Source organism: Heloderma suspectum, chromosome 6 (assembly GCF_057233095.1).
Source record: "Heloderma suspectum isolate Gila_16-S chromosome 6, 16-S_ref, whole genome shotgun sequence".
NCBI lineage: Eukaryota > Metazoa > Chordata > Lepidosauria > Squamata > Helodermatidae > Heloderma > Heloderma suspectum.
Window position 1 is genome coordinate 86,781,237 of NC_139463.1, and position 71,798 is coordinate 86,853,034.

A 71,798-nucleotide genomic window follows, 5' to 3' on the forward strand; every position below is an offset into this window, starting at 1 on the left:
CCCTCAGAAGGAAAGAAGTTGGATTGTTTTTTTTTTTTTTTTGAGGAAACAGAGCCTTTTTGCAATGTCCCGGAGATTATCGAATGATCTTCCTGAGAAGGTTCCTCAATATGCCTTCCTTTGGTTTTCTAGATGCAGTGTAAAGCCTATATATTTTTAAAAAGCATGTTGTCTGAGCTGAGGCTTTTAGGCCTGGCTTTCATTGGCACTGTGGATCACTGTGGAGGCCTGTCCTAGGAGTTGTTCTTTCAATACTCATGAAACCCAGAAAGGGACGTTTCCAGCAAATAAATCAGCCCTAGCTATTCAGACTATTTTGCTCAGTGGCTTATCCTGCTCACTCACTACAGGGCACCTGTGGGGATCTGGATCTATCTGGAGATAGGTCAGGCTCCCTCTCTGAATTTCCTTTTTTTTTTTTTTGACTAAGTCTCTAAACCCTTTCCTCATGGCAATATATGAGAAAATATGCAAGTAGGATTTTACCCATATGACCCTCAAGGGATGGGGGAGGAGAAACCACAACTTAATCCAGACAAGATGGAGGTACTGTGGGTTGGGAAACCAACTGCTTTGGATGGAGGTTTACAACTGGTCTTAGAGTTGCACTCCCCCTAAAAGACCAAGTGTGCATGCTGGGAGTTCTCTTGGACTCTGAGCTAACTAGGGAAGCCCAGGTGGCTTTGGTGTCCAAGAGTCCTTTTTACCATCTTAGGCTGGTATGCCAGCTGTGGCCCTATCTGGAGAGGATGGACCTTGCCTCAGTTAACCATGCACTAGTAGGGATATACGAAAGTCACTTACTGCTTCGCGGATCTGCTTCGCGGTGGGCGGGGAGGCGCTCCGTCCCTCCTGCCAGAATCCTCGACGGGGGGGGGGGGGCGCTCCGTCTCTCCCCTCGGAATCCTGCCCGGCCGGCTCCACTCCACGGGGATTCAGCGGAGCCGCCAGCCGGCTCTGCTGGCAGCCGGACATCTGGCCGCTGGGCAGCAGGGACGCAAATGGCGGCGGCCATAGCCGCCGTCATTTGCGTCCCTGTACTTAACCGTGATAGGCTACATAAATATTTACGTAGCCTATCACGGCAAAGTAAAAAAAACGTGTACGCAAATGGCAGTGGCTACAGTGGCCGCCATTTGCGTTCACTATTTTTCGCCGTTCTAGTCTACATAAATATTTACGTAGCAAACGCTAAAAATAGCGAACGCAAATGGCGGCCGCTGTAGCCGCTGCCATTTGCATATGCTGCGCCCAGCCGCGGCCGGCCAGGAGACCAGCCACCCCCGCCCACGCCGCCCCCACCCCTGCCGCAGCTGCCGCCGCCGCCGCACCTTCCGCATCCGCCCCAGGTAAGTGCCGTTCCGGGGGGGTTCCGCGGGGCGGGTGGGGGCGCAGGAGGCTGTTCCACCACGGATTCTGGGGGGCTGAATGCCAGTGCATTTGGCCTCACTGGAATCCGTGGCGGAATTCTCCGCCATCCCTATGCACTAGTCATGTCCAGGCTGGACTACTGTAATGCACTATACATGGGGCTGCCTTTGAAGACAGTTCAGAAACTCCAGCTCATGCAGAATATGTCTGCCCAAGCATTGGTGGGGGCGAGGCAATTTGATCACATAATGCCTATACTGTGCCAGCTGTACTGTTTTCCAGTGTGTTTCCGAGCCCAGTTCAAAGTGATGGTTTTGACCTTTAAAGCATTAAATGGTTTGGGACCAAGTTACTTGAAGGACCACCTTCACCCATATCAGCCTGCCCACACTTTAAGATCAGAATGAAAGGCCCTAACTGCCATGAGAGCAGTCAGGTGGACGATCACACGTGAGAGGGCCTTTTCTGCAGTGGGCCCACATCTTTCGAACAAGTTGCCATTGGAGGTCCACCATGCTCCGTCATTGCGGGCTTTTAAGAAGGCCTTGAAAACATATTACTTTACTGTGGCCTTCTCTTGATATGATGCTATTGCTGCTGTTACTACCGTTATCATTGTTGCTGGTTTTATTGTTGGCTTTTATTGTTGTTTTTATTGTTTTTATGTTTTTATAGCTTTTAACATTTTAACTGTTTTAATGTATTATATTGCTGTAAGCTGCCTTGGGAGGGCTTCTGTCCTGAAAGATGGCTAAGAAATGTTATAACTAAAAAAATAAGTAAATAAATAAATAAGTATTAAAAAAAAATACTGGCCTGCATTTACTGTCTGAGGTATCTAGATCCATTTCAATCGGGCTTCAGGCCTGGGCATGGCACAGAAATGGCCTTGGTCGCCTTGGTGGATGATATGAGTAGGGCTTTGGATAGGGGCGAATGCTCCTTCCTTGTTCTCCTTGACCTCTCAGTGGCTTTTGATACCATTGACCATGGTATCCTCCTGGACCGCCTGGAGGGGTTGGGCATTGGAGACACCATATTATGGTGATTCCAGTCCTTCCTCTCCAAATTCAAGGTGTTGGTTTTGACCTTTAAAACCCTATATGGTTCTGGCCCAGCCTATCTCAAGGAGTGGTTCCAGCACAATGCAGTCTGCTGAGTTCTAATTAAGCTGGATTCTGGCCCAGGTAAACTTTTGATAGGTGCATCCCTGCTTTAGGGACTTGCTTATGGTCATCTAGAAAGTCCATGGCTGAGTGAGCTTTGAACGGGGGACATTTACATTTCACACTGTATCAGCTCTTCTCAAGTGGAAGCTGAGGGCCTTTTTGCAGATGAAGTTTAAGGTCTGTGGTGCTGTCAGAGCAGGTCTTTGGAGCAGATGTCCGGGCAGTGGTGTAGCTAGGGATGGGCCTAAGGGCCAAAGTCCAGGGCCTGTCACAGACCAGGACCCTAAACCCTCATCCTCAGAGGATCCTGACCCCTTCTCCTCAGAGAAGGCTCCAGAGTTAACAGTTCAGGAAGAAGATTCAGTCACTGAAAAGCATCATGAGACTTCCACCTCCCCAAGAACTAGTTTCCCAGAAAGATCCTGGGGGTAGCTCCCCTGCATTCCGAGGAGGTTGCCTTGTCATCTTTTGATTCTGAGGACTCTGGCCATGAGGGCACTGGCATGCCACAGGCACTCCTACATCATCACAGCTTCAGACTGCTAAAACAGGCCAAGCAGCTTTAAGAAACAAAGCCTCAGTCAGTGTAGAGGTGGTGCCAAACAGCCTAAAGTCAACCAAACTCTTATTTAATGCTCAGCCTTGATTTGCTCCTTGTTGGAGCAACATACAGACAACCCTGTCTGGCCTTCAGCCCCACTTGATGCTTTCTACTAGGGATGTTGGAGAAATTCACTGCGGATTCAAATGAGGCTGGATTCTTTTGAATCTGGCCTCGGGAATCCGTGGAGAATCTGCACCACTTACCTCCGCTCCAGGAGGATTGGAGGCAGAATGGCACTCCGCTGCTTCTTGCTGGCCAGAGCCGTTCACCTCCTCCATGCTGATTGCCCTTGCTTGCTTGCTCTAAAAGGCAATCGGCAGAATGTGCCCATAGACTTATACCCAAAATAGAGCTGTGAATCTTGCGTATAAGCCTATGGACACATAGACTTATACGCAAGATTCATGGCTCTATTTGTATATACTATGGGCACATCCTGCTGATTGCCATTTTTTTTTAAAGAAATGGTGATTGGCAGGGAGGAGGTGAACAGCTTTGTCCAGCAGGCGGCAAGGTAAGTGGCCCCCAAGCTAGGCTCCCCTGTCGGAATCCTCACAGAGCAGAGCCGCTTCGGAGGATTCCGGCGGGGGGGGGGGGGGAATCCGTACATCCCTACTTTCTATACAGCTGATCTATTCTAGTATTGCTTTCCTGAGAAACCTGTCTTAACCTGGCCCCGTCTAAAGAACTGACCCGTAATAGAACCTTGCAAACCAGGCTACATTGCAGAGCGTTGACAGAACCCATGGCCTAAAATGGTATAGGGCTCCACAGCCCAGCCCCCACCCCAAATGACCACCCAGAGTGTCACAGGTGATTGGGGCAGAGGTAGGGTTGTCTATTGTGGGGAACCTTGACCCTTTTTGGATTCAATGGATCCACGCATCACCCCTGTCTTGGCTTCCCATTATGAGTCAAGCCACAGGTAAGTTCCTGAGTTCTGGGAACTTTATTGGGTTTCCTTGGTTTTGTGCAAATCACAGATGTAAATAGCACAATTTGTGCAAAATTATAGGCATAAAATGGCCTGATTTGCATCTTTTAGACCAATTACAGCTGTAATTTTGCAGAAATTGTGCTATTTACGGCCACAATTTTGTGCAAATTGCAATTTGCACAAAATTGGGAAAACCGAACCCCACACCCCCAAAAGCCTGCCAGTTGGTAGGCAGAGGCAAACAGAACTAGTGTCAGCATGCGCATGCTGGGGTTCACCAGGGGCTATGCTGCCTGCTGCATCCATCCATCCATCCATCCATCCATCCATCCATCCATCTCATCATCATCTATCTATCATCTTCTAAAAAATAATTTTATAGTTGGGGGCGGGGGGCTGGCCGGGCATGTAAGTGGTTAGAGATGCTCATTTTATAATTTTTACTTTTAAAATAGACTGTCCTTTTCACAACACAATGGCGCTTCTTCCCAAGTAACCATGTTTAGCACTAGGGCAGCAAAAGCAAGCCCCATGTTATTCCTGTAATCACATTGGTGCTACAATTTAGGTGAGTTTAAAATGCAGAACTGCACAGGCTCAGAGTCTTTCTTTTCTTCTTTTTTTTCTAAAATCAGTATTGGCAAACTGTCTTTTATTTGTTTAATGTGGGGTGGCTTTTTCCTCACTAATGTAGAAGTGCTTGTAAAGCACGGAATGGGTGTGGGAAGCAGGGAAAAGATAAGTGTTGACTGTGTGTTTCACAACTCAAGTAATACACCTGGTCATCTAAACTTTGCCTCCCACCCTGCCCCCACCATTAAGGCCATTACGTCCAGGGCCTAAAATTGCTTAGCTGTACCACTGAGTCCAGGGCCCCACTCAGCAGAAATAGCAGGTTGGCTCCCAAATATAGTAGGGCTGGCTTACCAAATGTTGAAGGAAGTGAAATAATACAGCCCCTACCCCCAGTCCACAAAGTCCAATGTCTGAAATGACCTAACTGCACTACTTCCTAAAGCATTTCCTGCTTCAATTGATTTCTAATGCTAACTAGACTGGATGGTTCATTCACATTACAAAGACCTCCCTTCCACTTTCTTTTCCACATTCACAATGGTCACAATAGCACAAAAGAAGCTAATTTTGAAGACGCCCTGAGAGTTTTTGTCTGCAGCTCTGAGTAAAAACTGTAGCATAAGAAATCACCCAGAGCCAAGGGAAAGTTTGAAACTTTTCTTCTGTGTAGGCCAGCTCTGCCCTGGATGTTTCTGTGTCTCCCTTCTGACACCAGCTGTGACATTTCCTTGTTGATATTATTAAACAGAAGTATGTGAGACGCAGCAGCTGTGTCCAAGGGACTGAAGAGCTGGTCTCTCCGCTTATGGCACCTAGCAATCAACTACTTGACAAAGTTCATTCTGAACTTCGTTTGCGTGCTGGATATAACCTGTAATTGAGCTCCTCTCTGGACCTCTCTGTGACAATTAGACCTAATTGCAGGGCCTTGGATTGGTTTGCGCTTTCGGGAGATGCTCCTTTGGGAGTGAGCACTAAATGGCAAGAACAGCGTTCAGGTAAACACAGGTTACAGCCAATGACACTCACTAAGTTAGAACAGAGCTTTGGGCTGTTGTCTCAATACAAATCAGAAAGTTTTGTCAAGGCCTTCCAACTTGGGTCAGTCTCACTTTTGACCCTGCTAGGCTGCTCGTATGGTGAAGGCAGAGGGTACTTTGTGCTACATACATTCAAGCCATGTGCTAAAGCAAATTTAATTTTGTGAGCTGAATAAACAAGGCAAATTTATATGCAGCTGCCCCCACATCTATAATCTAGTGTTCCCCCCACCCTGCTAAACATTTTTTTGTCCCTTTTATCACCCGCCTATTGTGTGTGCATGTGTGTATGTATAATATAAGTGTTTTAAATCATGGCCAGTTTTATCACAGCCAGTTCATATGACTCAGCCATTTTTTAAGGATTTGCCCATGCCATCACACACCTCCCTTTTAAAGGGTTTTTACATTGTCAGAAGCGAGTGGTAGGTCGGTGGTAGAGTGGTCCCTTACGCATCACCAAAAGAGAGGGCACCAATTTGCATACCATTTGCATATATAATATTAGAAATAGCTATAATTTAAACAGAAATATAACACATCTCACCATAGTGGGGAACACTGACCATGTGCTGACTGCTGATGGGCAACTTCAAGGCCACTGACTGCTCTCCCTTCTGAGGCTTCTTTATATTTAAGCCAGACTTGGACTAGACAGCCCTTCAAGCAGAGGATACCTTCAAATAGAGGACTCACCTCTGTAAAGTAGGACACCTGGCCAACCTTATACATTAATGGCTTATCCACATGGAATCAACTACCTCAGGAGGCATTTAAATGGTTCTCTATGTAGTGTGTGGGTCATTAAATAATACTGCCTCTGATACTGGAGGCAGCATATAGCCTTCAGGACTAATAGCCATTGAAAACCTTCTCCTCCTCCCTCCTCAAAGTGGCTCTCAACGAGAAAGAGCGACTGTATTGTACACCAGATGACTGTATTTATCTATTTATTACATTTCTATACCACCCAATAGCCAAAGCTCTCTGGGTTTTGTACACATTCTGTTTCCATTGAGCAAACTTAGAGTTGCCAAATGTGACTAGAAAATCTGATGGTTTGCAATGGCCTCTCCTCTTAAACGCTTCAACAAGTGTCTTCATAAGCAGCATTCTGGACAGTGTGTGTCCAAGGCTGAATCTACACGTAGCAGTTATACCATTATCATACTGTTATCATAACTATTGGTGCCCACTGGTGTCATGTGTACCAATAGTTATGATAATGGTATGATAACGGTATCACTGCTATGTGTAGATTCAGCCCAATTCATTGACAACATTTTGTCCCTATTAAAAGAGTTCAGCTCTTCACACAACTTGATTGGTGCCTATGGGGGAATTTAATCCCAGCGCAACCACCACCTGTTGGAAAAATGATAGCACCTATGGGGTTTTTAATCTCAATAGCTCCCCTCACCCCGATCCAATTCTTCTAAACTCCATCCCAGCCAATTCCTCACAACCAGGAATGGATGCCATACAGCAGCGTTCTTCTGTCTTCAGACCCTCCTCTAGCCTCTGGCTTTTGGGATGATGATACTATATCAGGGATCAATTTCTGAACCTCCCTCTGGTCAGACCTGTGACTGAATCCCCTTTGCTGCTGGGATCTGCTGCCTACCTGAAGTATCTCCATCTCACAATCCCGGCCTCCTGCTCTCCATAGTCACCAGCTCTATGGAAGAGTTGATGGCTATGGAGTTATCTCAGAATGTCGTTCTCTTTTCCCAGTTCTCAATACTGCTTTTTCCCAGCTAAACACCAGTAACTCCTGCTCTCTGCCATCAGTTCTCTAACCCTCTCTTACAGACTTCTCCCTGACCTTTTAAAATCATCTGGCCAATTATGTTCCTCATGGAAGTTCTAACTGCTAAACATCTTTGTTGACCCACCCGACCAACCAAAACAAAAGTAACTTCTCCCCTAAATGTTCTCAACAGCCGAAAGCTTCCATTCATAAACCACTATGACCAAGGTAACCACCACTTTTAAAGGCTCCATACACAGTAACGAAGTTAGGCCTCTGGCCTACTCAGTTACATTCTAGTCTCCCAAAGGTCACACAAAGTTTTTAAACATAACAAAATATAAAAGTTAGATACACAGCATTTCTCCATAGTGCCTAAAAAGGAAAAACTGATGCACAGTCATGGGATCCACCCACTTAGACTCCAGTGCTGACTTCCTCTTTGTCCCTTCCCCATGCTTTAGGCAAGCTGTGCCCTTTTTTCTTTTTAAAAACATCTTACAAATGTATCTGATTAAAACACAAGAGAAGGGGGCTGGTTTTGTGGTGTCACAAGACTCAGCTGGTGGAAATAGTTTCTTCTTGGGGTGTTCTGAGAAATCAAATGCGGCAGCTACCAATGGTGTAGTGATAAATTATAAATTATTATAAATATAAATTATAAATTATTATAAATTATGAAGTGCAAATGCTCATTACCACAGTCAAGGAGAGTTCAAAAATGCAGTCACCAGTGTTGATCCATACCTGTATGTGTACACACATACATACACCTCCCCGCTCCATGAAAAAGAGCAGGAGTACATAGCACAACACCCAATTTATTAGGATCACCAAACAGTCATAGGAAAGGAGTTTGGCAATGGGCAGCATGTTGGATTTGGGCTGGAGAGACCTGAAATTGCATGAGAAAGGGAAACAGAGGGACACAGTATGTCCTCAAATAGTATAAGACAGGGGTAGACAACTTGGTGTCCTCTAGATGTTTTGGACTACACCTCCCATAAGCCCTCACCAACAGGGCCAATGGTCAGGGATGATAGGAGTTGTCATCCAAAACATCTGGGGGGGGGTAGAAGGTTGCGTACGTCTGTCACAAGACCCCTGGCTCAAGATTTCCTAGGAGTTTATTTTTGTAGCACCAGGGAGAAACATTTTATCTCAAAATCAGCACACCAGTTCTAGCAGGTTTTAGCTCCACCAGCAGCAGGTCTTTTGTACAGCAAATGGGTCTTAATTGCCCATTCAAAACCAGGCCCTCCCAAAATACTTTGCACTACAAAAGGGAGAGCTTGCAATAATATAGAATTGCTGGGAAATGCCATTTTCACTGTGAGGATTGCAGCATGTGTGTGGCAGATGATGTCATCATTCCTGCAATTCAAAAAGTCCTGGTGCTTTGATCCTGCAAACCCGGCTCCACTAGGGGTGCAATCCTATGGGTTGTGCCCTGAGTACTCTTAAGCCCCCAAACTCAGAGGGTTATGAGTTACCTATGCAGAGAGGGAGGTGCTTTGTGCCTCCACATGCTGCATTTTAGTTAGATGGGCAATTGTGACCATCTCGTGGAGGCTTCGGGGAGGGGGAGAGAAGGAGGCTGGTGTGGCTAGGGATGGGTGGGCCTGCCCAGCCTCTGCCTGTGAGCACCTGGGCCTGCACTCGACCTCCCTGACACTCACCAGGCTGCCTGCACTCACCCAGGCAGCCTCATTGAGCACTGCGATCTCCATTTGTTGAGAAATAAAATGGCGATCACAAAAATGTGCGTATTCGCACATATGCAAAATGGGGCCATGAATAGCCCATATACACAAGATTGCAGGCAAGCACACGTCTGTAATCTTGCCTATATGGGCTATTCACAGCCCTATTTTGCGTATAGACAAATATGCACTTTTTCACGAGCGCTTTTTTCCCAAAAAGTGGTGATTGCGGAGCTTGACGCTGCCACCTGGGTGAGTGCGGGCAGCTCGGGGGCACGGGCGGGTTTCTGCCGGATTGTGGATTCCTGGATGGAAGCAGGGGCCTGCACCATCCCTAGGGGTGGCCATAGGACAGATTATAGGAATGCCACCCTGGTCTCCTCCCCTCCCCGCCCCCAGCAAGCCTCTTACCCCCATCTCTGCACACTGTTTACTGAGTGCGGAGAGGTATCTGTCACAGTTCTGTCCACGCTGGCTATAAGGGGAAGGCGTTGAGGAGTGTGGTTTCCTGGCTCCAAGCTTGGAGCCCTGTCTAAGAGCATGGAGCCAGGAAACCGAAAAATCCGATGTCACCCAGATGCTGTCTAGGGTACATAGTATTGGTCCTTACACCACTGGCAGTTGCATAGGCAAATGCCCCTATTTGATGTCTACGAGCAGAACTGGAGTGGCCAGCATAGCCCACCTGAAGTGGGCCACCTGCCACCGTTCGGCTTGTACTTCCACTGGTGGCCACTATTCCCCTTCTCCCATGAGCTATTCCTGGAATTATGTTACTAGAGCATTATGGGGGCAACCAAATGGTATAACCGAAGAAGAGCTGCCACTGCTACCAAAAGAAAAAAGGGAGACGTTTGCTGCCACTGCTAATGGTGGCAAATTTTGTGGCCCATGAAAAGCTCAGAGAAATTCCCCTCCTCCATTTCAGGGGGCTCAAGTTTCACTTGTTTCCCCCAATTCAGCTGAAAGTACTGATAGGAAGACTTTCAAGCCAACCCTGGTATAGGAACCCAAGGTTCTAGTTCTTAGGACTTTCAAGAAAGTCTGGGCAGGAAGCCAGCTATTCCTGTGGGATAACAGGATTCTTCCTTTTGGGACTGTTCTGGATTTTATATTTTCTGCACAGTAAATGTATTTGTATATCTAAAAAAAATGTGTGTGTGCTGTAATGAGCACAGAAGAAATGGTTTCCTCCCTCAGGACCTCTTCATTCAACTGCTGTCGCACCTTGATTCTACTGAAACTTCAGGACTAGGGGTGTATGAACCCCCCCACTGGGGGGGTCCATTGCAGGCAATTTGGGCCACTTGGGGCCCTGTGGAGTCCTCTGGAGCCCTGCTGTGTCTGCCAGAGTTGGCAGAGCAGCTCTCTGGCCTCCTATAAAACGCAATACGCTAATGGCAGTCGCCATTAGCCTATCGCGGGAAAATTACAGCTGTAAATGGCATATTTTACATCATTTGCTACCTAAACTGCAGCTTTTTACAGCAGTACCTAGGTAAAAGTGAGTGCTTTACGGCCACAAATGGCATATATTATGCCATTTACGGCTTTAACTTTCCTGCGATAAGCTAATGGCAGCCACCATTAGCGTATTGCGTTTTATAGGAAGCTGGAGAGCTGCCTCACAGGAACTCCTCCAGATCCAGAGGTGAGTATGGCCGGTTCGCCACGGACTCCAGAGGTTGGATTCTTTGGAATCCGGCCTCATTTGAGTCCGTGGTGGATTTCTCCAGCATCCCCATTCAGAACACTTAAACAGAGGAGCCATTTCAGAATTCATGAAGGGGCAAGTGAGACTGTAACAAAATGTATCCTCCCTTCAAAAAGGACTGCTCCTGTTCAGGATTCCAGCTGACAGGGCATTCCACTCTCCCCTATATTCTATTTTCTTTTTGAAGTGTCATTCTACATTTCATGACTACTGAGCATGCTCAGTCTCCACTGGGCCTTTTTGTTTTGTTTTTACTGCCTTATGTAAGGTTTTTTTTTTTAACATTGTTTGTACTTCTGCAAATGCTGGGGTTCCCCTGAGAATACTGATACTTCCCTCTCAGCGGCCCCATTTTGGCTACACTCCTGTCAGCATGTGATGTGTGTGCGTTAGGCAGACATTCCCAGACAAGGGTGGGGGTGAGGGAAAACAAGACTCCCTGCAATGCTGATGCTGATGGTGCCACAGAAACAGAAGAGGGGAAAAAACAAACCACTGTAGCGTCAATGAGAGTGTGACTTCCATAGCATCTGGCTGCAGAAAGAACTTTAGAACTAGAGGTGACTAGATTCTCCCCTTCTCTGTGAGTGTCTCCATTTCCCCTCATTGAATCTGGGCCTCTTTGGGTATTGGGCCTGCCTCCATCAAGTTGCACTAAACAAATGCTAATCCCCATTGCAATATATACCCGCCCTCGCTATCAAGGACATCCAAATACATGGAACCCTGAATCCACTACGCACAGACAAGGCCTCCAGTGTTATTGCATTCCGGGCTTCTCTTGCAATGTCCTGAATGTGTTTGCAAGTTTTTATATATATAATGTTTTATATTGACCACTGCTAGGACAGAAGACAGGATGAAATTTACAAGGAAATTGACATAATAATGTTTTGTTTCAAGCACGAAGTGGAATGTGAAGCAGCCTTTATTAAAAAAAAAAAAAGGTGTACGCTAGCAAGGGAAGCACTGAGGTGGAGGATATGGACAATGGGCATGGGTAGCCAAGAGAAGGCACTGCAGGAGGGAAGCCACTTTGGGCCAGGTATACTTACAGTGACAAGCAGCCTTTAAAAAAGCTGTTTGCTAGCAAGGAAAGCACCAAAATGCAGGACAGAGGGGGATATGGGTATGCTTGGCTAAATAGGGGGCAGGTGGTCTTGCGCAAGAGCACAGGATACTGTCTTACCCCTTAAAAAAACAAACAAAGCTTTCAACCACCTTTCTGCATTCTTAAGTGCTCAGATAATTATTTCCTTTTTGCAATCTGATGAAGGAGTGTGTGTGTGCGCGCACGCGTGCCGGTGTGCATGGGGGGAGTTTCACTGAGGAAGTCCGGAAGTGGAAGATGAAATCGACAAGGACATCTGCAAGAGGAGAATGTGGCTATGCTGGGCTCAGTTGCAGGCAGGCAGTCTAGCAGACTTGCGCAAGAGCTCAAGGCACCAGACAACCCCTCCCCCCCAAAAGCTTGCAGCTGCCTTCCTGCATTTGTAAGGACTCAGAAACATATTTCTTTTTTGCTATCTGATGCAGGAGCGGGGGAGGGGATTTCCCTTGTTAGCTGGCAACAGCAGCAGACCAACTGCTGAAAGGGTGCTCTCCTTGATAATGAACTTTTTCTTTTTAAGGATGCTTCATGTTTCTCTGAAGTAAGCATTGCACTTGAAACAAAACAGCTCTGCTGGTGGCTGTCAGATGGACATGAGGGTTACAGACAGATGGACATGAGAGTTACAGAGCAGCACTCACAAAAATTTAGGGATGTTTTTCGTCAGGAAATCTGATCCTTTTTGGGCCTGATGGATTCCTGCAGTGCCTCCAACTCAGCTTGTATTTGTGAGCTGAGCCAGGGATTTGTTCCTGAAATCTGGGAACTTTTTCAGTTTTCTTTCTTCTGTAAAAAGCAGTTTGCACAAATTACAGCTGTAATTTGTTCAAATTGCTTTACACAAATTTTAACCCCCCCTGGAAATCCATGACCTGGCCCAACTGGATGCATATCAAGTCAGGCCAGCTTGTGGGAAAGTGAATGGAAGTCTGGGGGGCTGAGCTGACTAAAGTCCGATGAGCTTCACCCTGCAGATAGATTCCTCTGTCATCCCTAAAAATATTACGCAAAATTCATGACAGAGTAGTAGAATGGAGGGGAAATTTGCTGGAATCTCATGGCAGAGCAGTAAAATGGGGGAGAAATGTGTGCCAAATCCCTAGCAGCCATCATTCGCTCCTGTGCACTTGCGCAGGAATGAGAAAACAAGAAGTTGTGAGCACCATCACATGCCACAAGCCCTAATGTAGCGCTGCAATTGTGGGAGAAGTGAGAAATCATACTGCTCTTTCAGGTTTTTTTTTTTTTAACTCTGATAACTGCATGCACACCTTTGCAGCTGTGCAGTAATGCAGGACTAAAAATAAATTGTGTGGTAATTCACAGCTGTGCAGCTCGGTAGTGTTAGAAAAAAAAGGAGACTCCATAACCGTTGGCGTCTCAAGTTACGTAAGAGCCTGAGTGGCGGGAAAATATAGGCGGAGCAAAAAGGGAATCATACTGATGCGCTCATGACTAACAGCTTGGTAAGCTGATAGTGACTGTTTATTGGATATTAACTTAGTGAGCCGATGTACTAACTGTTTCATTGGTTACTGGTAAGAACAATAGAAGCGATATGATATAAAGGGCTTTTGCACACGTGTCTTGGGGTCCAGACTGCTCTGCACCCGTTTTGCAAAACGTTCAATAAAATAGTGTTGGATCCACTGCTGCCTGCCTGGCATTCTTTTCTTCTAAACCGAAAGCAAGGACTTTTTATCTAACAATTTGGTGCCGTGACTTGGATCCTGCTTCGGGGCGCGTCCCCTTCGCGCTGAGCCGAGGGGCTGCGGAGGAGAAGTGGCCACAGGCAGTTGTTTTACACTGCCTTCTCCTCACGACGGTGGCGGCAGAAGCGCCTGGGAATCAACACCAGAGGAAGAGGGAGACGTGATCACTCTTTTTAGGCACCGGCAGTGGATCAATAAGCAGCTGGACGCAGCTGCGGGTGGGACAGAAGAGGCTTTTGGGGTAAGTGAAACAGCTTACATTAGGGGATAAACACGGGACGGTGGTGTGTTTGTGATTGTGTGAGAAGCCTACGGGCGAAGCGAGTGGGGAGCCCCGATCTGCATTTCCTTACCCCGGAGACGGGCTAGGTCAGAGGAGGGCGAAGCGCAAGAATTGCTGACTGAAATTCCCACCGTCATGGGCGGGTCCCAATCTAAGTCTGCGAAGAAGTCCCATACGCCCTTGGAGTGTTGTTTGCGCAATTGGTCACATTTTAAGCAGGATTATGGAACTAAGATGACAAAGGATCGTCTTGTCTTTTTTTGCACCCGGGAATGGCCAATATTAGAACCCAAATGGCCACCCGAGGGGTCTTTTGACCCAACCTTGGTATTTGATGTGCGAACAATAGTAGCACAGAGGGGAAGTTGGGACCAGTTCCCTTATATTGATTCGTGGGCAACTTGTGTGCCCCTTGGCGGCAGGCCTGCTCCATGGGTTGTTAAATGCATGTCCCTTGCCCTTCCCATGGTGGTCAAAAGGAAACCACCAAAAGAAGGACCACCCAGGGTCGTGGCCACGGCACCGGAGGACCTACTGCTTCCTCCTCCCTACGGGACAGCCGTCGCAGGGCGCTCGTTGCAACCACCACCCTCTCCTGAGGGGCCCGCCCAGCGGTTAGATGCCCCCGAGAAGGACCCCTCTCATGAAATAGTACCAGAGGACCCCACCCTTCTAGTTGAACGCCAGGACACTCTCCAAGATCGTCTATATTCCCTAGAGGAAAGATTGGAGGTCCTACAGAGAGAGGCAAAAGGGGGACCTAACTACAACCTGCGAAAGGACCCCCAACCACCGGTGAAGTTCACCTTCCCCATCAGAGAAGTCCCCGACCCTACCGCCCAACATCCTCAAGGGACGATGTTTGTTTATGTCCCATTCACAACATCTGATTTGTATAATTGGAAACAATTTAACCCCTCCTTTGAAGAGGATCCCGGGCCACTCCTGTCTCTGATGGAGAATGTGAGGCTTACTCACAACCCCACATGGGACGATACACAAATGCTATTGAACACCTGTTTTCTCAGCCAAAAGCCAACCATCCTTGCGGGGGCACGAGCCAAGTATAGGGAGGAAAATCCCCAGGCAACTGAGGAGGAGACGGCGGAGGTTCTGCCCACAGGGCGACCCAATTGGGGGGTGGCCACAGCGGCACATAGACGCTTACATGCTGACTATTTTCGACTCATTTTAGCAGGCATGAAGCAAGCCGCGAGAAGGGCCCCCAATTTGCAAAAAGTCCTGACTCTAAAGCAAGACAAAAATGAACCTCCTGCCGTGTTCCTCCAAAGGCTGAGGGAAGCCTTCGCTAAATATACTGACATTGACTTGAATGATCCAAATAATTTAAGGATCCTCACGACTCAGTTCGTGGGAAATAGCTGCCAGGACATCAGAAAGAAGTTGCAAAAAGTTGAAGGAGGGTTGGCAGCTGACCTAGGAGTTTTAGCTGAAGTAGCTCAAAAGGTTTATGAGAGGCGAGAAGAAGAAGAAGGAAAAGAAAAAGACAAGAGGCAGGCCAAGCTCCTTGCTGCGGTTCTTAAACCTGACAAAGAGGGAGCTAGGAAGGGGAGGAAAGGGGGAAGGAAAGGATCTCCCCTGGGGAAAGATCAATGTGCCTTTTGTAAGAAAATGGGGCACTGGAAGCGTGACTGTGAGGCTTTGAAGCAGAAAGAGAGAGGGGAAAATACGGGAGGAGCGCAGAGAGTTCTGTATGAACAGGAAAGAGATTAGGACAGACTGGGGCCCGGCCCCCTCTTAGCCGTCTCTGAGGCAAGACGGGACCCCATGGTCAAAATAAAGGTTGGGGGCCGCTCCTACAAAGCCCTTGTGGACACAGGGGCCGCCCTGTCCGTCCTCCCCCTCAGTGAGCCCCCAACGGGAGGTGGGGGGTTCACCACCATAATGGGGGTCGAGGGAAGGGCAACCCAAGTGCCCCTCTCTCGTCCCCTGTTCACCAAGGTTGGGAAAACACACCTAGAACATGCATTTGTCTGTACCCCCTCCTGTCCGGTGGCATTGCTAGGAAGGGACTTATTGACTAAACTCCAAATTGAGATTGCTTTTACTCCTGATGGAAGGATGGAGATACGGCTCCCTAAACAGCAGAGTAGTAACTACCAAATGGCCCTTTTGAAGGTTGCAGAAGAATCCACCCCAGAGGCCACCGAGGACTGGAGCTTAATAGAAAACAGAGTCAACCCTCTAGCTTGGGCCGGGATTGGAGGGGCCTCTCGTGCCAAGTCAGCAGCACCAAACAAAATTCCCCTCAAGGAGGGAGCAAGGCCTGTTCATGTGAAACAGTATCCCCTTTCCCGCCAAGGAAAGGAGGGCCTACAACCAGTAATAACGAAGCTCCGAGAAGAAGGCCGGCTCATTGAGATAATGTCCCCCTATAACACGCCCATCATCGCTGTGCCAAAAAGGGGAGGGGGGGGCAAGGGCTTTTGCTTAGTGCAAGACCTCCGGCTCATTAATCAGCAGATCGAGGCCCCCCATCCTGTGGTCCCCAACCCACACACCCTCCTTGTAGGAATTCCGGAAGAGCACGCCTGGTTCACTGTCATAGACCTAAAAGATGCCTTTTTCAGCATCCCCCTCCACCCTGATTCAAGGCCTTTGTTTGCCTTTGAATGGGAAAGCCCAGGGGGGGGGGGGTGTCAAAAGTTCAATTAGCATGGACAGTCATCCCTCAGGGGCTAAATCTCTCACCGGTGGTCTTTGGCCAGCAGCTCCAAAAGGATCTCGAACCCTGGGTCCAGCAGCACTCAGAGGTGCATCTCCTCCAGTACTGTGACGACCTCCTGATTTCAGCCAAGGCCAAGAATGCGTGCCTGAGTGGGACGGTTTCCCTCCTCAACTATCTAGCGGGGGGGGGGGTATAAAGTGTCAAAAGAAAAAGTACAGTTGGCCCAACCAACTGTAAAATTCCTAGGCTACCACATAACTAAAGGGACTCGGAGCCTAGGGCAAGAAAGAGTTGAAGTCATCCGTGACACTCCTGTCCCTAAGTCCCCCCGCGAATTGAGGGCCTACCTGGGGCTGACCGGATTCTGCCGACTATGGATAGCAAACTATGGGGAGACAGCGCGGCCGCTGTATGAGGCGCTGCAGAAAGATAGACTGGATAAATGGAAATGGACTAAGGAAATGAATAAGTCTTTTCTCAGTCTTAAAGCTGCTCTTGTGTAACCACCTACTCTAGCCATACCAAATCCCAGCCGGCCATTTAGACTTTATGTGCATGAAAATAAGGGCATAGCTTCGGGAGTGCTTTGCCAGCGAAAAGGGCCCTCTTGGAGACTAGTGGGATATTATTCCAAGGTCCTAGATGTCGTAGCACGAGGATGGCCAAGTTGCCTGAGGGCAGTAGCGGCAACAGCTCTGATTTGTACCGAAGCCGAGAAAATGACAATGGGAGGACCCATTGAAGTTTGGGTGCCGCATGGAGTGCCACAAATTTTGGGATCAGGAGGAGGAAGCAAATTTCTCAACCCAGCCCGGCATTCCCGATATGAAATAGGTTTACTTACAAACGAAAACCTCACTTTTAAGGCTTGCTCCAGCTTTAATATCGCCACACTACTGCCAACATTACTGGGCACAAACGGATCAGGACTCCCAGATCATGACTGCCTTGAAGTATTAGACCTAGACACCAAAGGCTGACCGGACCTTGAGGATGAACCGATAGAGGGAGCCAGAGATCTGTTTGTAGATGGATCTAGCTATATGCTGGATGGAAGGCGCTACACAGGCGCGGCCGTCGTTACTCTAGAGGAGAGTGTGCACGAAGAAAGGCTGCCTCCTCATTTCTCCGCCCAATCCGCTGAACTGGTAGCCCTGACAAGAGCCCTGCAAGCCAGCAAGGGAAAGCGAGTAAATATTTATACCGATAGCAAAAATGCCTTCGCCGTTGTGCATGCTCATGGGCAACTGTGGAAAGAGAGGGGATTCCTTACAGCAAACGGATCTCCAGTGGCTAATGGCGGCCTAATAGTGGATCTTCTGGATGCCCTCCAGCTACCCTCACAAGTAGCTGTTGTCCACGTCCGAGCCCATGGGAAAGAAAAAGAGGAAAAATGGAGACAGGGAAACCAGAAGGCAGATGAGGCCGCAAAAAGAGCAGCCAGAGAGGGAATCCAAGGAACATTCCTCATTCTACCCAAAAGAAAAGAGCACCCCACATACTCCCCTGCTGAGTTACGGATGGCACAAGAACACGGAATAAGTCCCTGCGATGATGGATGGATCCAGATGACAGATGGAAGACTGCTTCTTCCACAGACCCTGCAGAGGGTTGTTCTAGAGCAAGTTCACCATTCTCTTGGACACCCTGGAGCATCAGCCATGATCGACTATTGCAAGAGGCTGTTTGTCTCCCCTGGCTTAACTGTATGCGCCCATCGACTAGCCGCAACCTGTGAAGTCTGCCAGAAAACCAACCCTCCCAGGGCACCCCCTCCTCCAAAAGGAGGGCGACCATGGGCCTACTATCCTTTCCAGAGGGCGCAGATTGATTTTGCTGAGATGCCACCATGTAGGGGTTACAGGTATTTGCTTGTAATAGCATGTCAAATGACAGGGTGGGTAGAGGCGTTTCCATGTAGGAACTGCCAAGCTAAAACTGTTGTTGCTAAATTGTTACAGGAGGTGGTGCCCCGGTTCTCCCTGCCTGAAGTTATAGAATCCGATCAGGGCTCACATTTCACCTCAGTTATTACACGGGGGCTGGCACAAGCTCTGGGAGTAGAGTGGCATTTACATTGCCCCTGGAGGCCCCAGGCAAGTGGACAGGTTGAAAGAATCAATCGGAGCCTCAAGGAGACTTTAACCAAACTCCAATGAGGGGTGAAGCTCACTTGGGTTGAGGCTCTGCCAATAGCTTTAACGAAGCTTCGAAGGATGCCAAGAAAGGACATAAAATTGTCCCCCTTCAAACTGATGTTTGGGTTCCCGCCTCGGGTACACTGCGGAAGGAGGGAGGAAGTCAAGTGGGAGGTGGGTGATCAGATGCTAAGGGATCAGTTGACTTCTCTACAGTCTGTTCTTTCACAGCTACGAGCTTATTCCGTTCCGTTTCAGAGACTGCCGTTAGATGCACCTATCCATCTCTTCCAGACGGGAGACGAGGTGTTGCTGAAAAAGTGGAATAAAGAAGCTTTAAAGGAAGGGTGGGAGGGGCCTTATTTGGTGGGACCAACCAGCCACTCGTGTGTAAAGCTTGTGGGTTCTAGTAAATGGACACATTGCAGCCGGATAAAGCCATTTAAGCGACCCTCGCTTCCTTCTGTCACCTGGAAAGAACAGGAGGACACAGGCAACGGTCCTTTGCTCCCTGGCACCCCTCCGGAAGCTGCCAAGGACACAGGCGAAGAAGCCATCCAGGAGCCACAATCGCCTGTAATATACAAGTCACAAAATCTGGGAAAAGCTCGGGTTCGAATTACAAAAAACTTGTAATATGAAGCAAGTATTGTGGGTGGTGTTGGTAATGTTAGTTAAAGAAATATTAACGTGGATGGTGTAACCTCAAGGACTTGGGCTTGACAGCTTTAAGATAAAACCCCAAAATGTCATACCAACACCCCTCAAACCACTTCTGGTACAGATCCCTGAGAAAGAGAGGCGTCCCTGGAGAACCAGGTTAGGGATCCCAATAACAGAGGAAATTGATAATGTGTGGTTAGAGTGGATAAAGTATACAGCCAAGTCTTTAAATAAGTCTGACTGTTTTGTTTGTGCCACAGGGAGATCTGTAGAAAGGTGCTGCCCTTTCCACTGGGATGGAACACTCCTTCCCTCCTCACCTGCGTGATCCGTTTGTTCCAACACCCTGATGCATGGGGAGAGGAGGAATGCCAAACCCTCAATAAATTATACCCCCCACTCAAATCAAAGGATCGTGTCAGACCTTCCACAGTCTTCCTGCAAAGAAGAAACCATACCAGATGCATACACCGAAACCTTGCAGACACAGAGGGGCGTATAGGGAACCTGACGAGTAAAGTAAGATGAGTTAATTCCACCCGCTTTAGGAATAATTCCCTTTCAATCCCACGAGCTGATCTCTGGCGGTATTGTGGTGGCCTAGAGTTGTATGAGGTATTGCCCTCCAATTGGTCTGGAGCTTGTGGGTTAGTTCAGTTGGCAGTCCCCTTTTCAATTGCATACCATCCAGCAGAGAAGACTGGCCAACCCTGGCAGAAACGATCAGTAACCCCTTTTGATGATCAAATATATATTGACTCCATAGGAGTACCAAGGGGAGTGCCAGACGAGTTCAAAGGAAGAAATCAAATTTCTGCAGGATTTGAATCTACCCTGTTTTGGTGGGTGACCATTAACAAAAATGTAGATTGGATCAATTACGTTTATTATAATCAACAGAGGTTTATAAACTATACTCGAGATGCTGTAAAAGGATTGGCTGAGCAGCTAGATGCCACCAGCCAAATGGCTTGGGAAAATCGGTGTGTTCTTGATATGATGTTAGCAGAAAAAGGAGGGGTTTGTGTCATGCTAGGTGGACGGTGTTGCACCTTCATCCCTAACAACACTGCCCCAGATGGCACGGTAACAAGGGCTTTGCAGGGCCTCACCGCCTTGTCTGAAGAATTAGCCGAGAATTCAGGGATTAACAACCCCGTGACTGACTGGTTAGAGAGATGGTTTGGAAAATGGAAACACCTAGCAGCCTCAATCCTTATTTTGCTTGTAGTGATGATAGGAGTTTTAGTGTTATTTGGTTGTTGCATTATCCCCTGTGCTAGAGGCTTATCCCAGCGGTTAATTGAAACCGCTCTGTCAAAACAGATGCTCTTGTTTATTGTGCTGATAAAGAAACTCCGTTTTAAATGCTTTAAGACGTGAATAAAGACTTAAAGGAGGGAATTGTTAGAAAAAAAAGGAGACTCCATAACCGTTGGCGTCTCAAGTTACGTAAGAGCCCGAGTGGCGGGAAAATATAGGCGGAGCAAAAAGGGAATCATACTGATGCGCTCATGACTAACAGCTTGGTAAGCTGATAGTGACTGTTTATTGGATATTAACTTAGTGAGCTGATGTACTAACTGTTTCATTGGTTACTGGTAAGAACAATAGAAGCGATATGATATAAAGGGCTTTTGCACACGTGTCTCGGGGTCCAGACTGCTCTGCACTCGTTTTGCAAAACGTTCAATAAAATAGTGTTGGATCCACTGCTGCCTGCCTGGCATTCTTTTCTTCTAAACCGAAAGCAAGGACTTTTTATCTAACAGTAGGTACACAGTGAAAAGTAGCCTACCACCCCCATGGATTTCCCATCTGAAAATCTCATCAAAATCCATACAAGCAAAGGGAAGGGAAGGAGAAGAAAAAGGTGTATGTGTGTGTGTGTGTGTGTGTGTGTATGGGAAATTTGCAAAACAGGTGCCACAGCTTCAAAGCCACTTTTATCAGTTAGAGTTATAACACCAGCAAATTGGATCCCATGACTTGGTAATGCACAAAAACTGCAGCCAGTGAAAAAAAATCATAAAATTATTTTGGGGAAAAATGGAGTGTTGAGGGAGAAATAGCATCAGCACAATTATTTATTTATTATTGCATTTATATCTCGCCTTCTTTCCTCTTTCAAGGAACCCAAGGCGGCTTACATTCTCCTCCTCCTCTCCATTGCATCCTCACAACAAGAACCCTGTGAGGTAGGCTGGGCTGAGAGTCTGTGACTGGCCCAAAGTCACCCAGTGAGCTTCCATGGCCGAGTGGGGACTAGAACCCAGATCTCCCGGCTCCCAGTCCGTCGCTCTCACCACTACACTACACTGGCTCTACAATGGGTCAAGGAGTGTGTCGTGGGCCACACAAGTGAGCTAGACGTTACAGCACCGTGATAAAATGCTGGTGTAGATTCTTCCCAGTTGAAAATGAGCAGTCGTACACAGCCATACCCACACCTGAGGGTATGAGCTCTCCTTTTGATGCTCAAGCTGTCAGGGGAAGGAAAACTCAAATGCATACAATTCCTTGAGAAGCTGTGGTGAGCTACTGCTTTTGCAGGGAGGGAAAGTAATTTTCCAAATGACATTCCTGGTCATTTCTCCTCTAGCACTGCATCTGTTGCTGCAGTCATTGCTCTGGAAAGCAGGCAGCGTGACAATGTGCGTGCATTAGGCAGACTGTCTCAGACATGGGGATGGGGAAAAAAGGACTCTCTGCAGTGCTGATGCTGATGGCATAACAGAAACAGAAGGGGGGAAAAAAAGGAATCACTGTAGTGTCAATGAACACGTGACTTCCATAGAGTCTGGCTGCAAGGAGACCTTTAGAAGTGGAGGTGACTAGGCTTTGCTTCTCTGTGAGTATATAACCCTTTCCTCTCATTGAATCTGGAGCCTTGGTATTCAGCTTTTGCCAATCAAGCTGCACTAAATAAATGCTAATTATAATTGCAATATATAATGCCCCCCATCCTCTAACAAGTTCATCCCTGCTCTCCCATGGCATTCAGCATCCTCCCCTCATTATGTTAGCTCTTTTCAAAGAACATGAAACCCCGAATCCACTGATGCAGGCATGGTCTCCTATGTTATTGCATCCTGGGCTTCTCTTGCAGCGTGTGTGTGTGTGTGTGTGTGTGGCGTGGGGAGGTGGGGAATGTCAAGTAATCTCCCATCCTAGTTCTATGGTTTCTGGATTGGATCATGGACATTCATCATGCTATCGCTATAACATTCTTAGTATATTTGCATTTCATTATTTTAGTCCTTGCAATGTCGTTTTATCTCTCAAACCTGGTATTGTATTTTTGCTGTGTTGGCATGTTCCTTTTCTTCATATTGTTGATTTTATTGCCAGATGTTTTAAACTGCAAAATGCCTAGAGAAATTTATTTTATGAGACTTTAAATAAATAAATGAATAATACCAGCTGGACATTTACATCAGGACTCCTCTAAAGAAGCAGAAACTCCTATCTTTTCCTCCTCGTTCCAGAATTTCCATAATGATCTCCTCAGCCATGGTGACCAGTGCTGAATTTGCCAGATTTAATTCTGCCTGTGGCTTTGATATTCTCTTTCCCTGATCTCCATATTTCCCTTGGTGCAGAACACTTCACTTCCTGATGTACAAATGGCTCTGTGAGAATAGCCCAATGCATGTGCAGCAGCACTTCTTAAAATTTCAGGTGCAGTTGGGTGGGAGGGAGGGAACGTGATCTGGAAAGTTTTGCAAATGTCACTTCCCTAATTATATATCACATATATAGACAACTGTGGCAAGAATATAAAATATCTAGAGCTGCAATCCTTTGCACACTTACCTGGGAGTAAGAATAATTACACTCAGTGTTGCTTACTTCTGAGTAAAGCGTGCATAAGATTGGGCTGAATGTCTTTATTTTTGTTCTGTGTATGTGACCACTCCACATGATCAGTTTTAAATGTTCCCAAGGGCATTTGTTAAAAAAACAGAAATCCTTCTTCTTATTCTGGTGTAAGCCAGGATGAAGAACCATGGAATTTCAGTTGTTTTAATACAAGATCTTCCTTCCTTCCTTCCTTCCACTATTAACGTGATTGAAATTCACTTGTTTGTATGTAGCCCTTTTCATATTTTAGTAACCTGCTAGCTAGGATAGAAGAGAGAGAGAGAAAGAGAGGTCTGAAGCAGTGGAGGCTGGTGGCTCTGATTCTTGTGGGGCTGCTCATCCATTCTGGGTGTCAGTCAGAACCACCCAGAACTCTAAAGAAGCTATCCAAGGTGCTGACTTTGGAGATAGGGATCAGCACTGTGGACAGCTCCTTTCCACTTCTGGCTGGTTCTGACCGAAACCCAGAAGGGATGAGCAGCCCCACCAGAATCAGAGCCACCAGCCTCCGCTGGTCTGAAGGAAGAATAGCCATGTTATTCTCATGTCGAGACTGTCTGGTGTGTGTGTATGTATGTGTGAATTGGTGCAACATTTGGGGGTTAAAACATTTAAGTGGGGCAGGACAAGCATTAGCAGTGGGCCCTGGCAGCTTCCTAAGTTTGCCATGTGCTGATGTCTCCCAGCCCCGTGTCGTGTCTTTCTTGGGTCAATCCTGCCTGGGGAAATGTGTTGGTGAAGCATCTGGGGGCTAAAAGCATCTCAAGTCCAATGATCAGGGTAACGAGGAAGTGAGGCATGTAAATGAGAAAAAGACGCGTTCCAAAATCAGCTCCAGATGTTGCAGGAACATTCCAGCCGGTATCCATGTGCTTCATTGATACACGCAGGCCATCAGAAAGAGCAGTTTGAAGGACTCATGATGTCTGGCAAAAGATATGCTCAAGAAGCCTTCTGGTTTTGCTCTGAACAAGCCTCACCGAGCACAGGAATTAATACAGGGCTCAAGAAAAATGCCCTGAAATGCCCCCTCCCCTTCACAGGCGGTACATCTGAGGGGGGGATTGCATCTATTTTGGGTGGTGGTGGTGACAGGATTCAAAGGATTTGGGCAGCAGTGAGGCACACTTACCATTGTGGCCAGGGGCAAGCAGAGGTTTCCTTTTTGGTGGGTAGTAGGGAAAAGGTCATTTTGCTTCGAGGGCAATGACAGCAGCAGCAGGATCAGAGCACTTCTGGGAGGCTGAGATCTAGCAGAGGCCCTTTCCTTCCGTGCCCCTGGAATGATGCCACAGAGCCTACAGGGAGGGGGAGGATGGCGACTGGTGCCTGCTAGGATGGCCAGATGTCCTCCTTCACAGTCCTCAATTTCGAGGGCTGCTAGAAGACGATGCTCAGTTTGAAAGTGTCCTAGATCTGAAGGGCTGTCCAGTCCCAGTGCAGGTTAAAGATAAAGAACGGTAAGAAGGGAGAGCACTCATGGGCCTTGACGTTGCCGGTCAAGAGTCAGCACCTGGACAGCAGACTGAGCAGGCAATCCACGCAGTCTTCCTCACGATGATGAGAGGTACTGCGTTTCTATTTAAATTAGAGTTATTTCTAAGCTGCAATCTCTCTCTCTGTATCTCTCTATTTATATGCAACTGTTATGCTAACTGGTGTTCTGTTTTATCCTCTGTTTTGGTGATGCGTCAGTCAACACCCTAGTAGCCCCCATGAAAAGCTCTGTCCTGCTGCTTTCACAACCATTTGACACACACAAAAGGGGGGCTCAGACACCCCCCCACACACATTGAAAGAATGTGTGACGGGCATTGCAGAGCTGTGCAGGCTATCCTCGTCCCTCTCACGGCCACGGCCACATCACCTGCTACCTGTGTGTTCATCCAGTGTGTGAAAGGGCTCTACTTCCATACTGATGTATGCATGCAAAGCTCCTCCATGTGAGAGTGGATCCTGATTGGGCCAAGATCCCCCCTTACATAGAGGAGCTCTGTGCACATGCATCAGTATGCATGTATGTCCCTTTCACATACTGAAGCTATCCCGCCACTCACCCACATGTTCTTTCCGTGTGTATCTGTGTTCATGTCCTCATCCTCTGAATCTAACCCCTACATACACATAGAATCATGGAATCGCAGAATCGTGGGGTCAGAAGGGGCCTACAAGACCATCGAGTCCAAGCCCCTGCTCAGTGCAGGAAGCCTGATTCCCAGGCGGTCTCCCATCCAAGTACTAACCAGGGCTGGCCCTGCTTAGCTTCCGAGATCAGACGAGATCGGGCGCATCCAGGCCTCATAGCCCAGACAAGAGGAAAAAGGACAAAAAGGAAACTGCTGCTCACCCTTGCCAACACAACAGCTGAGCCCAGTACCATCACTGAAACACCCTGAATGATTTCACCCCACCCCCCAAATGGTACCTCCCTAATTCAACCCCCCCCCCAATGGACACGATTTGAATTTCATTCATTTTGTGTCAACCTTACAAATTATATATGCACACTGTCTGTGTAATTAAGGCAGATAAGTCAGACAGTGTTCTACCATTCTAAGCCCTGAACAAATAATAGGAGAAACACAGGAACAGAGGAAGCTGCCTTGCACTGAGTCAGACTGTTGGCCCATCTAGCCCCGTACTGTCAACGCTGACTGGCAGCAGCTCTCCAGGGGTTCCGGCAAGAGCTTTTCTTGCCCTACCTGGAGATGCCGGGGATCAAACCTGGGACCTTCTGCCTGCACAGCAGGTGCTCTACCACTGAGCAGGTGCCCCTCCCACAATAGTCGTCGTCATCGTAGTAATGTCTAGTTGGTTTATCCAAATTCTCTGCTGTTTGGCCTGGACTTTCTCTGTGCTGAGGATGATAAGCTGACCACATCATGTCAGACAGATCCTTTGAGAAATGGCCAAGTTGCGGGAGTTAAAAACAAAACAAAAACCTCTTCAGGGCAAATTGTTGCTGTTTGCAACTTTTTGTGTGTGGTCACTTTAAATGCACCCAACATCCAAGGAAATTCCAGGGCAGTTGTTTCTATTTTTTGGGAAAATCCATTATGTCAAGATGAAGAAATGTCCCCATGAAGCCAATCAATCAAGTAAGGACAATTCATGTAGAAGTTCATGTTCTGCTTTATTTGACTCTTCCAGACAAAACCTCTTCTGACCGTGAACAAAGATGGATTCCAGCACACAGGAGGGGAGGAATAAACTATCTGAAAAAGGTAGGTTGAGGAAGGAGGGTGGTGTGTGCGTGTGTGCTCGCATGCACGTGCGCAACTTAGAAGTGTGGCTAAACACGGACCTGAACTTGAATGGCCATATCTGAATCTGCATTTGCTTCAATGCTTTATTTAGACCTACTTCTTAAGAGACCAATCCTGTGGCCACTAGACAAAGGATAGTTTGGATTCCTGGATCTGAGCCCGGAGACAGCGTTGGCTGCGTCTACGCAAATGAGACCTTGGAGAGAAGGGAAAGGGGGTGCGCTGGTGGGTGGGGAGGGGAGCAGATATCCCCAGGTCTCTGCAGCCTCCTTCGCCCCCGCTCCCTGACACCGGAGCTCGATGGGCAAAAAAGCCTGTCCAGTAAAAATACAGAGTAGGAGGAGTGTGGAGGCAAAGACTGCCTCTGCTGCACCTCCCACTCTGCTTTGGATGGCTTACAGCCATCCTCATAGGATTGTGCCCTAAACTGGTGTAAAGCAATGGTTAAGTTAAATTCTCACCACTATGAGTGTGGTGTATAGGGATGTACGAATCCCTTACCTGGCTCTGCGCAGGGGCATCTGCAGTGGGGGGGAGGCACTCCGTCCCTCCCCCCGGAATCCTGCCCGGCTGGCTCTGCTCTGCGGCCAAGCCGCGGAGCTACCGGCTGGCACTGGCCACCCGCAGCTGGACATCCGGCTGCTGGGCAGCCCTGCAGGGACGCAAATGGCAGCTGTCATAGGCGCTGCCATTTGCATCCCTGTATTGAGCCGTGATAGGCTACGTAAATATTTACGTAGCCTATCACGGCAGGGGGAAAAAAACCCCAGCGTACGCAAATGGCGGTAGCCACCACCATTTGCGTACGCTGGGTTCCCCCCCCCCCCGCCGTGATAGGCTACGTAAATACTTATGTAGCCTATCACGGCCTCTGCAGGGACGCAAATGGCATCCCTGCATTAGCCGTGATAGGCTACGTAAGTATTTACTTAGCCTATCACGGCTAGGAAGAGGAGGAAGCGAATGGCAGCCAGGACAGCCGCCATTCACAAAGTAGCGCGGACGAGAGCAGGTAAGTGCTCCATTTCACGCGTCTTTCGTGGGGTGGGGGCAGCGGGGACTTCGTCCCGCGCGCCTTTCATGGGTTGGGGGGGCAGGGCCTTTGTTCCACGACGGATTTTGGGGGGCCGAATGCACTGGCATTCGGCCTCACCGAGATCCGTCGCGGAATTCTCTGACATCCCTAGTGGTGTAGTGGTTAAAGTGTTGGACTGAGAGTCAGGAGATCTGAGTTCTTGTCCCCACTCAGCCATGGAAGCTCACTGGGTGACTTTGGGCCAGTCAGAGACTCTCAGCCCAACCCACCTCACAGAGTTGTTGTTGGGAGGATAAAATGGAGGAGAAGGAGGATTATGTAAGCTGCCTTGAGTTCCTTAAGGAGGAAAAAAGGCGGGATATAAATGTAATGAATGAATGAATGAATGAATACATGAATTTCCTTTTTAAAAACAAGGACATTCTAAAATGAAATAAAATTTAAACAAACCCTCAGTTAAAAGAAGAATTAAGGCTGCAGTTTTTCACCCAACCTAAATGAGAGTAAGCATAGTCACACCTAGCAGAGAGTAAGCATCATTGAAATCAAGGGGACTTACTTCTGAGCAGACTTTACAGGATTGTGCTGTTAGGCACTTACAAATTCGCTCAGGTGCCAAAAAGCACAGAAAATGTAAGTTAAGTCACTTGCCTTAACTTACACTCCACACAAGCAATGGGCATATTTTACCGTCTTATTTTGCTCACTTACAGCTTAGCCTTTCTCCTGAGTGCAGCACTCTGAACCACCGAACTCCTAGAACCAGATGCCTTCAAGTATTCTTCCTAACCTGGAATCCCCCTTCCTCAAGGGGTTTTTGGGGTTTCAGTGGGGCACTCAAAGGGCCTGATTAGTTTTGAGGATGAGGAATGGGATGCTCTCATAACACAAAATGGCTGTTGAAGGTGTGGGAGTATAAATGATATGAAATAAATGAATAAATGCACAAGCATCCCTAACCTTGGTTGTATTCACTTGTTGCTCAGTCACATAATTCTTTCTTCACATGAAGGGCAGACAAATTATGTCTATAGTGCATTTTCTGTTTACAGAACTTCTGCAGTATCCTATAACATTAGGAATGGGTGGCAACCCAACTGGGGAATCTCAGCTTCCACTAAATTCAGAAAGGAGCTTCTGGGTCTCTGGGATGGCAGAGGTAACAAATAAGTGGGAAGGGTGATGTCCAAATATGGCTGATACTTTATCAGAAACCTTGAAGGAAATGGGAAGCAGCTCAAATTCATCATGCTTTCCAGATTTCTAAGTTCTTGTAGGAAGGAAACTTTTCCAAGACCCCAGCAGTGTTTTCTAGAGTTCTGTCTTAGGAAACTTCTCTGAAGGGGCCCTTCCTGTCAAACCAGCTGCCCACCCCTATTTTGGACCAAGTGTGATCTGCAGCCAGGTGCTTGGAGTGGATTTCCTTACTGTGAACTCTGGGCTCCTTAAGGCCAAACAACACACAAAGTGGGAGATCCATGCTTAGATCTCCTGATACCTTTTCTTTATTACAAAGTATGTGTAGACTAGGCCTAATGGCAGGGGGTTTTTTTTGGCAGTGGGTGGGTGGGGAATAAGATCATGGAAAAGGGGTGTGTGTGTGTGAGTGAGAGAGAGAGAGAAGGAAGAAATAAATACCTTCTCCTTATCACTGCTTTGCTGATCAAATTAGTAACTCCTGGTACCTGCTTTGAAAGAAATAAAAAGACATGGGGAACATGGATCTCCTGGGGCACATTTTGTTTGGCCCTTGGCGAGCTTTGCTAATAAGTAACAGGTCAGTTAATCAATGAGGCTCTTGCTGTCTTGACTTGTTCACTGTTTCTCTGCCCCAGTACCCCTGCAAAGCATCTCCGTGGATGTGGTGGTCCAGGGCTTCATGGCCGATGTTGTATCTGAGCTTCATTACAAGAACAAAGAGACGATCCCACTGGAGGTTGAATTTGTCTTCCCCCTGGATGCTGATGCTGCTGTCTATGCCTTTGAGGGCTTGATTGGTGGGACCCAAATTGAGGCCCAGATCTTGGAAAAGAAGCAGGTGTGAGGGCTCACGGGGGACAGGATGGAAGTACTGGGGATGCTGAGGGCTTACCTTGATATGTTCTTTCAAATCAGAGGTTGTCTCCCATCCCTCCTAATCTTTTCTTTTAAAACCACTGAAGCCTAATTTGTGTGCACAGAATAATTTGAGCAGCTCATAACAATTTGCATAAATTTTCGAGTCTGTCCAGTTTTTCTGATGGAAAACTGAAAAGAAGAATGGTACAGTAGTACCATGGATCAGGGTGACTTGGATCAGGATGACCCAGGTTCAAATCCTTCCTCAGACATGAAGTTCATTGGATAACTTTGGGCCAGTTGCCTAGCAATCTCACAGGGTTTTATAACAAGAAAATGGATAACCTGATGAGTGCTCACCTTCTGGGGAAAGCAAGATACTCATAAAAATAAAAAAAAAATGTTTTTTTTTGTGAGGGGCAGAAGTTTTGCTTTAGGAAAGTAGCAAAAGAAAAGAGGGGCAACTGGCTGTGACTGTTAGCATTCATTCATCAGGATGTGGGGACAATTTCAGAAAAAGAGAAAAAACAGGTTTTAACCAATATACCTTTTATCTGAGTGTGATTTTTCTTGGTGCCCATATCGTGGAGAGGGGGGCATAATTTCCTGATTCTTAGAGGATTATCTGTGTTCTCACAGGCAAGGTTCTGATGATGACAAATCTACATATTCAGCAGAGTGAGATGATAGGAGGTGGAAGTGCCCTGAGGTGGTATCAGTGTGGGCTTTTCTACACGAAGCATTTATCCTGTACTTGTCATTCCCTACTCATGGTCTTTAGATGATGTTGTGACCCTCCAGTTTTGCTTCTGTGTCAAAAGAGCACTTCCAGGGAATTTTTTTTTTTTTTAGAAAAGGGAAAGTGCAGTATTTAATCATAGAACCAAAGGGAAACTATTTTTCTTTGCTTGTGTATCGGCACTATTCCACTATACCACAGTGCCACCTAGTGGTTATGTATGGAAAAAGAGGAAAGAAAATGCTCCTCTTCTAGGGCTCAGATCTCAATTCACATCACTCCGGTGCTGAAGGAGTTGCACCGGCTACCAGTTGTTTTCCAGGCCAAATTCACGGTGTTGGTTTTGACCTTTAAAACCCTATATGGTTCCGGCCCAGCCTACCTCAAGGAGCACCTCCAGCAACACCAGACAGGCCGCTCAACGAGATCAGCCTTGGATGGCCTTCTCTCTTTCCCATCAGCCAGGACAGCTAGGCTGGTGAGGACGAGGGAGAGGGCCTTCTCTGTGGTGGCCCCCACTCTGTGGAACTCCTTCCCTAGGGAACTCCACCATTCCCCCTCTTTAATGAGCTTCCACCACACATTGAAAACTTGGTTGTTCAGGCAGGCATTTGGAGTGGGTTAGGGGATTTTTAGACAATGTTTTAAGGTGTAATTTTATTGTTTTAAATTGTACTGTTGTACATTGCCCAGAGTGGCTGGGTGACTGGCCAGATGGGTGATTAAGAAATTTAATAAGTAAATAAAAAACAAAACAAAACCAAAAGTAGATACAGTGGATTAACTGCCTCCTGTAGAAAAGCTCTGTGCCACCAAGAACTGCAGGTGTTGAAACACACTGATATGTGCTTTCCTACATAAAACCCACCTTGTAAGTAGAGAACAACCACAATAGGGAGCAGACTGGGTGAAAAGCTGGTGTGCTGGTTTTTACTTATAGGGAGGTTTTATGGAAGAAAACATTCAGAACTGGTGTCTCCCCCACCTGCAGTATGAAGTGGCACAGTCCATTCTTTGCCACCTCAGCATTCTACCACCTCATTCCGCTGCATGTATAGACAAGGTCTGAGGCACCCTTATGGCTGCATAGGAAAAAAATGAAACACACTTCCTGCTAAGAATTAAGGAACCAGAAGGGCACCTGGGTTAGAGGAAGTGGGGAGGACCATTTCACTCCAGGCAACTTTCTGGCCATCTTTGCAACTGCCCATGACCTCTGTCCTCTTGCCCTCTCTACACCTATTTCTTCCTCTTCTCCCACCCTCCCTAGGCAAGTTTGTTGTATGAAACTGGGTTGGCCTTGGGACAAGATGCTGCCCTGTTTGAAAGGGAGACAAAGAGCAGGGACATCTTCAGATGCATGCTGGGTAACCTCCCACCAGGTGAGGAGGCCACACTGAAGCTACAGTATGTCCAGGCATTGTCTCCGGAGCCTGATGGAGCCATCTGCTTTGTTTTGCCAGTTGTGCTGAATCCCCGCTATGTACCTCAGGGTAAGAGCCTCCTTCACTGCTTGCCAATACCTGCTACTTACCCCCCAAAAAAGCCCTTCACCAAGGCGAATTACTGCTTCCCAGTCCTGTCTGTTCACCCTTTGCTGCCTCCCAAGGCAGCTGCATGTTCTGTAACTGCTCACCCTGCTGAGGTGGTTCCAGGTGTTTTAGGCAAGTTGCCCTCTGTGAGTCTCCATCCTGGGTGGCTCCCCTTATCCTCCTTGGCTGTATTGGCCCTGCCCATTGGCTTGACTCTCCCTCTGGACCCAACTGGCATGGAGGAAGAGAAAGAGCATGGTGTGCAGAGGTTAGAGTTCCTTACTCTAACTGCTCACTTGGAGAGGGCAGGTGAGCAGGCAGCAATAGCAAGTACGAGGAGCGGCAGGGCCAGGAGGCCCCAGGGTTGGCAGTGGGCCCCCTACTGGGGCATGGACCTTGGCAGATGCCCAATAATGCTGCCCTCTCGATGATACCCTTTTGTATTATTTATTTTAAGAATTCATACGCCACCGTTCAATAAAATATATTTTTAAGATGGCTTACAAATAAAACCAGTAAAAAACAGAGTAAAATACATAATGAAAGAGCAATGTTTTTTTTTTACAAGGCAGATAAGAACAGTATAAAACAGCACAGATAAAAGTGACTGTTAAAAGGCCTGGGAAAAGAAAAAGGTCTTCACCAGATGCCATGTGAACTTGTTCAAGGAGAGCATTCCACAAGTGGGGAACCACCACCAAGGAGGCCCTTTTCCTTTTCCCCACCTGCCTCCTCTCAGCTGGCAGAAGGGACCCAGAAGAAGGCCTTCAAAGGTAATATCAGGTCTTTCACTGTTCCCAATCGCCACTGGATGTCCACACCCTTAGCATGGCTTCAGGGTAAGAGACCCAGGTCAGACAAATCATGAGGACTTACATCAATCCAAACAGTAAGTCTGGCCCTGCTTCCAACATGGAGTACCTGTTTCTGTCCAGTTGTGTTGGACTACAACTCCCACCATCCTCATCCAGAAGGGCCAATGGGCATGCTGGCTAGGGATGATAGGAGTTGTAATACAACACATCTAGAGGGCACTCGGTTAAGGGAAGGCTGCCTTAGTATATATAATTGAGGAGGTCAATTTGCTCTGAGGGTTTTCCCACACTCTCCATTCACTTCAATTGCATCCCTCTCTGCAGGGTCAGAAGAGGACAGTGTCACACAGAGCGTTCCACGGGTGTCTGAGGGGAAGCTTCCCTACCCACTCAGCCTCAATGCCACACTGGATTCTCCCTATGGCATCTCCCATGTGAAGTCAAATTGTACCCTTACACCTCTACAGTACACAACAGAAGACCACACCACTGCCCAGGTAAAGACATAGATATGCTGGAGAGTCAGTGTTCTATGTTTCCAGAAAGAGCATATTTTCCTTCCTCTATGGGGAAATTCAAGTGTGTATACACGTATACCTCCCCGCCCCCCACATTACTGTTATTGATGTTCAGATCTAAACATTTGCCTATCAATTTTTTTCAAGGGTTGTACCATAAGCATCTACCATCTGGATGTATGCACTACTGAAGAACGTATCTGTGTTTATAGAAGGCAGTTCCCAACATTCCTCACAGTCCCTGCAGTGGTATAGCGCAGGCAGGGCTCACAGGGGATGCAGTGCCAGCACTTTGATTAGCAGGGAGGCTGAGGTCATCTGCACCACTCCCATCCCGGCCAGAATTCCCTGCTCCTTCTGAGCAGAGCTGGCCCAAGACATTTTGCTGCCTGAGGCAAAGGACAAGATGGAGCCCCCTCCCATTCCATGCACAAAGGCTGACTGGACTGGCAGTTGAATCTTTCTTCGACACTGGCAATGGGACAGCAACACCTGAAGGCAGCAGGCAAGTTTAGGAGGTGTAGGGCAGGGCATGTAGCCCACAGCTCTCACTTCCAGCACTTTACTGCCACCTCCTAGTATCTGCCGCCTGAGACAACTGCCTCCCCTTGCTGAATAGTAGGGCCGGCCCTGCCTCTGAGCTTAGTTACAGTCCTCAAAGCAGCAGAAGAGAAATGAATTTTCCTAGCAAAGATATATAATTGTGAACTGTTGTAATGCAAAGTATTTTGGGGTGGCCTCCTCTTGAATGGGAAATAAAGACCCATTAGCTTTACAAAAAAACTGCTCCTGGTGGAGATAAAACTGCTGGAACTGGTTTGTTGATATGGAACACAGCTGCCTTAATTTTTAGACTCTCCTTGGGGTGGCGGTGGTGGTAGCTATGGGGACAGTTATGATGAGCCCCTGCACTTCCAAATATACCACTACACCACTGAGTCCCAACATTCCATCATGCTTTGGCTTGGTTCTCGGTGGCTCGTGCTGGATTCTGTGGGTCAAAGAGAACAATCTGAGACATGGTTGAGATGGGACAAAATCTGCTTCTCACATCAGATTCTGGGACCACCAAGTTCTGGAGAAGTAGGCCGGCCCCTGCCCCTTGCACTGCCTGAGACAATGGCATCAACAAATGGATGGGAGAATAGGATAAGGAGAATGGGGTTGGGCAGAAGGCAGGAACTTTCCATTCTTGCTCCTCTGATCAAACTTGATGGGTATTTTTAGAATTTATTTAACATATTTTCATTATGCCTTTCGACCACATTGTGGTATTCCAGGCAGCTTATTTTTTCTAACAAATAAAACAAAACAAAAACATCAAAACATGAATATGACAATAAACATAGGAGCAGCAGCAGATAACATAAATCTGTATCTCAAAGCGGTAGTAAAAGCCAATCAAATAGTGTTGACAGCCCACAGATCATAACACACACACAGGAAAAGAGTCTGCAAAAAGCAGCGGTAAACATTACAGCATTCATTACAACATGTGAATTGTTAGGCAGAAAAATTACTCCGTCTCCACTTGCTCCACACCACATATAATGTTATACCTCTACCTTGTCCCCCTTACTTGCCATTTTCCTAAGCTAAACAGCCACAAACATTATAGCAGAGTTGCTCCAGCTTCCTGATAATTTTGGCTGCCCCTTTTCCACCCCTACAACATTCTTGTTGAGGTGCGGTGATGAGAACTATACACAGTCTTTCAAGTGTATTCCAGATACGTTTTCTGCAAAGGCAAAACAAAGGGCAGAGGAGTTCTTTTGGGGCTATTATGGATGGGAATTACCTGGTATTGCTGCAGCCTCTTGTTAAAACGGCAGTTAGCAGAGAAAACAAACAAATACTAGAGCAGAATGAGCGTTTACTAGTCTCACCTGCACACAAGGCTAAAAAAGAGACCACACTAAAAATGAGACCAAATTAACCATGTTCTCCATTACTCAAAGTTGTGGCTATTCAGCTTGGGCAATTTTCCAAAGAAACCTCCATTAGTGCTTGAGGCCATTTTGTTTCGTGCTTGGCAGTCACAAAGTAAAACACCCCCCCCCCCAACCTAGCCTTCTCTATGGGTGTGAAGGAGAAGGAAAGAAAAATTATCACAAAACAATCTGGTAAAGCCTATGCTGCATGCCTGGGCCCATAACCTGATGGGAATTATTTGATATTACTGCCTCTTGTTAAAAAGGCAGTTAGCAGAGAACCCTCCCAAGGCAGAGCAGAATGAGTAGAACAAAAGGCAGAGCAGTCTCACATGCACACAAGGCCAAAAAAGAGATAACGCCCTTCTTAAGTGAAGAAAAAGTAAAATGGCTTACTCACAGTTTCTTGCATAAAAATGCAGGCACAGCATATAGTTTCTGATGAAGTTTGTTCAGTCCATTTCTTTGTGTTCTATAACACTGGCAGGAGGGAGAGCAAACACGTGGGCTCCCAGCAACGGAGAAGGTTAGAGAGAGGGGTGGGGGAAGGCAGGGGAGGAGCAGGAAACCACACTGTAGGCTACAAAGATCCTAAGGCTAGCTATATCCCAAATTCCCACGAACTAACTGCAACCCTGCCCCCTTCCTGTAACTGCAGATGAGGTTGCTGTATTCCCAGCATTTATGATGCTATGTCCAGCCTTCAACTCTTGCTTCTGTTTATTGTGCCAAAGATTTCCCTGGCTGAAGGGCATCACTTTGACCAAGATGTGGAGCTGCTGATATATTATGAAGAGGAGGTTCACAATCCCAGGGTCTTGCTAGAATCCGGGAAGCCTGGGGCTGATCCAGGTTAGTCAGGACTATGGCTGATGGAAGGGGAGGTCCTGGAAGCTGCTGGGTGCATGGCATATGGATGGCCAGTACAATGATGGGTGAGATTCCTCGGGTGAAAATGTCTGCTGAATCCCTGATCTCTTTTCCTTCCCTCTCTTATAACACAGGCTCACTGATGGCAGACCCGGTGCTTCTGCTCACCTGGTACCCCCATATTCCTGCCCCAAAGCCAGGTGTGAATGTTATGGGCGAATTCCTGTTCCTGGTGGATTGCTCTGGCAGCATGACTTGCAGCTCTGACGGGAGCCCTCATTCTCTATCACGCATTCAGAATGCCAAGGTGCTGCCTGAATGGATGAATGGGACAGAACGGAAGAGACCGCGGCCATGGGCGGGTGATCTGTGAGCTAGCAGAGTCTAATGGTGGTTGGGTGTACAGGGAAGGAGGCTGAGGCTATTCAGATCAGAAAGATAGAAGAAGACTAGAATCGCCCCAGCCTAAGTGTCAAGTTTCAAATGGAAAGTTGCCTTTAGCCATTTCATTCTGTGGCAAATAGAGTAGTGTTGCTCTTTTCCTGCAAGTCTGTGGGGAATTTCCTATATATCTCCTGCATCAGGAATTAGAGTGGCGACCCATTTACTTTAATACAGGGCATGCCAATAAGGACTGTATGGGGACGGTAAGTTCCCTTGGATAAAATAGACTTTGGGCACACTAGGAAGGCATTGCAGAATGGGCAGACAGGAAATAATCCATGGAAGAATGGCAGTGTCTAAACTGCGTCTAGTTTAGGACTGTGTGTCTTATTGCTGAAACAGTATCAACAGGCTAGGTTGGGGTACCTAGGTTACCCAGCAGGGTAACTATAACTTTTGTCTTAGGAGGCCCTGATCTTCCTGTTGAAGAGTCTCCCTCTGGGAAGTTACTTCAACATCTATACATTTGGAGCCACCCACCACTCATTCTATCCGTAAGCATCAAAAGTATCACATGCTACCATCCGTTTTGGCTCCCTTCTCCAACTCTTGCATTCTTCAAAGTTGCTTCCCTAAGCCCAACCTTGAGTTTATCAAGGTTAAAGGTTTCCTTCCCTCCTGCCTTTGGCAATTTCGGTATAAGGAGGCTGAATAAACAGACCCAGAATCTGTGTCTTGTCTTCATCCTTAAAATTAAGCCAGAAAAGGCTCATTTGACTGAAGCATAAAAGTACATAATAGGCTGGCATTAGACTAAGTTAATTGCACTTATTTCCCATGAAATCAACTAGACTTAATTTGTCTCATTGATTTCAATGGAACCCAAGTTCCACTGAATTAGTCTGGATCCAACCCACTGGTTGCTTGCACAAGTCACCATGACCATTTGGCAGTATCCCTGGGTCAGGAAATATTTTGGGATGATTCCAAAGGGACCCCCTACATTAAACTACATTTAGCAGGGTGATAAGGCTTGATCCATTCATTACAATATGTATTAGTTTTTTTTCTTGTGCTCCTGAAAATCTATACCATTCATATAGAATAGACTTTCACTGATTTGTAATATACTGATTAAAGCTGCAATCCTATACATAGTTTCCTGGGAGTAAGCTCTATAGAACTCAGTGGGGCTCACTTTTGAGTAGACTTGTCAAGGACTGCACTGGCACTGTAGGTTAAATTAATTCAGTGACTTAAAGCTGGACAGTTAATCAATATTCTTTTTCTTTCTGTTGCCAGCACCTATTGAAGAGAGAAGTAGGTGAACCTAACATAGGGGAGGGGGTGGAGGATTGTTACTTGACTTAGGTCATTAGGAGGTGAGTGTTCATTGGTTTTCTAAGCACTCCTTTGAATGCTTGTGATGAGTATGGACCTGGTTTGGTAAATGACGGGACTACAGGGGGGTGGGAGTGGGGGGAGTATGGTCAGGGAGTTCAGTCTCTTGCATCATATACTCTCTGGTGCCCTCTGCAGGAAGAGTGTAAAGTACACGCAGCAGACCATGTTGGAATCCCTCCAGCATGTGATGGAGCTGGAGGCTAATTTGGGAGGCACGGAGATTCTGCAGCCACTGAAGGAGATTTACAGTCAGCCACACCAGAAGGGATATCTTCGTCAGGTACTAAGAGATCACCATTGGGTGTGTACAGCCAAATTGGCTGTAACGCCATAAGGATTCACATCCACTACCTCTTTCCACCCCACCCCTTTACAGTATAAACTTTAATGATACAGACAATGACAGCCAACCGGGCCCAGCCAGTCTTACACAGCCGCAAGAATAAATTCCAAAGCCAGTCCTATGCAGGCGTGCAGCATCCCTTTGCTTTGTTTCTAGATAAGGCCAAGCTAGCGCTGGGCTATGGTTCAGTTGTAGCAAATATGCTTTGCATCCAGAATAGGGAATGGCGAATTGGTCAATGTCAATTTTGCTCAGTTTCTCATTTTTCTGACCTTAAGTCCATTTTGTCCTGTTTCCACATCAGTTTGTGAACCTTTTTTAAAGTCCTCATGAAAATGTATACACATTTTATGCACATTTCTGCTAATATACACATTTTTGTATGCAACCTTCCCCTAATATACACATTTTTCCATAATATGTTTTTCTATGTTGTTTTCATTAATATATGTGTGTTTGTGTGTACTTTTACCTAATATACACATTTTGCTACACCGTTTTTGTTTGACGAATTGCATAGCACAACCTGGAAAACTATAACTGAACTGTTTCAGTTCACATGTTAAATTATGTATGTTTGCATTCAGCTGGGAACCTTACAAATTTCTCATCATCCTTAATGCAGACGGTCTCAGGTTCAGTCCTTGGAGCTTGGAAAGACCCTTTCTGAAACTCTCGAAATGTGCTGCCAGTCAGTGCAGACATTATGAGCTACATGGTCCAATGGTCTGTGTAAGGCGGCTTCCTATGTCCCTGTTCCTATGATCATTTGTCAACCGAACACTTTCCTCCATGTACTGCTTCTGGTGTAGGGCGTTTCTCAGCTGAGGGTCTTCCAGTGGGAAAAAGAGAGGGATTGGATGTTTTACTGTTGAGGCAAATGTCATAACTATTAAAAGAACATTTCCATCTATGAAATTAACAATTTAAAATAATTCAGCGCAATTCTGATCATCCCCCATACCATGTTACCCATATCATAAAGCCCATATGTGTTCAAATGAAATTTTTCAATTTTAACACTGCCCCGACATAAAAAACATTTCTTTCTCCCCCACACACTTTCCTCTCTTCCCTCCACCTCCAAACCCAATGTAATGTACTTCATCTGAGCACCAGATTATTATCTCAAGGGGGTCAGGATTTTTCCTGTTGATTGGGAAATTAGTCCTAGCTGCTCTCAACAAGTCACTTACCCTTTGTTGCTTAGGGAGGAGCTGAGAGTTTCAAAGATGAATAAAACTCCTCCCCAAGCCATTACAGAGGGTTAAAAAAAAACAAAACACCAGTCATTTATTGTGCACTCATTCCCTACTCACAGTTGTTTATGGGTTCTTTCAACAATGTCATGACCCTCGAGTTTCACTTCTCTGTCTAACCAGCACTTCCAGCAAGTTTCTTTAGATTAGGGAAAATGTGGCATTTAACTGTGAAAGCGAAAGAAAGTGCAATTTCCCCTTGTGTATTTGCATTATTCAGCTATACCACAGTGCCACCTAGAGGTTATGTAGCAGAAAACGAGGAAACACTCCTTGTGTAGTGCTCGGATCTCAATTCTGCAACGAAACCAAAAGTAGATACAGTGGACTAATGGCTGTGTAGAAAGGCTCAGAGAGAGGGCAGACTCCCTGCTTCACTTTTTACCTGTCTCTCTTTCTCCTCAGCTCTTTGTATTCACAGATGGAGAGGTATTTAACACAGAGGAGGTCATTGCTGAAGTTCGGAGTCATAGCAGCTCCCACAGGTAAGATGAATGGAGTATGATATGGTGGTACGGAGGCTGACGTTCGCTTTCAAGGATACTGGCCCTGTGGAAGAGGTGGAGCTGGAGCCTGGGCAGATACTGGCTGGCCATCGGTGGAGCCTTGAGGAATCAGCAAGGATGGGTCCTGGCAGAATTTGGAAATGGCTCACTTTTTGGAACCTGATTCTCATTCCTTGAGAAACACTCTGTTTTAATCACATAGAAAAATCAAATTTCCTGTTTTACTAGTAGGAGCTTGTTCGCCAGCCTCAATGTTGGTGCCTCTTGCACCACCACATGCTGGATTAAAGCAGGCCTTTGACCATTGCTACCCCTTCTTCTTCCCCATAGGTGCTTCTCCTTTGGAATTGGTGAAGGAGCATCCACACACCTAATAAAAGGCATCGCCCAAGCAGGCCATGGCAGTGCTGAGTTCATCAAGGGCAAGGAGAAGATACAAGTCAAGGTGAGCAACCAGGCATTTTGCCTCCCTTTTCATGATATGCTACACCCCACTCAACACATGGAGATGGGATGGAGGTCAGTGGTAGAGCGCATGCTGTGCGAGCAAAAGGTCCCAGGTTCAATCCCAGGCAGGGCTGGGAATGTCTCCTGTCTGAAACCCCAGAGAGTTGCTGCCAGTCATAAGAACGTCCAGCATTCTGTTCATGCAGTGGCCTACATCTACCCATGGGAAACCCACAAGTAGGACATGAGTGCAACTGCACCCTCCTGCCCATGTTCCCCAATAATGGGTGTACAAAGGCATCCTGCGTGATTTATATTTATTACCACATTTTTGGTGATTTATAAAATGGGGGATTCCCACTTGAAAACAACGGGAGAGGCATCGGAATTTGATGATGTCATGAAAGGGACCCGCAAACTTCTGTGAGTGAACAACCAGGAGTGCATGGTAAATGCCTCATGTGGAAATGGCCTTAGTTGGTGCCAGGATTCAAATTATGACTATCTGTAAGAGCGCCTGTACCTTTAAGTCAGGAGACACTATAATTTCCCTTCTAGGCTATTCTTAAAAGCATAGGAGCCCTCCCAAGGGATAGGCATGGCAACCCCAAAGTACAGGACATGGCCTCTGCCTGGGGGACCTGTGTTTTGCATGTAACAATAAAAGAATGAAAGGTGACAGCAGAGCCAATTTGAACACCTGCCCCCTGCATAAGGTCTGATGGGAATAGGGATGTACAGATCATGTAAAATCCATGTTTCTGGATTGCCAGGCACCTTTTATTTCATTATCCACACATTGACAGAATCGGAGTTTTTTATTTCCGAATTTGTGGAAATTCTCAATTGAGCAATTTGTCATGTGTGAAAATGCCCAATCCCCCCCCCCCGCAATGCGTAATTTCATGCTTTAGCCTGTGGGGGGGGGGAATGCACATTTTTGGCCAGGTTTTTTTATTTTGTGTATTTTCCTACAATGAGATTAGCACAAATTTGGGAAAGTTAGAAAACCGGTCCGCAAATCTGTGGAATCCACCTGTCAGGGGAAAAGCTGGTCTGCTGTTGAATCCATGGGTCAGATTCATGAAAATCCAGACTCCTTTGGTTCCATTGCGGATTTCTCCAACATCCCTAGATGGGAATTCCCCACGTTGCTGTCAGGTCTTTCTTGTTCTGCAGGCACTGCACTCTCTGAAGAGGGCCCTGCAACTAGCAGCGATGGACATCGGTCTTCATTGGGATTTGCCTTCGGGGTTTGAGGCTGTGCTTGTGGGGTCAGGCCCTCAGGTCATTTTCTCAGGGGAACGCTGTCTCATCTATGCTCAAATTTGTGGGCAGCAGCAGGCGAGTAGCCCCATCCACCTCCCCCCCCCCATGTAAAGGTGGAATACAGAACTGGTGGGTAAAATTGAAATGATGTGTGGGGAGGTGGGTTGTGGGTGTGTGGGGCAGTGATGCCAGGGAGCAGACAGCCCTGTGGAAACTCAGTTTGCTCTGTGATAACAGAGAGGACTGGGGGGGGGGGAGGGTGGCACTCTCTGTACATTTGGAAGGCGGTGTGTAGTCTGGACCTAACATAACATTATATTAACATTCACAGCATAAATTCTGTACCAAGAAAAGCTGTGGCTTATAGATATTATAGAAAGCAGGCATAATTTCTCTTATTTTCCATGATTTATTCTGCAAAGGCTATTGTAGTGCATAATGGAATCCTGCTCTGCCAGTTATTTTGGTGAATGTGTGCGTGCATGAAATAAAGCCTGGGTTAGCTAGAACCTGAACACTTGTCTCTGTTGCTGCCTTTTTGTTTTGGGGTGGATGTGCTACCAACCACAGTTGTGCTAACACTCCAGATTTCTCAGCTGCTTTCGACAGGGAGCAATCATTTATGCACCAATGAATGCAAATTAGAAGAAGGCTCAAAATGAACAAGGAAGACATTTTTTCCAGATGGGTGCGCCACTCTACACTTACCTTCGTAGCTAGCATGGATTCCACCCCCCCATAAATAGCTGTGAACTTACTCATTAATTAAAACAAGGGTGAAGATCCTGTGGCCCTTCAGTCAGCTGTTGGACTACAGCTCCCATAATCTGTGGCCACTGGCCATGATGGCTGGGGCTGATGGGTACTGGTGTCCAACAACACCTGGCGGATCGCAAATTCCCCACCCCTGAAAGGCTGCAGCAGGCTCATTTCTCACAAAACAATTGGGCAGGATATAGATTGCACATTTGTCTCTGGATCTCTGCATCTACAAGGGTTACTCACTTAAATTTTCTGTATTTTAAATCAAAGGCGGGCCACATGCTGCCTATAGGCCACAAGTGCCCCCCCTGGATTTTTTTATGGCTCAATTTTGGTGGCAAATTCAGTGGTGGTAGGGGGAGGTGGAGGTGTGGCCGTCTGTGGGTCCAGGAGAGGGGGGCAGTTCCCCGGATGTTGCCTACCTCTGTTTTAAATGAAAGCTGAGAATCTGGGTCAGCTAAGGGTGCAAACAGGCACCTGCTAGAATTTGGGTAAAACCCAACCGACTAGGCAATATGACAATGTCCTACTAAATCCTGCCAAACTAAACAGGAAAAATAGCAGCAGCAGCAACCTTTTAGGCTTAGTCTTGGTGATTAGATGATCTATTCTTCCTCCAGGTTTACCATCGCTACCATATTCTCCTTGTTCTGATACCTATGTTTCTCCTGCAGGCCTCTCACCTCTCAAAGGGATCTGTCACACTCCAGTACAGCATGCAAGGCCAGACTTTCGTAGAGACTATGGCTTTCTCACTCCAGGAGCAGCAGAATGACAGGTTGGAATATTTTTCCTCCCCAAAACTACTTAAGGCCCCACCCCATACTCTAGAATGCATATCACCTAAGAATGGAAGAAGAAGAACCATGCTGGATTGGACCAAAGCAGGGTGGCCATGTGTCCTAACTTACAGAGGACAGTCCTCTATCTGAAGGTGTCCTCTATTGGAAGGGTTGTTCAGTCCAAGCCTGGTTTAAAGACAGAGAACTGTACAAAGGGAGACTGATGCCGTGCAGTTGCCCATCCGCTATTGGCAGCTTGACAACAGAATGAGCAGGCAGGAGGGTGGCCAGATGTCCTCTTTTCTACTGGATAGCCTGGTATTTCCTGGGTCTTCTGGGAAAGCATCCAGATTCAGTATGCCTGGTACCAGACAAAAAGTGAAGTGGCTGCTGCTGTTTTCTAGAAAACAAGCAAACATAATTGGCAACTGAGCTGAGTTGTCTCATGCATGGCACAAAGGGAAATTTAAAATGCCTCTGGAAGGGGAAAGGGATGACATGGTCTGCCTTTCCTTTACAGGGCAGTTTCACAGAAAAAGAAAAGGCTGCCTCTATGGGTGGGCTAGAGAGGCAGCCATTTCTTTCCCTATACAATTGCCCTGTAAAGGAAATGCAAATCATGTAATTTCCCTTCCCTCCTCCCTACCCGGAAGCATTTTAAAGTTTCCATTCACATCATCTGCCAGGCAGCTCAGCAAAGGTGAGAACTGCTGTAATGTCATGGCTTTGGCTTCCTTAGGGTACAATCCTATGCAGGTTTAGCCAGACAAAAGTCCAATTTCTCCCAGCATGCCTCTTATTTAGACAGACGAACATTTAAGGTAGAAATGTATCTTTGGAATTTTTAGACAAGTAACATAAATAGTAGTAAAACTACTTTGAAAAAGTATTGGGTTTAATGTGAACCGCCCAGAGAGCTTCGGCTATTGGGCAGTATAGAAATGAAATAATCAATCAATCAATCAATCAGTCAATCAATAAAAATTGAAGAAGGAGACTCACAACACACAACAGTGGGAGGTATCCGTTTACATAAGCTACCCCCAAACTTGTTGCCTGTAGAATTAACCTGGTAAGCTTGCTATTATTATTAAGAACTAGCAATTGTACCTGAGTCTGCTTAGAAGCCTTGTTTGGAATGATGTTGAATGTTTCCTGTGTTTTAATTTATGCTTGTGTAAGTCTTGTATTTACTACTGTTACACTGATACTTCGGTAGTAAAAAGACAAATCCTGACTGAGAGTGTTTCTTAAGAAATGGAATTCTGTATCTTGATTATTGAGAGTGAAATATTTAGCTTTCTCTAAGACAGTATCTGGTTTTATGAGAAATCTGACTATATACACAGTAGATAGGTAATCAGCGGCTGCCAATGTACAGACAATATAGTGCGAGAGAACATCTGGACCAGGGCATGATATGCCAAGTCTGTGTGACCTGGACACTGCCTAACTACTGCTAGTTGTACTGATGGCAGTAGTGCGCCTCCTTGTGGCCACTATTTTCACTCAGAATTCCTCTAGCCACTGTGTAACTTCATGATGTAGCATTGTCTGTGGGGGATTCTGGGGGGAAAAAATCACCTCACACTGGTGGCTGCCATTTCCTCCCCCCTGCCTGCCCCAGAATCCCCTTCAGAACATAGTGTCATGACAAGGGGAATACCAGGGGCAGGGGAGATGGTGGCTGGCAGTCGCTAGCGATGTACCGACTGTGTAAAATCTGCTCTGTCTGTGTTTCGCAGATCGTCAGATGCCTTTTGTTCCATTATCCGCCCACAGACGGCTGCAAATATTTTTTGTTATTGTGTGGAAAAATACGTAAATAATTACATAAGTATTTACATAAATATTTACATAAATATTTACATAAATATTTACGTAAGTATTTACATAATTTGCCTTAGTACATAACATTTAGCGTATTGTGCAACCGAAACTCTCCCCACGACCTGAGTTTGATCCCAGAGGAAGCCGGGTCTCGGGTAGCCGGCTCAGGTCGACTCAGCCTTCCATCCTTCCGAGGTCGGTAAAATGAGTACCCAGCTTGCTGGGGGAAAGGTAATCATGACTGGGGAAGGCACTGGCAAACCACCCCACTATAGTCTGCCATGAAAACACCAGCGCAAGTGGCGTCCCTCTAGGGGTCAGTAATGACCCGGTGCTTGCACAGGAGGAACCTTTCCTTTCCTTTCCCCCTTCCATTCAGTGTTTCCTCAGCAGAAACTTATGTATTTTCCTACGAATTTATATGCATAAATCTCGGGAAAGTAAAAAAATAATCTGGGAGTCCATGGACTCCGCATGGCCTGAGGGAGTTGCTCCACAGTGGATTCCACATGTTGGATTCTTAGAAATCCAAGCTCATTTTAGTCCATCTTGAATTTCTCCAGCATCCCTAGTAGTCGCTGGCAGGAGTGCTGTCACTGTCACTACAAAACAGGCAAGGGCAGCAGCAAAAGGAATCAGCCAGTTTTGCCTTCTTAATGGAAAATGACCTGCCTGGACTTAATTGCAACCATAATTCCTGAGGGCAAAATATAAAGTCTTCAAGTCTTCTATTGGGTGGAAGGTATAGACAAAAGACAACCCCCTTTTCCCCAATAGTTTCTGGAATTTGGCAGTGTATCTTCCCATATCAAATTCTGTCTCACGCTTCTCCTGCTGGATGTCTCTCCAGGCTTCCTGTTCACCGGCTGGCAGCTCAGGCCCTTTTACAAGAACTGGAAGGAACAGGTTCAAGGGAAAAGCAGGACCTGGCACTGGAGACAAGCCTGAGCTCTGGGGTGCTGTGCACTCAGACTGCCTATGTAGTGGTGAACACAGAGCAGAGCAAGCCACTTCAAACTCCCGTTGACTTCCGAAAGGTTCCCAGCACCTTCCCGTTGGTCTTCAGAAGCGATTTCTCCACTGGCATCCACAATCGTAGATTAACGTCGTCCATCAGATCTGTTGAAGAAGTAGTAGACATCCGTTAGAGCTGCTTATGTTTCTCTAGAAAGCAAATAATGGAGTGTTGTGGGTGGCAGGAAAGGGAGAGGATGCTTGGTACGTATGTGTGTTGCCTACAGATGTTGGAGAGATTCGCAGCAGATTTCTGTGACTCCAGCCTGTGGATTCTGCATTGGACTGGCTTTTTCTGAGTTTCATGGACTTGCGGACCAGTTTTTCATGGGGGGGGGGGATCTGCAGAAATGTGCATTTGCACAAGTGCACATCAGCACAATTGCACATTAGCAAACAAAATTCTTCTACAAAAAATCCAGTTCTGTCAATGAGTGGGCAACAGAATGAAAGATGCCCGACAATCCGTGAAGCACAGTCGGAGTGGATTTAACAAAATCCGTACATCCCTACCTGTGCCGCGCCTATGCCTGAGGCTTCCATACACTTTGTTTGTTAGATCTGTGTACTGCCAAACAAAAGGAAACCAAATGAACCGCATGAAAACAAGAAATTGTAATTCCAGTCTGCAGGGCATGGGCTATGTCTGCTTGCCCTGTTTATGAGTGCAGGAAGCTCAGACATTTCTGGATTAGACTGGAAGATGGTTATGTGAGGCATTCTGTGTCTTTGTCACAGACTATTCTTACTTGTTTTCCCATCAAATAAGAGATTGTATAGAAATGTGCCATCTCTCCATCTCTGAGACTACACACGCACAATGATTTTTACGGATCAACCAATTCACAAGTACTTCTCTGATAAAGCTGTCACTATCCTATGACATTTCATGCCATAATCAATATTTTTGTCTTTAAGCTGCTGTTTTTGCTGCAACAGGCTAATGTTGCTGATCTCCTCAAAGGGAATTGTGTTCCCCATTGGTCGCATGCTGTGGGGGAGCCCACTGTTTTTCTGACCACCCACCAAAGTGTGCAGTTGCAATCAAAATTATTCAACCCCCATTGCAAATCAGGTCTATTGTCAAAATTTACAGACTTTCAGCTGTTTGCAATGAACAAATCAAACAAAAGCAATAACTCAACACAACGAATGTTTCAAGTGGTTTCCCCAAATTTAACTGAAAATACAACTTATGACTTCTCCAGTCTCAAAATTATTGTCAAGAGCTTCCTCGACAGCTGGCGGAGGCAGGATGGGTCCCGGTGCGGCCACCCCCCAGCACTCTCACCCTGGCCTCCTTGGGAGGAGGCCTGGGTTAGAGCGCTGGGGTGCCACCGAGGCCTTTCCTGTCTGTGCCAGTTGTCAAGAGCTTCCTGAGGAACATCTGGTTCAGGAGGCTCCAGATCCTACTCTGAAAAGGAGTCCTTCAGGAAGAGCATAACAGCTAAGGATGAGGTCAGACCTTTTTTTGTTAGGATGTCAAAAGAAGTCCGAGGGGCTCCTCACTGAATCCTTTCCCTTCACTGGGGATCTTTGTCCTTCTAATTTCCCCACTTCTTTTCTGAGATGTTTCGGGGGTGTCCTTTCATTTCCCCCCCTTTTCTTGCATCCCACCCCTTGGGAGATCATTCTTGTTGGATTTAGCTGTACAGTCAGTGAGCTTTTTGAGGGAATGTGCTGGAACATGCATCTAGCATGAAAAAACGGCAAATGCTATCTGTGCAGTAATACTTCCTTTACTGGAACAGTAAAAAATAATGCCCTGATTAGGACCTACCAAGATTCACAATGCAATATGTCAACTTTTGTGTTTACATGTCGCTTCCCAGCAAAATCTTGTATCTTATTACACAAATACGTAAGCTGCCGTTCAATACATAATTCCCTGGGCAGAATTCAGAAGCAATAATCCACACACGTCCCTCCCCCCAAAACCGATGGTGTGGGAGGTTAGCAAGAAGTTCACACATCCCTTCACATTTCTCCTCTACAGAGGCCACTGTTGGGTGGAGTGAAAACCATGGTCCCAGGCTGTGTTAGAGAAGCAGGAGACCTGACAGCAAGGTTTTGTTGGGGGATAATAGTCTGTAGGAGCACAGCAAATTCTCTATCTCGTGCGTGTTCAAGATAGGCACTGGTGAATTAGTCATCAGTTGCCAAGACCAAAGGGAAACATCAACTCCTGTCACACCTGGTTCTCTGTCTCTCCCCAGGCAGAATACATGGTGACATGGCTTTTGAATGTTCACATCATTCAGCTATGTTGGAGGGTGTTTGCACGTTTGAGATGCAACACAATCCTTCCAAGTGTAAGAACATTTTGAGGAGCATCGCTGAATTTTCCTCGAAGGTTTATTCTTCAGCATCCACCATGCTTGCCAGCAGTAGCATAGGCTGGAAAAGTTATTCTTCTGCTGGAGACTTCCTTCAGGCTCAGAGTGCAATGTCTGATCAACCTGATTTGCCAAGTAAGTGCGTGTGCACAGAATTGTAGCAATGTGTGTGTGTTTTTACATATTTCTCTGCTAAAAATCCCAGTCTGTGTTTGAAATTAGTCAAGGCAAGATAATTTTTCATCTAGTTCCATATGTTGGGTTTCTTATTGTCGAATGTACAAATTCTTCTTTTTCTGATCACTCTTTTGCTCAAGGCCTTGGAGGATGTATATTGCAGGGAGAAAACAGAAATACAAGCACAAAGGGCCAACAATTGGATGCCACTGGCACAGGTTGATGGGCACATTTGGAATTTTGAAAGTGTCATGGGCACTCTCACAAAATGGCTGGCATGGAGTGTGCGGCCACTCACAAAACACCCATTTCCCAGAAGGCAAACTAGAGAGGTCAAAAGAAAAGAAAAGAAAATTTGGCCAAAAACCTAAGTACTTGGCAGAGGTGGCCCCTGAGCTCAAAAACACAAAACCACTCTTGAACCCACAGGTTTCTGTTCTGACCCTTTACAGAATGCAACCCTGATGAGGGTCAGAGATAAGTAACTTCACCAAGAAAAGGAGTACAAGGCAGAGGTGGGGGGTGGGGGTCTAAGCCTCAAATGCCATATCACATATTTGCCCCCACAAAGCACAACAAAGTACATATTTCATAGAAGGCAAACTGGTGATGCTCAGAGAAACACAAACACACACAGCCCAAACATCCACACAACACTCTTGCACAAAAGAAAAAAATGCAACAAAAAGTGCCAGAGTGGTACAGTGTTTAGAGTGTTGAACTGGGACTCGGGAGACCCGGGTTCAAGTCCCCACTTTGCCATGAAGCTCACTGGGTGACTTTGGGCTGGTCATTGACTCTCAGCCTAATCTACCTCACAAGGTTGTTGTTGCATGGATAACATGGAGAGGGGGGCTATGTACGCTGGCTGGGGTTCCTTGCAAGAGGAAAGAAGGCAGGATATAAATACCATAATAAAAAATAAACATGCACACACATATGGAACAAATGTGGAGTAAAGAACACCTCCTCACTCTCCACCCCCCTCTAGCCCCGCAGGGCCATTTCATTTTTCTAGGTGGCAAGGCATGCTGGGCCGCAGCTACCCACATGGCTCCCAGAGATATTCCTGGAAACAGAGATGGTGCTGGAGGCCAGCACTTCATTTTACAGCATGCCAGTCTTCTAGTTAACAGCAAAACAAAACATTTCTAACTAAAATACCTAAAATAAATAAATAAAATAAAATCAGGAGCAGCAAGGAACCTGGCGGGAGCCAAGAGAGCTGTCCTAGGGCACATTGGTTCCCTTGGGCATCACACTGGAGAGCCAGGACTAAGATCTGTGCCAAGAGACTTTCCACCCCTCTGACCACTTGTTGCTTCCAGGGGTTAAATCGTCAGGGGTCCCCAAATGTTTTGGGCTTGTGGTCACACTGGCAACTTTGACAAAGCGCTGTGGGCACCATTGCAGAATGGTTGCCATGCGGGGAGGGTGCCCCTTTACGAAATGGCTTCTAGGGTGGGCATGGCAATGCCCATCGTGGAAGGTCAACTGGTGAGGTCAAAAGACGAGCGACTTGTCAAAGAAATTGAGTACAAGGCAGAAGTGGGGTCTGAGTCCCCAAACACAAAACCAGTCCTTTGAACCCACAGTTTTCTGTCCTTACAGAATGCCCATTTCACAGAAGCCAAACTGTCTCTCTTATTCTCTCTGTGCCAAACAAATCACCCCCTCCTCAAAGATATCTTTCTCCTCCCCACTTAGCTCTGGGTGCTTTATTTCCAACCCTCCCCCATGACCCCCTCACCACTTTTTTCACCCTTTCCATGGTACCATCCACTCCATTTTCTGTCCCTTTCCATGTTTCTGGTTTCCCTCTTTTCCTCATGGTCTCATCCATTCCATTTTCCATCCTCCCCCAACCTTTGCTCTTTCACTCCACAACACACAGGCACAGCTGAGCTACTGCCAGGCATTTTGTACCCCCACCAACCAACCCAACCAGGATGGACATGGGTGTACACAGTGAAGGCCCAGTGAGGAACACCAAGGAGCAGAGGAGCAGTACAGGCCAGGGCAGAGGGTGGACAACTTATGGCCTTCCAGACGTTTTGGCCTACAACTCCCATCAGATAAAATAAAATAAAAGCAAACAACCTGTTTCTAGGGATGTACGGACTGTGTAAAATCCATTCCTTCTGTGTTTCATGGATGGTCAGGCACCTTTCGTTCCGTCATCCACCCATCCATGGAATCAGGGGTTTGTCCTGAATTTGCACAAATTTGCCAAAATGCGCATTTGCACACTTCAGAAATGTGCATTTTTGGCCAGTTTTTTTATTTTGCATATTTTTCTTTGATGAAATTTGCACAAAATTCAGAAAAGTTAGAAAATCGGTCTGTAAGTTGGCAGAATCCACCCGACAGGGGAAAAGCCAGTCTGCTGTGGAATCTGCAGCTTGGATTCATGAAAATCCAAACTCATTTGGTTCCAGTTTGGATTTCTCCAACATCCCTACATGTTCCAGAGGAGAGCGGATAGCATGGTGGGTACCATGACAGGTCTCTGGGGGCACCATAGATAAAGATAAAGAACCAGCAGAAGGGCCTTGAAGTTGCCCATCAACATTACCTGGACAGCAGACTGAGAAAAGCACACAAGTCACTCTTTCACTGTCTTCCTCAATGAGATGTACTGTTTTTCTATTTAAATTCTAATAATTATTTCTAAATTGCATCTATACATGTAATTTAGCATATGCACATTTTATGCAAATTAAGAACAACTTAAATGTATCTTGCTTTCCAAAGAGGTTCATAAATATTGTTATGAATATGTAAAAGAATTCATAGTCAAAGGACCAGCCCCACATGTATCCATGCACATAAAATTTGATCCCCATCTCCAGGTTCCAGCACAACCCCTCTCATCACTCCAATAAATGGAAAGAAGGATAGGACTCTACAGGTCAAAGAGTGGAGCTTTGCAGATGGTAATGGTTTGGTTCTTCATGATTTGACGTGATTCAGCATTTGTATGCCAACTTTGAGAGCTAGCCCTCCCATGCTGGCTCCCACAATATATTAAAAACACAGAGTTCATTACAATGTAGTTACAATCTATTAAATACAATCAATATAAAATGTATATACCAAGGCAGCCAAAAAGTGAGAGATTAAAAAACAACAACCCACTGGCAGTGGGACTAAAATATAAATTATAAGCAGCTTGAAACTGAGAAGTGTTCAGAGCCCATGACAATGTAGGGGCCATTTGTACCTGCCTAGGGAGGGGATTCCATAATCATGGGGCCACCAATGAAAAGGCCTAGGTTCAATGCAGATGTAGTAAAAAATAGAGTAGACCCATTAAAATCAATGGAACTTTAGTTAGTCCTGACTAACTTAAGTCTTGCTGATTTCAGTGGGTCTACTCTAAGCATGACTGGGTCTGGTTGTAACCCCCTGTGTCTAGTGCCTGCCCATCTGATACTTCTTGGTGGTGGGCTGATGAGCTGGGCTCCAGAAGCTGATCTTAAGGCCCAGGCAGATTCATATGAGTGGAGGTGGGTGGGACAAAAGAAATGCATCACAGTCTGAGACATGTTTGAGAGGGGATGAAACTTGGTCAGGTTGGAGGAGGAGTGGTGCTTCGTTGGTAAGACATAAGCCTGAGAGAGGACTTGCTTGGTTGAGGATTCCCATACCTTGCTGAATGGCTGTGCGATTACCATTGTCCTTGGATCCATGTGTTGTTTGGATCCATAACTGAAGACCCAGACATTCAAACCATCCCAGAACCTAACAAGAGGGCTATCATATGGCCTCTAGATCAATATAGTGAAAATAGTTATATGCTTGTGTATGTTATCTTCTGTGTACTATAGATTTTGATTTTTTTTCTTTATATACATGGATTTTCAAAACTCTTTTGGAGAGTACGTGGAGAGACGGCAATGTTTGCCAAGGATGCTATTATTTATTTAATAATATGTTTTAAATAGGGGCTATTTAATATTTATGTATTTATTTATTTTGCTATGTTTGGACTGCTTCTTCATTCCCTAACAGCAAATGAGTCACTTCTCTTGAAGCTGGTCTCTCTGCAGAATGCTGATGGCTCCTGGTCCCTCAATGCCTGGCTACTCAGCATACTAGGTCTGAGTGAGGCAGAGACTGTGGGGAAAATGCCTACCCAGGTAGGAGTTCTGGAAAACTCAGATACTCCTGCAAAAGTAGGTTTCTGTGTCTTCCTCTGTCCCTGGAGATGGAAAGCATTCCAAGGATAGGGTCAGCAGGGGTGTGAGGTGTGGGAGGAATCTGGAGGTGTCTAATAGGATGAGTGAGCATTATGCAGTATGTTTTTTGTTCTCTCTATATATACCCTCAGATGGTCCCAACTGCATGGGCAACAGTTCTTGCCATTCTTTGGCTCCATGTCCATGCTGCAGAACAGAGTGACACCTGGCAGCTATTAGAGGCAAAAGCCTTGAGCTGGCTCCATGAAAATGCAGGTGAGTGAGTGTGGGGTATAGACAAAGGGATTTTGAGGAGGAGGAGGGGGATACATGAGGGCAAGGAAGAGAGTAAGGAGATCAAAGTGGAGCAACACCCCCCCTTGACATATCAAAGCATAACTCCATAACCCAACATCTCCTCTGCCTTGAATCCAGTGCTTCCATTCGTGTTTGCCACTGCTTTAGAAGACGATGTACCTGTCACCTGGGGAGCCTGGCTGCAGTCTGTGTGCCAGCTCCCTCCCCACCATTTGAAGTCATTGTAGGATTTCAGGAACTGCCCTAGAAAAGCTGTGACTAACCCCCAGTGATATGACCTGTGTTGCTTAATTGGTGTGGGTACATTATGATACACTGCTTCATTCTGTCCATGATGGAGTTCAGTTACTGGAGCAGCTCTGATACTGCTTTTGAGGTTTTAGAAAAGATTAGTGTTCGAAGCATATGAATGGCTGTATAATGTGTAGATGTGTTCATGTACACATCTACAGCCAGTGTGGTGTAGTGGCGAGATTGTTGGAATAGGAGTCGGGAGATCTGGGTTCTAGTCCCCACTCGGCCATGGAAGCTCACTGGGTGACTTTGGGCCAGTCACAGACTCTCAGCCCAACCCACCTCACAGGGTTGTTGTTGTGAGGATAAAATAGAGGAGAAGGAGGATTATGTATGCCGCCTTGAGTTCCTAAAGGAGGAAATAAGGTGGGATAGAAATGTAATGAATGAATGAATGAATGAATGAATGTAGCCTTTGGAAATGGAAAAAATAGGGCTAGCCTACCTGCCCTGCTCTCGCCATCCCGGCCCCAAGAGCATTTTCTTTTTTTAAAACACACACACCTATTTTTCTTAAGGTATTATCTACTTTGTTGCTAATGTGAGCAGCTCCTTGTTTTCTTCTTTACGTTTTAAAAAAGAGCAAACATACCTTTTCCCACTCAGCAAGACTCACTAATGCTTGTCTCAAAGTAGACTCAACCATTAGAAGCTCCTATGAGGGATGGGCTCCGCCCCCCCATTTCTTAGGGTAGGCTCTTCAAACCAGCCCCTAGCAAAAAAGGGGGGCTATTTTGAAGAGTTGCCCCTGAGAAACTGGGAGTGGGAACAAAATGCCCACCCTTATGGGGAACCCTCTTTACCCAAGGCTCTTTCAAGGGCAGGTAGCTTTTGGTTCCCTTCCCAGTTATCCTGGGAGCAGCTCTAAAAAAAGCATCCTCCTCCCTTTAAAAAAAAAGCTCTGTTGCTCTGCTAGTGGCCTGATTTTTAGACCCTTGGATTGTCTCAGACATATGTCTGATACAGTGGTGAGAAAAAGTTTGTGAACCCTCATGATAATTATGGAAATTCCATAGTTTTACCATGATAGCCTTCGTGAATCAAAACCAGTCCTTTTCTAAATATCCAGTCGGGTTTATATTAGCTCGGTGTCTTGTGAAATAAAATGATACATAAATTAGGCAAACGATGAGTACTTAAGAGTCAGGGTATTTGCAAAAGTAAATGAACCCCTGGTTGCATCAGCTCCATTAAAAGGAATAATAAGAGTCAGGTGTTTAAGTAATCAGGTAAATCTTCAGGGGGGTGAGTTTGGGAGGCCCCACCCTATAAAAGGATCAGAAACTTTATGAGTTTGGTCTTCACCATACAGTTGTGCGGAAACACATCATGCCATGATCAAAATACTTCTCTGAGGACATCAGAAAAGCAGTTATTGCTGCTCATCAGTTTAGAAAGGGTTACAACACCATTTTTAAGAATTTGGGGCTTCACCAACCCACTTTCAGACAGATAGTATACAAATGGAGAAGGTTCAAGTCCACAGTCACTCTACCCAGGAGCAGTCGTCCCACCAACATCTCTCCAAGAACAAACAGGTGCATCATCCAGAAAGTAAAAAAGAACCCCAGAGGAACATCCAAGCATCTGCAAGCCAGTCTCATCTTGACTAATGTGAGTGTTCATGACTCAACAATCAGAAAAAGACTAAACAAGAATGGTGTTCATGGGAGGATAGCTAGGAGAAAACCACTGTTCTCTAAAAAGAATGTAGCTGTCCATCTGAAGTTCACTAAACAACACATAGATGATCCCCAAGACTTCTGGAACAATGTTGTCTAGACAGACGAGTCAAAAGTAGAACTTTTTGGCCTCAATGAGAAACATTATGTTTGGTGAAAAACAAACACTGAGTTCAAACAGAAGAACCTCATTCCAACTGTCAAGCATGGTGGTGGGAATGTGATGGTTTGGGCTTGCTTTGCTGCCTCAGGACCTGGATGGCTTGCCATGATTGACACAACCATGAATTCTGCAGTATATTAGAAAATTCTAGAGGAGAATGTCATGTCATCTGTCTGTGAGCTGAAGCTGAACCAAAAGTAGGTGATGCAACAAGACAATAATCCTGAACATACAAGCAGATCTACAAAATAATGCCTGCAGGAGAAGAAATTATGTGTTTTAGAATGGCCTTGTCAGAGTCTGGACCTAAACCCCATCAAAATATTGTGGCAGGACCTGAAGTGAGCTGTTCATGCAAGGGAGCCCTCAAATGTCACTGAGTTGAAGCAGTTCTGTAAGGAAGAATGGGCCAAAATTCCTTGAAACCAATGTGAGAGACTGGCCTGAGCCCAATCTACATGGAAATGGAATGAGAAGCACTTTCTGCTTATATCTGGATTTTCATGAAATTGCTTTGGTCCATCAGGGGCACACAAAACAAGAAAAGTGGAGTATACACTACCTAAGAACCTGCTCTTACAGATCACACAGCACTTGAAGCCCTGTACATCAGGGTTGGGTGGGCAGAGTAGAACTGAATGTCATCAACCCTGTAGGTACTGCTCAGCAAATGAGAAAGGCTTGTTCTCCGCCTTTGTCCACACTGCCCTGCTCAGGGAAGTTTACTGGAAGTGCTGAACCTCACACCCCTCCCCTCTCATCCACCATTACGATATCTTGAAAGATGAAAATATACTGTGCTATTATGAATGGGAAAAAGAGGCTGCATACTATGAAAGGGTAAAGCAGCTACTGTGCTAGGCTACATATTGTGAATGGGAAAACAGCGCTACTGTGATATGGTGAAAGGATGAAACAGTGCGAAGTAGTGCTAAGTGGGAAAGAAAGCCTGTGTCCAAAAGTGCTCTACTGTGAATGGGGAAAAAGAGGGAATGGGTGGGGGGAAGGGGTGGCTCCACTCCTTGGCCACGTCAGGTCACAGACAGGTCACAGAAGCATGCCCAGGATTTAATGTGGGGGGATGGGGCATACTGCAGCGGAACCGCATGGGAGCCATGTTTAAGAAAAAAAGATGCACTTAAAGGACTTTCAGAAAATGTGCCTTTTCCAGAGGGAGCTGCAGGGTTGCTGCGGATTGGCAACAGCATCATCTGTCATGAACGGATGTCATGTGCTCTCGCTCCACACTAAATTAGCCATGTAGATTGGGCCCAACCATTACAGGAAATACTTACTTGAAGCCACTGCTGCTCAAGGGGGTATCACCAGGTCCTGAATTTGAAGGTTCACATACTTTTTCACACATGGATATTGAATGTTGAATCAGTTGTGGATAAAGAAATGTTGAAAAAGCATCATGTTCATGTGTCATTTGTTGAGTCTGTTGTTCTTTATCTAGGATTATGGGGTTAGATTAAGATCTAATAACATTTTAGGTTGGAAATATGTGACAATCCTAAGGGGATTCACAGACTTTTTCTCACGATTGTATATGTACTGGAAATAACTCAATTTATTTCTGAGTCTGTCCGAGGTGAGAGGTGTCAAGTTCATGCATCTCTACACCAAAGCAGTAAGGGGTAAGTGATTGTTGGTGCTGTGCAGAAATAACTACCTGAATGTGGCCTAGCTCTTCTTTTTTGTTGCAGGTCCTCAACTAGCTGAGTGTGTGCAGGCTGGCAATACTTTTCTGGGATGTGACATTAGCCTTGAGGCTTTTGGACTCTGAACTTTCCCCTTCTACCTGTGCATTTCCCTGAAGTTTCTGCACTCACCTTTGCTGATCTTCTGCTATATATTTCACCATTCTGCCTGGATGGCTGCTGAACATTCTAGCATATTTGGTGCTTTTCCTCAGTGTCATTTTTCCTCAAAATGGCTGCTACTTTTCCACTACTCATCTGTCTTACCAACCATTGAAGATCTGTGCTGTCTCCTGTCTGCTCCATTGGTACACATGTATTGACAGAGTTGAGAAAGAATCTGAGTAGGTGTGTTTTGAAAATGGTCTGGAGAACATGTTCCCAATTAGAGTCACAATTCAGGTTGGGATGAACGAAGAGAGAGTAATGTGTGTGGACATTTTATGTGAACATGCGGGAACAACCATGTGCTTCCCCGACACCAAAGTAGTGCTCCTTGATAATATTAACTGTAGGCAAAGTCATTATCTATCTCTATGTACCCCTTCCTTGGTGCTACTGCTGGGGCAGGTTTAGACAAGGTTGGTTAGAGTTTGGGGGAGAGCAGAGGGACAACAGAGGTGGATGTTGGGGAAAAAGAGGGAATGGGGGGGCAGGAAAGTGGAGGATAGAAGTTCTCTGGAGGGTGAAAACTGAACGAACATCTCAGTGATGTGGAAAAGGAAACTAAGAACGGTTGCTTGAGTGGCAAGACTCAAGGAGCACAGGCATGTTGAACATAATGGGTTGGTTTGGATCCAGATTAAGGCTGCCTTTACACTAAAGAAAACCCCCACAGTCCTCCTGTTCTGGAGCCTTTCTGCATTTATCGTGGGCTCCCAGACAGCAACCACATGATAGCTGAGAGGGGAAGCTTTTGATTTTCAAGGTTCCATAGAACACAATGAGTACTGTGTCCATTTCTGGGCACCACACTTTAAGAAGGATGCAGACAAGCTGGAGAGGGTTCAGAGGAGGGCAACAAAGATGATCAGAGGACTGGAAACAAAGCCCTATGAGGAGAGACTGAAAGAACTGGGCATGTTTAGCCTTGAGAAGAGAAGACTGAGGGAAGATAGGATAGCTCTCTTCAAGGACTTGAAAGACTGTCACAGAGAGGAAGGCCAGGATCTCTTCTCAATCATCCCAGAGTGCAGGACACGGAATAATGGGCTGAAGTTACAGGAAGCCAGATTCTGGCTGAACATCAGGAAAAACTTCCTGACTGTTAGAGCAATACGACAATGGAACCAATTACCTAGAGAGGTGGTGGGCTCTCCCACACTGGAGGCATTCAAGATGAGGTTGGAGAGCCATCTGTCAGGGATGCTCTGACTTAGAGTCCTGCATTGAGCAGGGGGTTGGACTCGACGGTCTTATAGGCCCCTTCCAACCCTACTATTCTATGATTCTAAACAGTGCCATCTAGTGTTGGTAATTTAATTTCACTAAATTTTTAGTGTTGGTAATGTAATTTCAATCGCATTATATTCTGACTTTAAAAAATGGTTCATTAGTGCCAGAACTTTTTGGAGCGAAATAACCAGGTAATACTTCTGGGTGTGCCCTGGAGGTTAATGGTGTCATGGAAAGGACCTGCAAACTTCTGTGAGTGAGCTATCTCAATAGCAGGATAAAAGCTCTGTGTGAAGGAGCCCTCAGTCATGCTATTGAAATCATGACCTATTGAAGACCCTTTGATTTCAGCAGGGCTACTCTGAGAATGACTAAATCAGGTTCTAACCCAACAAACTAACTAGGATCACATCAGCTGAAACCAAAACATATATCAAGGTGTCACAAAGTGTGTTCATTTTTGAGGTATCATAGCTCAAGTGGGTCTCGAGCTCACTTACTCTTCTGTAGACGTGCATGTGTGTAAGAGGAGATGATTGAATATGAACTTGAGCGCGCTCCGGGAGAGAGCGCAGGACAGGAAGGCCTGGCGTGCTGTGGTCCATGGGGTCACGAAGAGTCGGACACGACTGAACGACTGAACAACAACAACAAAGAGGAGATGATTCTCACTGGAATCAGTGGAGGGGGGAGGCTGTAGCTCAGTGATAGAACACAGAAGGTCCTAGGTTCAGTCCCCTATATCTCCAGGTCGGTTTGAAAAACTCCCTGAAAACCCCTGAAAACCTGGAGAGCCTCTGCCAGTCAGTGTCAACAGCACTGACCTAGATGGACCAACGGTCTTACTCAGTGTAAGGCAGCTTCCTAAGTTCTATCCCTAATTATGCCTTAATTTGGTCCTAGTTCATGCTCAGCCCTTAAAATAGTTTACAGGGTTGATGCATTGTGAGTCTGAACTCCCAGTGGGTCAACCCTGGCCCTGTTTCCACAACAAAGGAAGGAGAAGCTAATGGAGGAGTACCAGATTTTTTAATTTTTTTTTTGTTAAGGCATCAGCTTTGCTGCAATGTGGTCCATGCTGGGCTCCCCAAGCAGGTTTTCCAGAGCAGTGAAAATCGCTTCACAGAACATACTTCCTGGTGGGGGTGGGGGCTGAAGTGACCATCATCTGACTGGCAGGGGCTGCTCAACCAATAAGAGAGGCTTCCCCCCTCCCCCCCTTTTGCTTTTCCCCTGAAAGTCCAGATGCACCTGCATTTCAGGAGCAAGCCTCACTGAGCACAAGGGTAGTTACTTCTGAGTAGACACAAATATGCTTGTGCTGGGAAAGAGAGTAGTAAACACAAAGACGGAAATCAGCCCCCAGTTTAACATGCAGGATCTCTATAGCGAAGGGTGGAAGTAGTTTCTTCCTAATACAATACACCAAATAAAGGAGAATCGGAGCCTCAAGAACACGCTTTACCGCACTTAGGGAATTTGGGCTTTAAACTGTGCCATGTCAATTGAGCGGGGTCTCTGTAAGCTCTGTCAGAGGGAAAGCCTCATTCAGCACAATGGGAGAAAACACCTTGACCAGGGTCATGGTGAAAGGCACACCCCTGGGCAGGGCTAGTATACACAAGGTCAATGTGGGGGTTGGGCCTCACAGGAACTATATCGGGGAGAACCCAACTTGAGGAAAAGAAATGGACTTTAAGCAGTCTCAGGAAATCTGTTTATTTCTTGATAATCTCTGGGGTGGTTGCTGGATGGTCAGAATATCATGTATCCCCAAAGACTTTAATACGCAGCCAGCTCAGAGTAAATTGCTGGTGGAAACACCCCCTTGTCCTGCTTTGCATTGTCAGCTCATGTAAAACTATGTGGTTGGATTCTAGACAAAATCAGTTATTCTTAGGTTCCTTTTAAATTCATGTGAGAAGTTAGCCATGAGTCAAGTCCCATTGTTTTTAATGTGCAAGTACATACTGTTACCAGATGTGCTCCCTTTAGATATGTGTACAAATTTGCACTTTAAATTTCCCTTTAGATATTGTGTACAAACCTCTAGAAAAACATGCATTTGTCAAAAAGATCTTTTAACATCGGCAATGAACTTAGTTGGGATCCAGCTCATAAGCTCAGGAAAATGGAGTAGATGATCCCCATTGATTCCTAAAACTGCCTACACAAGAGGGAAACAAGGCCCATGAAGACATATTGGGAAGAAAAAGTCTACGCTATTTGCGTTCCCCTTATTTTCGCCATAGTCTACGTAAATGTTTACGTAGACTAGATGTGCCAAAATAAGGAACACAAATGGCGGCACCCATGGGCACCGCCATTTGCGTACGCGCGGGTTTTTTTTTTTTTTACCTCAGCCGTGATAGGCTACGTAAACATTTACGTAGCCTATCACAGTATTTTTTAAAAATCTAGCTGTGATAGGCTACATAAATCTTTACGTAGCCTATCACATTTTTTTTTTTTAACTTGGAAATGGTGGCGGCGGCAGCCGGTCGGAAGACTGTCCGCCACAGCCACCGCCGCCGCACCGCCGCCAGGGAGATTCGCCCAAGGTAAGTCCCGTCCCGGGGGGGGGGTGTGGTAGACCGTTTCGCCACCGATTTCGGGGGGCCGAATGCACTGGCATTCGGCCTCCCCGAGATTCATGGCGAAATTCTTTGACATCCCTACATGGGGGGAGACTAACAATAAGAACCGTGTCTTCAGAATGTCTGTTTGGCAACCAGTAGGCTGTTAACAGTGATTGAATGACATATTTGCAGCAAATTTCTCCTGAGCTGGGTTGGGAAGGTAACTTTGGGGCTCATTGAAACCTACTGCAAACCTGAGCAGAGCTTTACAAACTCCAGAATTCTCTTCCAGCTCTGATGAGAGAGAAGGATTACCACCTTCCTTGCTGGATAACTGCTCTCCTCTAGGCTCACCAATCCAAGTCTTTTTTCAGCCATGGATCATCCAGCCCGATCTCAGGAGGCTCACACCACCAGAGGGCAGTGGGGCTGAACTGCATTGGCAGCCAGAGATCATATGATTGAAGGGAGCTGCCTGTGCACGCCATCCCCATAGATCTGGGCATAAATGAACACACCTAAAAATCTAAAGAACTTTTCTCCCCCCCGCCCTGCCCTCCAGTAGACCATAATGTCCAGAGCCCAAAATTACCTAACTGTCCCACTGCATTTATTTATTTATTAGATTTATTAGCCACCCATTTGGCTGGCTACCCGGTCACTCTAGGCAGTGTACAGTATTAATAACAACACGAAATACAACAAATTTAGATAATCAACTGAACAGAACACATAACAAAACAACACTGCTCTAAAAACCCCTAACCCACTCCAAATGCCTGTCTGAACAGCCAGGTTTTTTAAAGCCCGGCAGAAGCTCATCAAAGAAGGTTTGATATGACAAGATTTGGTCATAAAACCTTTTCTATGTGAGGTTTGAATGAATGGGCAAGTGTATATACTGCAGCATCTGCATCTATGGCTCACCTGATTAAAGCTTTGATGCCAGACGATTTGGTCATCATTAATGGTTAACTCTTTGCCTGGAGAAGCCTGGGGATCCAGTCTTCCAATGTTTACTCTAACCACTGAGCCATTGGGGAACATCATCCAGTTTGTAACATCAAACCCTGCAACTAATTCTCCATTTTGATCAAAGTGCACAGTGTCTCCAGCGTTGTTATTGAATGAGATCCTACTTAGAAAGTGATGGAGCTAGTTTGAGAGAAAATATGAATGAAGAGGTCTTGAAATTACTGCAATGAACCTCAAAAAGGCTTGTTTCAACCAACAACTAGATTTGTTTGGACACCACATCTTTGTGATTTGATATTTTTAGCTGTCATTTCCCTCCAATTGGCTCCATGTGGGGGCTGGGGGGCTGATTAGGTATAATAATTTTAAAAACTCACTCTTTTATACTGGGTTGTATCCAGACTAAGTCATGCTTATAGTAGACCCCATGAGATCAATGGTCCCATTGATTTCCGAGAGTCTACTCTAAGCATGACTAAGTTTGGATCCAACTCAAGTGGGGCTGGCACTATTAATTCAAAAGGATTTGCATAATAAAACCATTTTGCTAGCATTGTTTTATACAGAATTAGAGGCCCCTTTATCTCTGGATATAAGCTCACTTTTTCAAATAAATGAATAAATTGTGGTGCAATTACCTGCCATGGTTGCACATTCTGAAATGCTTGTCTCTCTCCTTCTAACCATGTTCTGTGTTTGGAGCTGGATTCAAACACGGCATGCAAAGCATGTGCTACAGAATAGACAGCATTGTAGATGCTGTAGCTGTGGCCGGTCATGTTCATTTCAAACCAAATTCCAGGAAGACTTTCCAACTTCTCCTCATTTGTGCAGGTTTTCTTACCCTCATCCATCACATTGAATGTTTTTAGCGAACAGATGAATGTGTGTTCCCAGAAATCCTGGATGAAATTATCTTCTTTGGCCCAGGAAGGTCTTATCATCTGGGCAAATTTTTGGAATCCTAATGGCTGATTTGAGAGAATGGTGAATGATATGGACCCATGGAAAGTTTGCATGTCACAAATTGTTTGAAGTGTTGCAAAATCCCAGTGGGATGTCACAATCCACACTTTACCCACTGGGGGCAATGAGATGTGTGCTAGAAATAGCAACACACTCAAAACCTGAACGGGTGGAGCTTCTCCATATACAAAGAATACATTGGCTTTGCTCTCCATCATAATTTCATAGTTTCCCCACTGTTGTAAAATCAGGCCTATCAGCTCATCCACATAATCCCATTTTGGTAGTCTGACTATGAAGGCATAACAGATGCCATTTTGGGAAAGCATCGGGACCATGGTCTCTAAAAAACTGTCACCTCTGTCATTATCCACAGCAGAGAGCCCAATCCATGTCCATCTGAAATGCAGAAGTAGCTGCACAACTCCCCTGTACTGTTGGGCTTCATGTAGGACCATCTGGTACAAAAATGGGAATAGGATTTTGGCACCTTGTGCTTGCAAAAACGATCCATACGTGAGCTGAATGTAAGTATTTTTCAGATGGATTATAAATGAATGTTAAAGCATAGAAACAGAGTAGCAGGGCATCCTGTTGTACATTAAGTCCAATGACCCACCCTTGTGATGCAGGGAATCCAGAATTAGAGATCCTCCAACTAACAGCGGCACAGTTGAAAAAAATGTCCAGTAATGGAGCATACCCGCCTAGTGTAATAGCTTCCATTGTTCAACTGTATTTACTTTAAGGCTTTTCCTCTAATGTTGAACCATGATCCTTGTAGGGATGTACAAATTCCTTACCTTGTTCCATTCTGGAGATCTGCGGGGGGGGGGGAGGCGATTCGTCCCTCCCCCTGGAATCCTCCCCAGCCGGCTCTGCTCTACAGCAAGGCTGCGGAGCCACTGGCCAGGGCTGGCCACAGCTGGACTTCCAGCCACTGCCAGGCTGCTGCGGCCACAAATGGCGGCCGTCATAGTGGCCACCATTTGCGTCCTTGCATTAGGCCATGATAGGCTATGTAAGTATTTACGTAGCCTATCACGGTAAAAGGCAGGGATGCAAAGGGTGGCTGCTACGCCATTTGCGTGGCTGTATTAGGCTGTGATAGGCTGCATGAATACTTATGTAGCCTATCACGGCAAACAGCAGGGGCGCAAATGGTGTAGTGGCTGCCATTTGCACCCCTGCTTTTTGCCATGATAGGCTACGTAAGTATTTACGTAGCCTATCACGGCCTAATGCAGCCACGCAAATGGTGGCCGCTATGACGGCTGCCATTTGCAGCTGCAGCAGCCCGGCAGCGACCGGGCCCGGGCCCGGGCCCGCCGCCGCATCCGCATCTGCATCCACCACCAGGTAGGTCCGTTCTGGGGGGATTTCGGGTGGTGGTGGTGGTGGGGGAGGCTGTTCCGCCACAGACTCTGTGGGGCCAGATTCCAAAGAATCCTGCCTCACTGGAGTCCATGGCGGATTTCTCCAACATCCCTAGATCCTTGGGGGGCAGGGAAGAAGTCTTTGCTTTCTTCTATGTGACAGTCATTCTGGTAGAGCATGTGCTTTTAATGCAGAAGGTTCAATCTCCGGCTTTTCCAGGTAGGGTTAGGAAAAAATCCAGCCTGAAACCCTTGAGAGCCTTTGCCAGTCAATGTTGACAGTACTGAGCTAGATGGACCAAAGGTCTGACCGTATAAGGCAGCTTCCTATGCACCCCCCCCCCCAGTCTCCTGTCCCCTAGTCTCCTGTTGTCCATGCTAAAAACAATCAATGTGTTCAGGTCTTTGAATCCATTCTGATTTTGGTATAGGCTTAGAGTGTGGCACCCAGAACTGGAATCAGTATGCTGTGTCTACTCAGAAGTAAGCCTCACTGAGTTAAATGGGGATAACTCCCAGAAAAGTGTGTATATGGTTGCAGCAAACCCATGCTTTATTTAAAAGCTACATAATACTGCTGATTCTAATCTTGAGATCCTTATTACTTGTACTACTGCCAATCCAGGATTTCCTTGTCCTATTGCTGTGAGGGTTTTTGGGTGGGTGGGTATCTAAATGCAGAAGTTTGCCTATATCTCCATTGAATTCCATTTTGTTAATTTATGCCCAGTCTCCCATTCTATCATGTTTATTTTGAATTTGAGCCCTGTTTTCTGAGGTGTTACCTACCATTTCTTCTTTTGTGTCATCTGAAGGTTTGATAAGGATTTCCATCACCCCTCCATCTAAGCAATGATAAAAATATTGAAGAGCCAGGACCCAGTACAGAGCTCTGCACCAACCCACTCAAAATCTCTTTCCAGTTTGTTGATGAGCCATTCTTTGGGTATTGTTTTCTAGTGAGCGGTGTGAATCCACCTAACAACACTTTGCCTGCATTTAACCTTTTTGCTAATGGAATGCTCCCAGAGCGCTTTGTCAGATGCTTTGCTGAAATAAAGAAGATGGTTTCACAGCTGTGAAATCACCATACCCCTATGCATACAGCTTACCTGTGGAGTCTTATGGCTTGCTGAAATGATGGCCACGTTGGCAGAGAGTTCAGAGCTGCATTCTCCAATGAGAGCTATCAGATTTTTTTGGTTGTGGCATTTGAAGTTCGGGACGAACCTATGTTGTGTGGAAAGTAGGTTGAGGGTGGCCTTAAAGGTCATCCATGCTGTATAGTAGCTATTGAGGATGTGGAACCCCAGAGTGATATTTGGTAAGAGTTGGGTATCCTCATTGATCTCTTTTGCAGCAAATGCCAAGGCCAGGACGTGCTGGTAGTTCTTAGGAACTGATCTGTAATAAGAGTTACAGGCTGTTACACACAGAAACAACAACAACACAATGCATTTGTCGTCTATGCAATGAGAGACAGTATTGCAAGTGGAAAGTATGAAAGGGAGTATTATAAACTTTCAGAAACTCATCTACATTTGAAGGAAATAGCTCAGATTTGTCAGAACAGTGAACGGTGCCTTACGGCCAATCCATAAATTATTAAAAAAACCATATAGCACTATGATATCTTACCTGTGCACTTCTAAATGCAAAAGTATGAACAGCAAGTGGGGACAAGGCTGTGTCTGCAAATGCCTGCATCACACACATTCTGTGGTGAGGGAGTCAGATTTGATTGTGGGTTCGTCTCAAATGTGCCTTAAGTTTCAGCAGTGAACGAGGCTTGTCCCTGTGCAATGTGGAAATCGGCTGGGCAAATTACAGAGATGAAAACAATAGAAGAATGGTAATTCTAAAATATAATAATATGTAATTATAAACATTTTAAAAAGAGAAGACTGGAAGTGCGTGAGAGAGGGCAGAGATGGAGGGAACTGATGATGATAGGGACTCAGGAGCATTGTGGCAAAAATTAAATATGGGCATCCCCTGGTCTAGTGCCCTCTAGATGGTTGGACCTTGACTCTCATTATCTCCAGCCAATGTGGCCAATTGTCAGTAATCCTGGGAGTTGTAATCCAAAACCTCTGGAGGTGGAGGCCATCTGGACAGGTAAGCCTTCCCTAGAGATATGCTCAGGATCCATTCATTCTGATAAGCCCTGCAGAGGAAAACTCGCTAGTAGCTTGAACCCAGCAAGGTAATGTAGAAGGCAGTGGGAAAAAGATTAACAAGTCCGAAGGTAGCTGGAATGCCATTCAGTTACTGAATAGTTATATAGTAAATAGTTACTGAAGCACAGTGATGCATACTCAGTTATTATGTTCTGAACATATTACAATGAGAGGAAGAGAGAAAGAGAGAGGGAAGGAGAAGAAGAAGAAGAAGAAGAAGAAGAAGAAGAAGAAGAAGAAGAAGAAGAAGAAGAAGAAATGGATTACATAATTTCATCATGCAACATCTGTGCAGGCTGTTCCATGAAAGAGAGGATATTATAGAAAAAGATGACCCAAGAAACAATCCCACCAATGACAAGGTCACCAGGCTGGTAATACTGATGAAGAATAGGAAGGGGATCAATCAGATGTGGTGCAACTAATAGAATGTGTCATGCATATAGTATGACATAGCAGTAGAAGCAACAACACCAACACCAACATGATCCAGTTAACAAAACGTTCTCTCCAAAATTCAATTTCCATCTTTCCATCAACAGTTTTTTATGTGTCTATATTATCAGTTTTGCAATGAGCTCCTTTGAATTGGGGATGATTTACACCGATTTACTGCTTGGCTTGTTGGGCAATATGTACGCCAATATGGACCATGGTCTCATAGTTAATAGTGTCTCTGTGTCCATCAGTATCCCCAAAGAGTAGATTCTGCTTATCTGCACAGGCTGAATGAGAATTATAAGCTTCTTTTAAAAATAATCTTATATAGCCATTCAGCTAAATAGGTTACAATAACTTTGCATTGCTGTGGAAAGAAAAAAAAGTGTAACTTTGAGGACTCCTGATCAGTTTTTCCAAATTCTGTACATTAGTGATTTTTTTTAAAGGAGTGATGATAGATGAGGCAAGATAATGGCCAAGATGAAGAGTGATATAAAACATTTGCTCAGGAAAATGCCAGCTACTTTACATCATGTTAAGGCAGGTAATTCATAACTCATTAATCATGTCCAGTTTTTCAGAATATGAAACCAGCAAGTGAAAGGCTAACTACACAAGGAGAAGGGATGATGAAGAAGGGTACTCACAGTATACTCTTTTGGGATTAAAAATCATGATAGAATCAGGTGTTGGAAATATACCTAAAATATAAAAGGGAACTGATCATATAAATGAATGACAGATCCTTGCCTATGTCTAGATTGAGATCTGAACAGCATGTGGAGTTTTATTGCTTTTTTCCCAGATGATGATTGTTGATCTTGCTGGCAGGCTCTGGAAATCCATTGTTAACATAATGGACACTGGTAATTTAAAAATTATATGGGAGATGATCACTTCCCCAGTGTGGTGTTAGCCTTTGAAGTTGCAACATGCATGACAAAACTGCAAGTAGTATTTTCCTTTATCCTACACGTACTATTTTCTTCTTTGTGGGATGACATGAAGTAAGTGGCACAGAGACTGGAGTGCCTCAACCCAGAGCTAGATCTAAGTTCAGCCACAACTCACTCTTTGAAGGCCAAAGTAAATGCAGAGTCACAGAATGGGAATTTGATGCCCAGCTTTATCATGTTGGATATTTCCTTGAATCATGAACTTATTATTTTCTTTTTTGAGGGACAGAAAGGAGCAAGTGGCAGAGAGATTAGAACTAAACACAGCTCCTATTTAGCATAACCTGAAGGCCCAGGTTTAACTGCAGAGTCACAGCCTGGGTAATTTGTGCCTCAGCTTTACCATGTTGACGTAAAGCTCATTCAACAAATCACTTCCGTTTAATTTTTGTCTCATCTATCCTTATTAACAGGATTGGGTTGTTTTAAAAAGATATATATTCATGAAGAATCACAATTTACAGATGAAAATAAGCAAAAAGGTCTCTGCCCCAAAGAGCATCCAATCTAAAATTTAACACTATGTGTGTGTATGGGGTAGAGGTGGGGGGAAACAGAGTTACCAGTAGGATTTCCTGGGCCCATGGCTTCAGGGCCTGTGTAGTTTAGTGTTGTGACTGGCAGTTGCTCTACAAGGTTTTTAGGCCGAGTCCTTCCTAGCTCCATTGTCTAAGAACTATTTGACTGAAAATGCAAGAGTCCTCAATGCACTTATGAGGGTCCAAACGTAAAGTTCATTCAACAAATCACTTCCATTTAATTTTTGTCTCATCTATTCTTATTAACAGGATTGTTTTAAAAAGATATATATTCATGATATATGATATATGATATGATATATAATATATGATATCATATATCATATGATATATGATAAGTCTTTAAAGTCTTAAAAAATAAGCAATTTCCTGTCTTTCTACCTCAAAATTGACATGGATCATCCTCAAACAGACCTCTCCTACACTGCCAAGCTTCAGATCAGTCCATTGAGCCATTTTCTCAGTATAAACCTACTGTCCCATTTCCCCCAACTCCACCCAATTTTGGACTTATATGATATATGATATATTCATGGGGCATACATGGTGGGCACATGCAAATGCACATGCATTCATACACTCCTTCTTCCCCCTTTTTTTCTCTGCCCTCTCACTGCATTTCCCCCTTGTACACTGAGAAAATGACTCCTCAGTGAACAGAGAGAAATCCAAGGAAGCTGGGGATGCAGGAAGAGAGCTCCCCCTTCCTGCACCTCCAACTCAATATTTACTCTCTGTGCACTAAGAGGAATCTTTTGGAAGCTCCCCTTTCTCAAGTGCACAGATGTGGTAAAGAATTGTAAGCTGATGCCATTGCATGTGCCTTAAGCAGGCGTAGCATTGTAAAGAGCTGCACATGCCTGAAATGAGCAGACAGTAACCCTAAGATAAGGTCGCTAGGCAAACCGCTGGCAACCAATCAAAAGTAACACGCTGGCTGAGGAATGCAAACTAAGCAATAAAACTCTAGCGCGGGGTTAGCCTGGGGTCGACTCTGCTTTTGAGCGTGAGCTCCTTTGTCGAACTGTTTGCAAACAATAAAATCGAGTTGGACCCAGCCTGAAGTTGACTCTCCTCTTTGGGGCAAATTGGACTAGCCTCCAAGGGGCGACACTAGCATTTTGTGCAACACAGAGAGGAATTCATCTTTCTCTTTGCTGCTGCTCAGCTGTTTCCTGATCAGCTGAGCAGTGGTGATGGTGGGGAGGTCACACCTAGCTTCTCCTCCACCTCTACTGTGCCTGGAGGATGTAGCTCCCCAAAAAGCACACTTCCCCTTGCCTTGCCCAGGGGCTTCAGGGAGTGGGCAGGCCCTTTGTCATGTTCCCCATGGAGGCCAGCTAGTAATGGCTGATAACCTCAGTCACCTGGTTTGCATGGCATAATAGCCCATCGTGCCTTAATTTACTGTGCTGAGCACCATGAAGTAAAGTGGTCCATTCTGACAGGGAATCTATCAATCTCAGATACAGAAGAGCTGTGTTTTCTTCCAATTTTTGGCAGACTGGTTACTCAGGCTGCTGATTAATCCCTGTTCAGAAATGGTCTTATCCATGAGACCTTGTCCAGAGCCTTCGTGAGCTGGATGGAGAGACCTTGCATAGGTGTTACTATAGGGTGACAGTCATGGCCCTGTGTTAAGGATGAGTCAGCTGAATTGCATTTTGCAATATAACCAAAATTGGGTGGAGTTGGGGGAAACGGGACAGTAGGTTTATACTGAGAAAATGGCTCAATGGACTGATCTGAAGCTTGGCAGTGTAGGAGAGGTCTGTTTGAGGATGATCCATGTCAATTTTGAGGTAGAAAGACAGGAAATTGCTTATTTTTTAGGACTTTAAAGACTGATGCAACCTCACCAGGCTTTTGACCAGTATTGTCTGTGTCCCCCCACTAGACTTATATGGGGTTTAGCTTGTAGTAATTTTTCTTCATTTGTACAGCATATTTGGAAAACAGTTTGTCATCTTAGGTAAGGGAGAAGGATTAGTATGTGCCATTGGATAGGGGTGAATGCTCCTTCCTTGTTCTCCTCGACCTCTCAGCGGCTTTCGATACCGTTGACCATGGTATCCTCCTGGACCGCCTGGAGGGGTTGGGCATTGGGGACACCGTATTGTGGTGGTTCCGGTCCTTCCTCTCTGGCAGGTACCAGAGGGTAGCACTGGGAGAGGAGGTTTTGGACCTGTGGCCACTTACTTGTGGGGTGCCACAGGGTTCCATCCTCTCCCCGATGCTATTTAACATCTATGTGAAGCCGCTGGGGGCTATCATCAGGAGGTTTGGGGTGCAGTGTCATCAATATGCGGATGACACGCAGCTCTACCTCTCGTTTAAATCTTCACCAAAGTTGGCCGTAGAATCCCTGTCCAAATGTCTGGAGACGGTGAGTGGCTGGATGGGGAGGAATAGGCTGAAGCTGAACCCTGACAAGACCGAGGTACTTTTGGTGGGAGACAAGAGGAGGCTGGAGGATGTTGACCTGGTGTTGAATGGGGTATGGCTACCCTTGAAAGACCAGGTCTGCAGCCTCGGGGTCATTTTGGACTCCCAGCTGTCCATGGAGGCTCAGGTGTCAGCTGTGAGCCGGACAGCGCTGTATCAACTCCATCTGATACAGCGGCTGCGCCCCTTCCTTCCCGACCATCTGCTCCCATCGGTTGTACATGCCCTGGTCTCCTCTCGTTTAGACTACTGTAATGCGCTCTACGTGGGGTTACCCTTGAAGACGGTTTGGAAACTGCAGCTGCTACAGAACGCGGCGGCTCGCCTGATTAAAGGCAGCCGCCAGTGAGATCACATCACTCCAGTGCTGAAGGAGTTGCACTGGTTACCAGTTGTTTTCTGGGCCAAATTCAAGGTGTTGGTTTTGACCTTTAAAACCCTATATGGTTCAGGCCCAGCCTATCTTAAGGAGTGCCTCCAGCAGCACCAGACAGGCCGCTTAACATGATCAGCCTCGGATGGCCTTCTCTCTGTCCCATCAGCCAGGAAAGCTAGACTGGTGGGGACAAGGGAGAGGGCCTTTTCTCTGGTGGCCCCCACTCTGTGGAACTCCCTCCCTAGGGAACTCCGTCATGCCCCCTCTTTAATGAGCTTCCGTCATGCATTAAAACGTTGTTGTTCAGGCAGGCATTTGGGGTGGGTTAGGGTATTTTAGAAAATGTTTTTATTGTAGAATTTTATTGTTTTAAACTGTTTTTATTGTATGTTGTACATCGCCCAGAGTGGCTGGGTGACCAGCCAGATGGGCGATTAATAAATTTAATAATAAATAAATAAATAAATAAATAAAATAAAATGTCCTAGAAGTAAAATACATAGAATCATAGAATAGTAGGCTTGGAAGGGGCCTACAAGGCCATCGAGTCCAACCCCCTGCTCAATGCAGGAATCCAAGTCAGAGCATCCCTGACAGATGGCTGTCCAGCCTCATCTTGAAGGCCTC

General features: G+C 46.0%; 2 protein-coding genes across 2 annotated transcripts in view; both read left to right on the forward strand.

Moving 5' to 3' along the window:
* LOC146341714 (erythroblast NAD(P)(+)--arginine ADP-ribosyltransferase-like) overlaps nucleotides 1–9,645 on the forward strand; it is a 22,430-nt gene extending 12,785 nt beyond the window's left edge. Inside the window, exon 5 of the mRNA XM_084807622.1 lies at nucleotides 9,371–9,645. Coding sequence (XP_084663748.1) covers nucleotides 9,371–9,645 — 275 coding nt within the window. The remainder of the gene's footprint in view (nucleotides 1–9,370) is intronic.
* Nucleotides 9,646–24,803: 15,158 nt separating this feature from the next.
* Nucleotides 24,804–57,029, forward strand: LOC146341715 (von Willebrand factor A domain-containing protein 5A-like). The gene is made up of 18 exons (XM_084807044.1): nucleotides 24,804–24,891; nucleotides 29,462–29,664; nucleotides 30,062–30,087; nucleotides 31,726–31,916; nucleotides 33,095–33,267; nucleotides 35,954–36,071; nucleotides 36,224–36,396; nucleotides 36,939–37,027; nucleotides 38,013–38,157; nucleotides 39,885–39,964; nucleotides 40,316–40,430; nucleotides 41,594–41,776; nucleotides 43,138–43,241; nucleotides 45,926–46,218; nucleotides 48,306–48,560; nucleotides 52,617–52,744; nucleotides 52,936–53,059; nucleotides 56,950–57,029. The coding sequence occupies exons 1-18, from the start codon at nucleotides 24,804–24,806 to the stop codon at nucleotides 57,027–57,029; spliced, it is 2,568 nt and encodes an 855-aa protein (XP_084663170.1).
* Nucleotides 57,030–71,798: the final 14,769 nt, after the last annotated feature.

Excerpts from the sequence above, each read along its gene's own strand:
- LOC146341715 (XM_084807044.1), top strand. The coding sequence starts at position 24,804 with ATGGGCCTTGACGTTGCCGGTCAAGAGTCAGCACCTGGACAGCAGACT. Across the intron at positions 39,965-40,315 it reads AGTCATAGCAGCTCCCACAG|GTGCTTCTCCTTTGGAATTG; the intron begins GTAAGATGAATG and ends TCTTCCCCATAG. Across the intron at positions 40,431-41,593 it reads AGGAGAAGATACAAGTCAAG|GTCTTTCTTGTTCTGCAGGC; the intron begins GTGAGCAACCAG and ends CGTTGCTGTCAG.